Here is a 72,089-nt window from a genome sequence, read left to right as displayed (position 1 = left end):
GGCTGGATGCCAACTCATTGGCCGACAAAGAAGAGTACGAAGACAAAATGAACATGCTCACCAAACTTTGTACACCACTCATGACAAAACTACATAGCGGTGGTGCACAAGGAGCGTCTTGTGGTCAACAAGCGGGCGGATTCAATGGTGGACATACTGGACCCACTGTTGAAGAAGTAGATTAAACTAATTTATTATAGAAATAGATCTCTACATTAATGTAAAATTGTAGTATCATAGTCGTGAGTTGTTACCTAAATTTTTAAGATTTTTAGTTAAATTAGATTGTAGAGAAAATACCATATAAAATCAAAAAAGACTGAAAATATAGAAAATGAACAAATTTATATAAAAAATTTTTGTTTCGATATCTAAAAGAATTTATTTGATTGATTGCGTAAAGAGATTTTAAGGAGTTGGGTGGGTTTCAAAATTTGGAAAATATTCAGGGTTGTTGTGGAATCTGACAGTTGTCGGAATCAGAATTCAAACAGACAAAAAATTCTGGTTCCTCTCATGAATTCTGATATTATTGGTTTGATGTTCGAATCAGAAATTCTATTGGTTTTAGGTGTCATGGAAACCAATTTTATCGGTTTAACTATCAGAAACAAACCAAGAGCTTCAGGGCTGGCAGATTTGAGACATTTTGTTCAAATTTATTCTGATTTGCCGTTAAAATTCTTTGGAAAAAATATAATTACACTGTCCAACAAATGAAGACTTTTTGAATGGAACAGAATAGCGACCCTATAATTCTGAAAGGGTATGTTGAGTAGATCATTTTTGTAGAACAAACTTATGGTCCAGTACGTCTGAGTTTTTTTTTACAGTGGGTCAAAGTTTTCATTTTTTGGTCGAAGGGAGCATTATACTATATGAAAAAAATGTTGTAAGTTAATGTCTGAGAGAATTCTTATGGTCAGAGTTGTATTGTGGAATTGCATGAGGATTATTTTTGTGGAAGATCTTAACCCTCTAACTGGTTTCTTTATGGGTCAATTTGACCATTTTTTCGAGAAAATCAAAAAATATCCTTTAAAAAAGGACATTTATGGAGTAAAATATTCTACGGAAATGTTTGGCGGAAAATTTCAGTGGGGGTCACCAAAGACACCATTGTTGTAAATAAAGCTCTTTACGATTGATAAATTATAATTTTGTTTTAATAGTGGTTTATTATAGTATGTACATATTTATTTTTTTGCTTCAGCAATAGTAGGACAATGGATTAAAGATTAAACTTAATGTGCTTTCCTGTATTTAGCTTGACTTGAATGTTCCGATGTGTCAAGGTTTCTGTACAAGCCCCATACGTATTCAGCAAGCATTACAGTTTGGGATTTCCCTTTGAATCTTTCTTCCAATACCTTTATATCCTGATGAAACCTTTCACCGTGTTCATCTGAAACCGCTCCAAGGTTTTCTTTAAAAAAATTGAGATGAGAGTGCAGAAAATGCAGCTTTAGTGACATCTTTACGCCAATATTGTTAAAACCGATTAGCATGCTTTCAATATTTTCTGCATAGTTTTGTGCTTTTGAGTTTCCAAGGAATTCTGATATAACCAGCTGCATAAAGTCAAATGCTGTCTTTTGCATATCCGACAGATGACCATACAATTTTTCATCTTGTAATAATTTTCTTATATCGGGTCCAACGAGTATTCCTAGAAAAGGTAGTTTACATTAAATGAAATAAATTATTTCTTAAAACCGTATTTTACCTTCTTTTAATTTTGCTGCAGATAATCTGGGGAAAATTGTTTGAATGCGTTTGAAAGCATATCCTTGTGTATTTAAGCTTTTAATAAAATTTTTCACCACGCCCAACTTAATATGCAGCGGTGGAAGTATGACCTTATCTTTTGGGACAAGAGATTAGTGGATTACATTTAAGTCACCAATAATATTTTCTTTACGTTCTTCGAAATATTTAATATGATAATGGCTGCTGGTAGCACGTGAATCCCATTTACAAAGAAAGCACATATATTTTGTGTATCCTGTTTGCATTCCAGTCAATATTGCAATCATTTTGAAGTCTGCGCATACTTCCCATTTATATTTATAGTATTCAATTGTATTTAAGAGATTTGAAATATTTGCGTATGTTTCCTCCTTTTTGTGGAATACGCAACCGGTATTGATGGATGCTGATTTCCATTGTGCAGTAAAACTGTTTTTAAGCTGTGTTTTGAACTATCTATAAATAGTCGCCAAGCGGAAGAGTCCAGTGGAAGCTTTAGATATTTTAGAACCTCTTCAATACTGCAACAGTACACAAGTTCTTCTGATTTTTTAAAATAACTTTCTAAATCGGCGTGTCTTTTTCTTGGCGATGTAACTTTTACATCGGCTTTTATCAAATTGCTGTTTTTCAATCTGGAACATAATATTTCAGCTTTCTATTTTGTTAGTCCTAAATCTCTTACAAGATCTTCAAAATAAGCTTGGTCTATCAAATTAGGACATATGTTTAAACCACCAGGAGGCAAGTAACTTATATCTGATATGTTTTCAACCGCCGTTGTTATTTCTGTATTGGCGTATGTTATATTTTCCGAAAATGTATGTGTAGGCGGTTGAGGCACCGGAACACCTTCACAGCGCACTTCTGGTAAAATGACATTATTTGTTGCTTCGTATGTCATTATCGCGTGGTGCCTTTGGCTTCTACCAAATTTGTAATTTACGCAGAAATAGCATGTATCTGATTTGTGATTTTCAGGTTCAATCCATATAATAGGCGCAGAAAATGGCAGCGCCTTAGTACCGCCTTTGTACCAGGTCAAAAGACCACTTTCGCAAGTAGTACATACAGTTTTTGGTATCCAAGTTTCACATAAAAATCGTATTCCAAAGAAAAGAAAATATGGTTCTTCAATTGTAGGGAATATCTTTCTTCTGCATTGAAGGTGCGTAAAATGTCCACAAATAAAACAAAACCAATCTCTTAATTTGCAAACAGAATCCGCCATGCTTATTTAAGCTTTAATTGTTCTTTTTTATATTAATTTTAGTAAAAATCACACCCGATATGTACTGCTTAGTAAGTCAATTATGCCTAATTTTATCACACCCGATTTGTAAGTCACAGCTGACTAGACGCGAGAATTCAGTGTTTGGCCCGGCCGAACTTGACGTTTTCACCTACTTTGTATATGTTGGCGTGTAATTTTGCCAATTAATCGTAAAGAGCTTTATTTACAACAATGGTGTCTTTGGTGACCCCCACTGAAATTTTCCGCCAAACATTTCCGTAGAATATTTTAACCCTTAAATGTCCTTTTTTAAAGGATATTTTTTGATTTTCTCGAAAAAAGGGTCAAATTGACCCAAAAGAAACCAGTTAGAGGGTTAAGATCTTCCACAAAAATAATCCTCATATAGTATAATGCTCCCTTCGACCAAAAAATGAAAACTTTGACCCACTGTAAAAAAAAAACTCAGACGTGCTGGACCATAAGTTTGTTCTACAAAAATGATCTACTCAACATACCCTTTCAGAATTATAGAGTCGCTATTCTGTTCCAAAAATGCTGTTGGACAGTGTTATTATTAAAAAATAAGATAAGAACTCTAAATGACGTAATTATTGAATTCAACGGAAAAAAATAAAATATTCTAAAAAATTTACAAAATAAGTAATTCAGATTAGATCATGGAAATATCTATCTTTTTATATAAAAGTTAAACAATATACAGTGGAACTTCCATAACTCGAAGATCTCCATTACTTGAACTTTTAAATTGCAATAGCGTTTAAAAATCAAATTACATACAAATTTCCTTCCATAACTCGAATTTCTATAACTCGAAGTTCTCCATAACTCGAACTCCTGAAGTGGCATTGAAAGGCAATTCCATACAAATTTCCTCAAAGTTGTTTTTGTGGATTATGGTAATTTGAGTTAAAGAAGTTCCACTGTATATATACACTTAAATATATACATTTTTACATAAAAATAATTACTATTTTTGACTTCCTTTGAGCATAAAGCGTTCTACTGTGATTCCTTAAAACTTTCTTTTTTTCCCGCTACTTTCATTGCCAAATAAAATAAAAGCTGAAATAATTTCTCATTTTAATTATATTTTTTGTGTTTAATGAATATTTTGAACTAATTATATGATTACAATTCCAAAAACATGTCTTGCTAATTTTTCCCCATGAATAAATAGCAGAACAGCTGATTCGAATATTGGTTTGCTTATCCTATCCAATCAGATATATGTTAAATGTATATAACAATAATTGTAAAAATACCCTTGTTTCAACTCCTGAAATCCACCTATCCTCATAAGCTCTAAATCGATTTATAATAAAAGAGCTTGACCAATTTCTTCAAGAAAAAAATTTGTTTATTTCATTTAATATATTAGACTTAGCAGAGTGAATGAAATACAATTTTATCCACTTACACTGGTCGACACAAAAAATGCATCAAAGATCAGACAATGATATTCTTATAGGATTTTCATCGCTGAACACGAATATTACCTCCAAAAGTGCCTATCACGTCGAGATTTTGAGCAAAATGGACTCAAAGTCTCAAAAAATCCTGTTTTTGCCCTTTTTTGATCACGTTTAGAGAATTATGCTGACGTGCTAGAAGTCTTGCACTCATAGAGCGGTACACTAGGGCACTACGGCGCGCACATGAAGTTGTGCTATATGAAAATTTTTGACTGATTCAAAACTTTTTCGTTTTGACTCTTATAGTTGACAGTTTAAGCTTCAATTTAAGCCTAATTAGAGACTTCTAGCACGTCAGCATAATTCTCTAGACGTGATCAAAAAAGGCCAAAAACAGGGTTTTATGAGATTTTGAGTCCATTTTGCTCAAAATTTCGACGTGATAGGCACTTTTGGAGGTCATATTCGTGTTCAGCGATGAAAATCCTATAAGAATATCATTGTCTGATCTTTGAGTTTTTCTTTCTGAGTTTTGCATATGGTTTGGTTTGTGGGGACCTGCCCTTTAATGGGTGTAGTCATATTGCAGTACAGCTTTTGAATGTAAATAATTAGGACTTGAAGGTGTAATTTAGCTACAAGCATGATACAGGAGCGTTTTATCTAACTCATTTCAAAAATGAGACGCGTATAGCCTACTTTTAGGTTAATACTGCTCAACCGATTTGAATCAAATTATAATTATAAAAGTCCTCGCATAGCCTGATCCATTTCTCTCATCTCATTCAACCTCCATTTCACTTCATATTGAATATATCGGACAATTTCTGAGACTCATATGTATGTATCTGAATAAAAGTAAGTTGATTCTAAAAAAGATGAAGACGCTTCACACATAGGGCCTCAATAAACAAATAATAATTAATCTTATTTAATTTGAATTTCCCTCCAAGAATAACCGCTTTTTATGCGTCTGCTTCGACTTTTCTATTAGTACCGGTGTGAGGTTTTCGCAAAGTGTTGCCGATCCTCTTCCATTTACGACGTCGAATTTCGATATGGATCGGTAGTTGTTTTGTTACGGGCCACAGGCCTGTGTTACTAATAACGTTGGACCAGAATATCCACATAATCTTTCGAAGACATCGATTGATAAAAGATGGTAGCGTTTGTAAGACAATCACTGCAATATTCCACGTCTCATAGCCATATAAGACAATAAATTTCACGCTTGAATCGATTACTTTTAGCTCCATACGTCTGGATACCTATACATATGTATGCGTCGATTTTCAGACTTTATCCAACATGCCGAAGGTAGCGGGACTTTTGGATATAAGATTACGTATGTATATCAGCTACTGATCCAAAATTTTTTCGGTTTCGGTAATCAGAGGATTTAAGATTATTAGGTGATTCGTTGGTGCTAAAGTTATACCGCCTCTACTCGGTCGTCAGAGCCTCGTTCGTAAAGAATAGGGGGTACCGCTCGAAGGTAAGGTTGACGTTGGGGAGCGATCACCAACCCCATTTTCCTATTTTTGATATTAGCTGAGTGGGCTCCTCCTATAATTCCTATAGGGCTCTTTTAGTAAGGGCGGGGTAAGGGTTTTCACTTTCGAAAAATCGTTTTTTTTTATTTTATCTTATTGTTTAACATTTCAAGAATATGTCCTCAAAATTTTAATCCGATCTAAGCAATATTCTTGAAGTTATTGTTTAATTAGCCTCGGGGCCTCCAACGCTCTAACTCTAACAGCTACGGCTTTAAACGCGTTTTTCTCAAAACTACTTTTTCGAAGTCCATGTGCACTGCCATTTGAAAACTACTCGACCGATTCATTTCAAACTTTGAACACATTTTCTTCATATAAAATACCTCCCCCCTACGTTTAGTAACAATTTTTTAACATTAAGGGTGTTTCCCACCCTGAAAATGGCAGAAATTTTAGTCGAAAATAACGGTTCACACTTTAGATGGCCGCCAAAAATTTTTAAATAAAAAAATAATAATCAGAGAACGTTGGGTGGAAGATTTGTTTAAAATTTAACTAAATTTTTATGGTTTTTCATTTTCGGATAATTTCCGCCCGAGTTACAGTGAACACCGCTAAATTGATTCATTTTTTTCTCAAGACGTCCTAGGGGAAGCTCTGTCACGGGCGAATGGTTTAATATTTTTGCATGAAAAATTTACAGAACATAGTCAAAACTATGCTCAATAATGTATAGAAGGTTTGAATAAAATTGCTTAATCGATATTTGAGATAAAAAAATCACAAAAAAAGTGATTTTTTTACGCTGAAACCCTACCCCTCCCTTAAACTTAGGCCATAGAAGATATCACAAGAATTTCTTATTTGTGTATAATATTCATTTTTAATATTTTATTATTTTATTTCCAAATAATGATCGTTAAATTGCAGAAATTTCTAGAACGTTAATTTTCTTTTGCCCCAGCAAATAACAATACGTCTATACATACATATTTACATTTAACCTACATATGTTACATATATACCTAAATGTTCTAGAATCTAACAGATGCCGGCATAGTATTATATACATATGTATCCGAAAATGTGTGCGATGCACCTTTATATACGCAATATGTTATGAAAAGAGTATGTACTCTTCAAAGAGAACTCAAAGCTCTAGAGACTTTCTCTTCACTATACGAAACCATGCATTTAATTCGTTAAAAGTATCTACAACTTTTTGAGTATTTTTGAGGTATCATCCCTCTTATATGTATATGAAAATGTCCATTTGTAAATACATATAATATAAAAATTTCTAGAATAATATTTAAGAGTATTTTGTATTATTTCTTTTATTTTGATTCCTTTTCGTAACAAACAAATAAGCACAGTGTCATATTTCTGTGCAATATACTACTTTCTCCCTAGTATATAACAGATACATAGATGTCTGGTTCAATAAATATTTCCAGCAATTAATTATTTTAAATTTGCTTTTCTTCAAGTTCTTCGTAGGCTTCCTATGTAATAGTAAAATGAACTCATTAAAAATATAATTTACAAGCTGATCAAAATCCTTACAGTTATTTTAAATTATTTTTTTATTGTAATCGCTATCCTATTAAATAAATTTCTTATTCTTATAATTCATTTATTTATCACGATAAATTTATCAGCTTTTTAAATTTTCTGATGAATTATCTCAGCTCGTTTGGATTGGTATAACCAATATGTTTTAATGACAAACCGTTATTATTTAGTTTTAGTAAAAAAAGTTATTTATTTTAACTATAATAGTTTTACCATATTAATTGATAAACCCCACTGTGCGACATTAAACAGCTGTGGGAGAAGAGAGTTATTGTTGTGATTCTCTCATACTTAAATTGCCGGCTACAAAGTCAGAAATACCTTTGTTTGTATGTATAATTGATAATAATATAAATGCAGAGCATGCGAGAGCGACAATGCGCATAGAAATTTCCACCCAACTAGTAGATTGCTGTGGAAATTTCGAGAAAGAGCATCCGGAATATTCGGTGAAGAGTGATTTTGGTATAAATACCAGCCGTGAATGCTCTTCGTTTCAGAATTCAATAAGCAAGCAAAGTATAAACAACTCTTCAAGAGATTGTAATAAGAAAACGTGAAAGTGTTTTTGACACACAAAGTGATATAAATTATATTAAAAGTTTTAAAAAGTATAGTATTAAAAAGTTCCAAGTGAAGAATAAGTATAAGAAAAACACAAGTCAAAATGGTAGCAATTGGTATTGATTTGGGAACAACATACTCCTGTGTTGGTGTCTTCCAACACGGCAAAGTGGAGATCATCGCCAACGACCAAGGCAACCGCACAACACCCAGTTATGTTGCCTTCACAGATTCGGAGCGACTCATTGGCGATGCGGCAAAGAACCAGGTGGCCATGAATCCAAAGAACACAGTATTCGACGCGAAGCGATTGATTGGACGCAAGTATGACGATCCGAAAATTATGGAAGATGTCAAACACTGGCCATTCAAAGTGGTGAGCGACGGTGGCAAACCAAAGATCAGTGTGGAGTACAAAGGGGAGAACAAACGCTTTGCACCAGAAGAAATCTCGTCCATGGTGTTGACCAAAATGAAGGAGACCGCTGAGGCATATCTGGGCACAACAGTGACAGACGCCGTCATCACAGTACCAGCTTACTTCAATGACTCACAGAGACAGGCCACAAAGGATGCCGGTCGTATTGCTGGTTTGAATGTACTGCGAATCATCAATGAACCCACAGCAGCCGCCTTAGCCTACGGTCTGGATAAGAATCTGAAAGGTGAACGTAATGTTCTGATCTTCGATTTGGGCGGTGGTACTTTTGATGTCTCCATCTTGACCATTGACGAGGGCTCATTATTCGAAGTGCGTGCAACTGCTGGTGACACACATCTTGGTGGTGAAGACTTTGACAATCGACTGGTTACACACTTGGCTGATGAGTTCAAACGAAAGTACAAAAAGGATCTGCGTTCGAATCCAAGAGCATTACGTCGTCTACGTACAGCAGCTGAACGGGCGAAACGTACATTGTCATCGAGCACCGAAGCCACCATCGAAGTTGATGCACTGTTCGAAGGAGTTGACTTTTACACGAAAGTGTCACGAGCCCGCTTTGAAGAATTGTGTGCCGACCTATTCCGTCAGACGTTGGATCCAGTAGAGAAAGCGTTGAAAGACGCGAAGATGGACAAAAATCAGATACATGACATCGTATTGGTTGGTGGTTCCACACGTATTCCAAAGGTACAAAGTCTACTACAGTCGTTCTTCTGTGGCAAGAGTCTGAATCTCTCAATCAATCCGGATGAGGCGGTTGCATATGGTGCAGCCGTTCAAGCTGCTATCCTAAGTGGTGACAAGAGCAGTGAAATTCAGGATGTACTATTGGTCGACGTAGCACCATTGTCCTTGGGTATCGAAACGGCTGGTGGTGTAATGACGAAAATCATTGAACGAAATTGCCGAATTCCATGCAAACAAACTCAGACATTCTCAACATACTCCGACAACCAACCTGGTGTCACAATCCAAGTGTACGAGGGTGAACGTGTGATGACCAAGGATAACAATCGTCTGGGTACCTTCGACTTGTCCGGCATACCGCCTGCACCACGTGGAGTGCCACAGATTGAGGTAACCTTCGATCTGGACGCCAATGGTATTCTGAACGTAACAGCGAAGGAAATGAGTTCAGGCAATGCCAAGAACATCACCATCAAGAACGACAAAGGACGTCTTTCACAATCCGAAATCGATCGTATGGTGAACGAGGCGGAACGTTATGCCGAAGAAGATGAACGACAACGCAATAAGATCGCGGCAAGAAATAACTTGGAGAGTTATGTGTTTGGCGTGAAGCAAGCGTTGGACGGTGCTGGTGATAAATTGAGTGCTCAAGAGAAGAGTGAAGCGTTGAAGGCTTGTGATGACACCATCAAGTGGCTGGATGCCAACTCGTTGGCCGACAAAGAAGAGTACGAAGACAAAATGAACACACTCACCAAACTTTGTACACCACTCATGACAAAACTACATAGTGGTGGTGCGCAAGGAGCGTCTTGTGGTCAACAAGCGGGTGGATTCAATGGTGGACATACTGGACCCACTGTTGAAGAAGTAGATTAAACTAATTTATTATAGAAATAGATCTCTACATTAATGTAAAATTATAGTATCATAGTCGTGAGTTGTTACCTAAATTTTTAAGATTTAACTATTTAAATTAGTTTTTAGAGAAATTATCTTGTAAAATCAAAAAAGACTGAAAATATATAAAATGAACAAATTATTTATATAAAAAAATTTTGTTTCGATATCTAAAAGAATTTATTTGATTGATTGCGTAAAGAGATTTTAAGGAGTTGGGTGGGTTTCAAAATTTGGAAAATAGTCAGGGTTGTTGTCGGAATCAGAATTTAAACCGACAAAAAATTCTGGTTCGTGTCATGAATTCTGATATTATTGGTTTGATGTTCGAATCAGAAATTCTATTGGTTTTAGGTGTCATGGAAACCAATTTTATCGGTTTAACTATCAGAAACAAATCAAGAGCTTCAGGGTTGGCAGATTTGAGACTTTTTGTTCAAATTTATTCTGATTTGCCGTTAAAACGCTTTGGAAAAAATATAATTATGTTTAAAAAATAAGATAACAACTCTAAATGACGTAATTATTGAATTCAACGAAAAAAAATGAAATATTCTAAAAAATTTACAAAATAAGTAATTCAGATTAGATCATGGAAATATCTATCTTTTTATATAAAAGTTAAACAATTTACAGTGTAACTTCCATAACTCGAAGATCTCCATTACTTGAACTTTTAAATTGGCAATAGCGTTTAAAAATCAAATTTCATATAAATTTCCTTCCATAACTCGAAGTTCTCCATAACTCGAACTCCTGAAGTGGCATTGAAAGGTAATTCCATACAAATTTCCTCAAAGTTTTTTGTGGATTATAGTAATTTGAGTTAAAGAAGTTCCACTGTATATATACACTTAAATATATACATTTTTACATAAAAATAATTACTATTTTTGACTTCCTTTGAGCATAAAGCGATCTACTGTGATTCCTTAAAACTTTCTTTTTTTCGCGCTACTTTCATTGCCAAATAAAATAAAAGCTGAAATAATTTCTCATTTTAATTATATTTTTTGGGTTTAATGAATATTTTGAACTAATTATATGATTACAATTCCAAAAACATGTCTTGCTATTTTTTCCCCATGAATAAATAGCAGAACAGCTGATTCGAATATTGGTTTGCTTATATTCGAAAGGACGAAAATCAAATCAGATTCTGTGACACCAATGAAAATCAGAATTGGTTTGCCATTCTGACATTCAGCAAATCTGTCTTGGATTCCACAACACCCCTGATTATTTTTGTGTCTTTTTAAATACTTTAAATATGTTAAATATATATAAAAATAATTATAAAAATACCCTTGTTTCAACTCCTGAAATCAACCTATCCTCATAAGCTCTAAATCGATTTATAATAAAAGTATTTGAGCTTGACCAATTTCCTCAAGAAAAAAATTTGTTTATTTCATTTAATATATTAGACTTAGCCGAGGGAATGAAATACAATTTTATCCACTTATTCAACTTACTTTTTCGATAATTCAATTTCGAAATCCATTATTCTTATTACCCTGTGAGTTGGCTCGGTCCCTTTCCACATTTGGTTGCTATAAAACTTATGATTGAGTCTTCGGCTTTTCCAACTCCTTTGTTGTTTACTGTCGTATCCCAGAATAAAGCACGTGTTAATTTCAATCACTTTGAGCTGTGGTAAATTCTGGTGATTCTGAAGTGTTGTTTGATCAAAATTTCACACTTTCGAGAATCTTTTTTATCTTCCTACAATTGTAAACTTCTGTCATATGATCAGTTTGTTCATATTTGCTTAAATTTTCTAATAACAAGAAACTTTAGCTGGAGTATTTTGCATATATATATATATATATATATATTTGGCGTAGGAACCGCTTTAAGCGATTATAGCCGAATCCACCGGAGCGCGCCACTCATTCCTCCTTTTTGCTGTCGTCGTATAAATCGTACAGCTCATCGTTCCATCGTCTGCGGTATTCGCCGTTGCCAATGACCATAATCTTGCGCAAAACCTTTCTCTCGAAAACCCCAAGAGTCGTCTCATCGGATGTTGTCATCGTCCACGCTTCAGCGCCATACATCAGGACGGGAATAATGAGCGACTTATAGAGTTTGATTTTGGTTCGTCGAGAGAGGACTTTACTTTTCAATTGCCTACTCAGTCCAAAGTAGCACCTGTTGGATTTCAAGGCTGACATTGTTGGTGTTGTTAAAGCTGGTTCCCAGATAAACGAAATTATCTACAACTTCAAAGTTATGACTGTCAACAGTGACTGTTTGTTTGATGACAGGAGATATTTCGTCTTGTCCTCATTCACCACCAGACCCATACGCTTCGCTTCTTTATCTAGTCTGGAAAACGCAGAACAAACGGCGCGGTTGTTGCTTCCGATGATATCAATATCATCGGCATACGCCAGGAGCTGTACACTCTTGTAGAACATTGTACCCTCTCTATTTAGCTCTGCAGCTCGTATTATTTTTTCCAGCAATAGATTGAAGAAGTCGCACGATAGTGAGTCACCCTGTCTGAAGCCTCGTTTGGTATCGAACGGCTCGGAGAGGTCCTTCTCGATCCTGACGGATCTTTTGGTATTGCTCAACGTCAGCTTACATAGCCGTATTAGTTTTGCAGGGATACCAAATTCAGACATCGCGGCATAAAGGCAGCTCCTTTTCGTGCTATCGAAGGCAGCTTTAAAATCGATAAAAAGGTGGTGAGTATCGATTCTTCTCTCTCGGGTCTTTTCCAAGATTTGGCGCATGGTGAATATCTGGTCCATTGTAGATTTTCCAGGTCTAAAGCCACACTGATAAGGTCCAATCAGTTCGTTGACGGTGGGCTTTAGTCTTTCACACAATACGCTCGACAAAACCTTATATGCGATATTGAGGAAACTTATACCACGGTAGTTGGCGCAGATTGTGGGGTCTCCCTTCTTATAGAGGGCAGAGCAGAGCACACTAAGATTCCAATCGTCAGGCATGCTTCCTTCCGACCATATTCTACAAAGAAGCTGATGCATGCACCTTATCAGTTCTTCGCCGCCGTATTTGTATAGCTCGACCGGTAATCCATTGGTCCCCGCCGCTTTGTTGTTCTTCAAGCGGGTAATTGCTATTCGAATTTCTTCATGGTCGGGTAATGGAACATCTATTCCATCGTCATCGATTGGGAAATCGGGTTCGCCATCTCCTGGTGTTGTACTTTCACTGCCATTGAGCAGGTCGGAGAAGTGTTCCCTCCATAATCCCAGTATGCTCTGGACATCCGTTACCAGATTACCTCCTCGGTCCCTACATGATAATGCTCCGGTCTTGAAACCTTCTGTAAATCGCCTCATCTTGTCATAAAATTTTCGAGCATTACCCATGTCGGCCAGCTTTCCAAGCTTTTCATACTCACGCATTTCGGCCTCTTTCTTTTTAAGTCTGCAAATGCGTCTCGCTTCCCTCTTCAGTTCTCGATATCTATCCCACCCCGAACGTGTTGTGGTCGATCGCAACGTTGCGAGGTAGGCAGTCTGTTTTCTCTCCACTGCGGAACGACAATTCTCATCGTACCAACTGGTTTTTTGGCGTTGCCGGAGACCAATTGTTTCGGCTGCAGCGGTATGCAATGAGTTTGAGATGCCGTTCCACAGCTCCCTTATATCGAGATGCTGATGAGTGCTCTCAGAGAGCAGGAGTGCAAGTCGAGTAGAAAATCGTTCGGCTGTCGGTTGTGATTGCAGCTTTTCGACGTCGAACCTTCCTTGTGTTTGTTGACGGGCGTTCTTTGCTGCACAGAGGCGAGTGCGTATCTTTGCTGCTACTAGATAATGGTCCGAGTCAATGTTTGGTCCTCGGAGCGTACGCACGTCTAAAACACTGGAGACATGTCTTCCGTCTATCACAACGTGATCGATTTGATTGCGCGTGTTTCGATCAGGGGACAGCCACGTTGCTTGATGAATTTTTTTATGCTGGAATCTGGTACTACAAACAACCATATTTCGGGCCCCAGCGAAGTCGATCAGCTTCAGGCCGTTTGGCGATGTTTCGTCATGGAGGCTGAATTTTCCGACTGTTGTGCCAAAAACACCTTCTTTACCCACCCTGACGTTAAAATCGCCAAGCACGATTTTGACATCGTGGCGGGGGCAGCGCTCATAGGTGCATTCTAGGCGCTCATAGAAAGCATCTTTGGTCACATCGTCCTTCTCTTCCGTTGGGGCGTGGGCGCAAATCAGCGATATGTTGAAGAACCTCGCTTTGATGCGGATTGTGGCAAGACGTTCATCCACCGGGGTGAATGCCAGGACTCGGCGACGTAGTCTCTCTCCCACCACAAATCCAACACCAAATTTGCGCTCCTTTATATGGCCGCTGTAGTAGATGTCACAAGTACCCACCTTCTTCCGTCCTTGTCCCGTCCATCGCACTTCTTGGACGGCGGTGATGTCAGCCTTTGGTTGTATGAGGACATCAACCAGCTAGGCAGAGGCACCTTCCCAATTAAGAGTCCGGACATTCCAGGTGCATGCCCTCAAATCATGATCCTTAGTACGTTTGCAGGGGTCGTCATCAAAACGGGGGTTTCTCATCCGAGGCTCGGTGTTTGTTTTCATTGGGGAATATTTTTTTATGTGGTGGGTCCCAAGCCCTACGCACAACCGCAGAAGCGGGCTTCGCCTTCTCACTTTAGCTCGCCTCCAAACGGATGTCTGTTAGCTACCCAGGGGATACTTGGTCTAAAACCGGAAGTCGTGAGCTGCTTGAGTCATATGCAAAAGAATCGTTCCTGGCCACTCCCAAGTGAATGGCAATCAGAAACTTTCCTCACTTGCGTGAACTTCTACATATGACCCCATCCCCCATATTTTTGCATATTCTTATATAATATTATAATAAACTTTTAACATAATAAAATAACAGACATCTGTTGACTGACGACACGAATTGATTACGCGATTTCCAACTGTTCGTCCATCTGTCATGAAAGTGATAACTTGAGCATTAACTCAGAAACTGAAAAAAATTTGGTACGAGTGTTCCTTGGTACTTGAAATAGTTTTGCATATGGTTTGGTTTGTGGGGTCCTGCCCTTTAATACGTTTAGTCATCAGCATCAGCTTTTCAATGTAAAGAATTAAGATTTGAAGGTGTAATTTAGCTACAAGGATGATACAGGAGCGTTATATCTAACTCATTTCAAAAATGAGACGCGTCTTATAGCCTACTTTTAGGTTAATACTGCTCAACCGATTTGAATCAAATTATAATTATAAAAGTCCTCGCATAGCCTGATCCAGAAATACTCCTCCTATTCTCATTTACCGAATAAGAGTTTTTCCAAACCTCCATTTCACTTTATATTGCATATATCAGACAATTTGTACACATACATATGTATGTATCTGAAAAAAAGTGAGTTGATTCCAAAAAATATGAAGACGCTTCACACATAGGGCCTCAATAAACAAATTATAATTAATCTTATATAATTTGAATTTCCCTCCAAGAATAACCGCTTTATATGCGTCTGCTTCGACTTTTCTATTAGTACCGGTGTGAGGTTTTCGCAAAGTGTTGCCGATCCTCTTCCATTTACGACGTCGAATTTCGATATGGATCGGTAGTTGTTTTGTTACGGGCCACAGGCCTGTGTTGCTAATAACGTTGGACCAGAATATCCACATAATCTTTCGAAGACATCGATTGATAAAAGATGGTAGCGTTTGCAAGACAATCACTGCAATATTCCACGTCTCATAGCCATATAAGACAATAAATTTCACGCTTGAATCGATTACTTTTAGCTTCATACGTCTGGATACCTATACATATGTATGCGTCGATTTTCAGACTTTATCCAACATGCCGAAGGTAGCGGGACTTTTGGATATAAGATTACGTATGTATATCAGCTACTGATCCAAAATTTTTTCGGTTTCGGTAATCAGAGGATTTAAGATTATTAGGTGATTCGTTGGTGCTAAAGTTATACCGCCTCTACTCGGTCGTCAGAGCCTCGTTCGTAAAGAATAGGGGGTACCGCTCGAAGGTAAGGTTGACGTTGGGGAGCGATCACCAACCCCATTTTCCTATTTTTGATATTAGCTGAGTGGGCTCCTCCTATAATTCCTATAGGGCTCTTTTAGTAAGGGCGGGGTAAGGGTTTTCACTTTCGAAAAATCGTTTTTTTTTATTTTATCTTATTGTTTAACATTTCTTGAAGTTATTGTTTAATTAGCCTCGGGGCCTCCAACGCTCTAACTCTAACAGCTACGGCTTTAAACGCGTTTTTCTCAAAACTACTTTTTCGAAGTCCATGTGCACTGCCATTTGAAAACTACTCGACCGATTCATTTCAAACTTTGAACACATTTTCTTCATATAAAATACCTCCCCCCTACGTTTAGTAACAATTTTTTAACATTAAGGGTGTTTCCCACCCTGAAAATGGCAGAAATTTTAGTCGAAAATAACGGTTCACACTTTAGATGGCCGCCAAAAATTTTTAAATAAAAAAATAATAATCAGAGAACGTTGGGTGGAAGATTTGTTTAAAATTTAACTAAATTTTTATGGTTTTTCATTTTCGGATAATTTCCGCCCGAGTTACAGTGAACACCGCTAAATTGATTCATTTTTTTCTCAAGACGTCCTAGGGGAAGCTCTGTCACGGGCGAATGGTTTAATATTTTTGCATGAAAAATTTACAGAACATAGTCAAAACTATGCTCAATAATGTATAGAAGGTTTGAATAAAATTGCTTAATCGATATTTGAGATAAAAAAATCACAAAAAAGTGATTTTTTTACGCTGAAACCCTACCCCTCCCTTAAACTTAGGCCATAGGCCATACAAGAATTTCTTATTTGTGTATAATATTCATTTTTAATATTTTATTATTTTATTTCCAAATAATGATCGTTAAATTGCAGAAATTTCTAGAACGTTAATTTTCTTTTGCCCCAGCAAATAACAATACGTCTATACATACATATTTACATTTAACCTACATATGTTACATATATACCTAAATGTTCTAGAATCTAACAGATGCCGGCATAGTATTATATACATATGTTGTTATATTATAATAAACTTTTAACATAATAAAAAAACAGACATCTGTTGACTGACGACACGAATTGATTACGCGATTTCCAACTGTTCGTCCGTCTGCCATGAAAGTGATAACTTGAGAACTCAGAATCTGAAAAAAAACGAGTGTTCCTTGGTACTTGAAAGAGTTTTGCATATGGTTTGGTTTGTGGAGACCTGTCCTTTAATAGGTGTAGTCATATTTCAGTACAGCTTTTGATTGTAAATAATTAGGACTTGAAGGTGTAATTTAGCTACAAGGATGATACAGGAGCGTTATATCTAACTCATATCAGAAATGAGACGCGTCTTATAGCCTACTTTTAGGTTAATACTGCTCAACCAATTTGACTCAAATTATAATTATAAATGTCCTAGCATAGCCTGATCCAGAAATACTCCTCCTATTCTCTTTTACCGAATAAGAGTTTTTCCAAACCTCCATTTCACTTTATATGGAATATATCAGACAATTTGTGAATAAAAGTGAGTTGATTCCAAAAAACTGTGGCCGATCCTCTTCCATTTACGACGTCGAATTTCGATATGGATCGGTAGTTGTTTTGTTACGGGCCACAGGCCTGTGTTACTAATAACGTTTGACCAGAATATCCACATAATCTTTCGAAGACATCGATTGATATGACATATGTATGCATGGATCTCCAGACTTTATCCAACATGCCGAAGGTAGTGGGACTTTTGGATATAAGATTACGTATGTATATCAGCTGCTGATCCACAATTTTTTCGGTTTCGGTAATCAGAGGGTTTAAGATTATTAGGTAATTCGTTGGTGCTTAAGTTCTATCGCCTCAGAGCCTCATCGGTCGTCAGAGCCTCGTTCGTAGTGAATAGGGGGTACCGCTCGAAGGTAAGGTTGACGTTTGGGAGCGATCACCAACCCCATTTTCCTATTTTTGATATTATCTGAGTGGGCTCCTCCTATACTTCCTATAGAGCTATTTTGTTAAACTTAGGACATATAAGAGATTATAAGAATTTCTTATTTGAGTATAATATATCATTTTTAATATTTTATTATTTTATATCCAAATAATGATCGTTAAATTGCAGAAATTTCAAGAAAGTTAATTTTCTTTTGCCCCAGCAAATAACAATACGTCTATACATACATATTTACATTTAACCTACATATGTTCATACATACTTATATACTTAGATGTTCTAGAATCTAACAGATGCCGGCATAGTATTATATACATATGTATCCGAAAATGTGTGCGATGCACCTTTATATGCGCAATATGTTATGAAAAGAGTATGTACTCTTCAAAGAGAACTCAAAGCTCTAGAGACTTTGTCTTCACTATACAAAACCATGCATGTAATTCGTTAAAAGTATCTACAACTTTTTGAGTATTTTTGAGCTATCATCCCTCTTATATGTATATGAAAATGTCCATTTGTAAATACATATAATATAAAAATTTCTAGAATAATATTTAAGAGTATTTTGTATTATTTCTTTTATTTTGATTCCTTTTCGTAACAAACAAATAAGCACAGTGTCATATTTCTGTGAAATATACTACTTTCTCCCTAGTATATAACAGATACATACATAGATGTCTGGTTGAACAAATATTTCCAACAATTATTTTAAATTAGCTTTTCTTCAAGTTCTTCGTAGGCTTCCTATGTAGTAGTAAAATGAACTCATTAAAAATATAATTTACAAGCTGATCAAAATCCTTACAGTTATTTTAAATTATTTTTTTATTGTAATCGCTTTCCTATTAAATAAATTTCTTGTTCTTATAATTCATTTATTTATCACGAAAAATTTATCAGCTTTTTAAATTTTCTGATGAATTATCTCAGCTCGTTTGGATTGGTATAACCAATATGTTTTAATGACAAACCGTTATTATTTAGTTTTAGTAAAAAAGTTATTTATTTTAACTATAATAGTTTTACCATATTAATTGATAAACCCCACTGTGCGACATTAAACAGCTGTGAGAGAAGAGAGTTATTGTTGTGATTCTCTCATACTTAAATTGCCGGCTACAAAGTTAGAAATACCTTTGTTTGTATGTATAATTGATAATAATATAAATGCAGAGCATGCGAGAGCGACAATGCGCATAGAAATTTCCACCCAACTAGTGAATTGCAGAGGAAATTTCGAGAAAGAGCATCCGGAATATTCGGTGAAGAGTGATTTTGGTATAAATACCAGCCGTGAATGCTCTTCGTTTCAGAATTCAATAAGCAAGCAAAGTATAAACAACTCTTCAAGAGATTGTAATAAACAAACGTGAAAGTGTTTTTAACACACAAAGTGATATAAATAATTTTAAAAGTTTTAAAAAGTATAGTATTAAAAAGTTTCTACTGAAGAATAAGTATAAGAAAACCACAAGTCAAAATGGTAGCAATCGGTATTGATTTGGGAACAACATACTCGTGTGTTGGTGTCTTCCAACACGGCAAAGTGGAGATCATCGCCAACGACCAAGGCAACCGCACAACACCCAGTTATGTTGCCTTCACAGATTCGGAGCGACTCATTGGCGATGCGGCAAAGAACCAGGTGGCCATGAATCCAAAGAACACAGTATTCGACGCGAAGCGATTGATTGGACGCAAGTATGACGATCCGAAAATTATGGAAGATGTCAAACATTGGCCTTTCAAAGTGGTGAGCGATGGTGGCAAACCAAAAATCAGTGTGGAGTACAAAGGGGAGAACAAACGCTTTGCACCAGAAGAAATCTCGTCAATGGTATTGACCAAAATGAAGGAGACCGCTGAGGCATATCTGGGCACAACAGTGACAGACGCCGTCATCACAGTACCAGCTTACTTCAATGACTCACAGAGACAGGCCACAAAGGATGCCGGTCGTATTGCTGGTTTGAATGTTCTGCGAATCATAAATGAACCCACAGCAGCCGCCTTAGCTTACGGTCTGGATAAGAATCTGAAAGGTGAACGTAATGTTCTGATCTTCGATTTGGGCGGTGGTACTTTTGATGTCTCCATCTTGACCATTGACGAGGGCTCATTGTTCGAAGTGCGTGCAACTGCTGGTGACACACATCTTGGTGGTGAAGACTTCGACAACCGACTGGTTACACACTTGGCTGATGAGTTCAAACGAAAGTACAAAAAGGATCTGCGTTCGAATCCAAGAGCATTACGTCGTCTACGTACAGCAGCTGAACGAGCGAAACGTACATTGTCATCGAGCACCGAAGCCACCATCGAAGTTGATGCACTATTCGAAGGAGTTGACTTTTACACGAAAGTGTCACGAGCCCGTTTTGAAGAATTGTGTGCCGATCTATTCCGTCAGACGTTGGATCCAGTAGAGAAAGCGTTGAAAGACGCGAAGATGGATAAAAATCAGATACATGACATCGTATTGGTCGGTGGTTCCACGCGTATTCCAAAGGTACAAAGTCTACTACAGTCGTTCTTCTGTGGCAAGAGTCTGAATCTCTCAATCAATCCGGATGAGGCGGTTGCATATGGTGCAGCCGTTCAAGCTGCTATCCTAAGTGGTGACAAGAGCAGTGAAATTCAGGATGTGCTGTTGGTCGACGTAGCACCATTGTCTTTGGGTATCGAAACGGCTGGTGGTGTTATGACGAAGATCATTGAACGAAATTGCCGAATTCCATGCAAACAAACTCAGACATTCTCAACATACTCCGACAACCAACCTGGTGTCACAATCCAAGTGTATGAGGGTGAACGTGTGATGACCAAGGATAACAATCGACTCGGTACCTTCGATTTGTCCGGCATACCCCCTGCACCACGTGGAGTGCCACAGATTGAGGTAACCTTTGATCTGGACGCCAATGGTATTCTGAACGTAACAGCGAAGGAAATGAGTTCAGGCAATGCCAAGAACATCACCATCAAGAACGACAAAGGACGTCTTTCACAATCCGAAATCGATCGTATGGTGAACGAGGCGGAACGTTATGCCGAAGAAGATGAACGACAACGCAATAAGATCGCGGCAAGAAATAACTTGGAGAGTTATGTGTTTGGCGTGAAGCAAGCGTTGGACGGTGCTGGTGATAAATTGAGTGCTCAGGAGAAGAGTGAAGCGTTGAAGGCTTGTGATGACATCATCAAGTGGCTCGATGCCAACTCGTTGGCCGACAAAGAAGAGTACGAGGACAAAATGAACACCCTCACCAAACTTTGTACACCACTAATGACAAAACTGCATAGCGGTGGTGCACAAGGAGCGTCTTGTGGTCAACAAGCGGGCGGATTCAATGGTGGACATACTGGACCCACTGTTGAAGAAGTAGATTAAACTAATTTATTATAGAAATAGATCTCTACATTAATGTAAAATTTCAGTATCATAGTCGTGAGTTGTTACCTAAATTTTTAAGATTTAACAATTTAAATTAGTTTGTAGAGAAAATATCATGTACAATCAAAAGAGACTGAAAATATATAAAATGATCAAATTATTTATTTATTTATTTAGAATTTCGGTGTTTCAATATACATATTTGCAATGAATATAAGTTGAGAAAATTTTAAAATATGGTTAATATTTAAAAATGTTTACGTTAAATTTTGAATTTGGAAGATCATTAAATATTGGCTGTAGTAATACAAACATTTTAATGCATTTAAATTTCCGTTGTGGTATTTTTATAGTTTTGTCTGTCGACAAAGCAGACTACAAATATAAAGGTATCGGCAAAGCAGTATCAGAGCTACCCAAACCACAAACCATCACTAGGTCGATATAACAGTACACGAAAATAATAAAATAGTGCCCAAGCGGAATTTCAAACATAAAACCCATTTGTTACTAGTTATTATAAACCCTTTATCGAGACCTTTTGAGAAAATCTCAAATTAATGAATGGCAAATTTCACCTTCTTTGATACCAGGCTTGACCTCTAGCTTCACTTCATCCTTCTCCTTCTCGACCTCTAATTTCTGTAAGGTTTATTTATATTCTGAAAGATCAAATGAAGCCAGGTTTGGTTAAAATTTTAAGGGTCACATGGGAACAATTGGTCTACATTTTCGGGAAGGTGATGTCTAGTTTGTAAACAATTTAATTTATATAGTTAGGTTAAATTTGTTTCTATTTTGCTAGGTCAATTTTGTTTACATTTCGATGTGTCAGATAACTTTTGTGAGGTTTTTGCTGAGGTTTAAATTTGTTTAAATGTTAATGGGTAACGTGAGGTCAGGTCTGTTTATATTATTATTTTATTTTTAGAGGTCAAGTGATGTCTAGCAGGAGGTCGGTAGTGATAAAGCTAGGAGTCAGACGAGATCAAGCTAGCGCTAAAGGAAACGGTCAATGATCTTTGCCAGGTTTTTTTTTTTTACATTTAGAGAGGTCACGTGTTGTCAAGTTTGTTTACATCTGATAGGGGCCAATGACATTTGTTTACAACTTGAGGTGCTACGTGAGGTTTTTATACTCTCGCACAGAGTATTATAGTTTTCTTCACATAACGCCCCAAATAGGCGTTTTTGTATATATCTTGCAAACCAATAAAGCTATATAAACCAAACTTTCTGCAGTCGTTTATTTTAGCCGTTTCCTTATACAGTCCAAAAATTAAAGAAATCGGATAATAACCACGTCCACCTCCCATACAAAGGTCAGGTTGAAAATGACTAAAAGTGAGTTAACTCACTAACATGAAACGTCAGAAGCCCCAAAGTTTACATAAAAAATGGCAGAAGGAAGCTGCACTGAGATTTTTTTACAAAATGGAAAATGGGCGTGGCGTCGCTCACTTATGCGTCAAAAATCATATCGACCGATTTCAATGAAATAAAAAAAATATAACACTTTCTTGACACCCTCATGACACAGGTGGAATATGGAAAGCAGATCAAAACCACGCATACTTCCCATATAACTCAATTTTGAATTCTTCTGATTCGTTCACTTTATAATGTATACATAAGGAACCAATGAAGCTAGCGGAATAAAACTTTACACAAATACTGTATTTGAGCTGTGACATCAGTTGTGGAAAAATTGTCAAAATCGGACCATGACTTTTCAAGGCCCCTGATATAGAACATGAAGAACTCAGTGCCTAAGGGTAATTTTTTCACCGAAAATATAGGTAAATCTCTCAGATATTTTAATGTAATTCATTCCCTCTGAATTTTTTTCTTATAAAAGTTTGTCTCTGTACCAAAAATGCTTAAAATCGGGTCATAACTTCCCCCAGATCCCATCTTGGTGGTGAAAACGAGTGAAATCGGTTTAGAAATTACTTCAGTCCCCATATAATATTTATGATGATTTTCGTTATTCTATTGAACTTTATGCCGAATATATGGGTAGAATTGTGTTATCTTTATAAAATTAAGTCAATAAATTGCGAGAGTATAAAATGTTCGGTTGCACCCGAGCATAGCCTTTGTTATACTCTCGCAACAAAAGTTGATAAAGAGAGTATTACAGTTTTGTTCACATAACGGTTGTTTGTAACACCCAAAACTAAACGAGTTAGATATAGGGTTTTAAATACCAAAGTGATCAGGGTGAAGAGTGGAGTTCAAATCCGAATGTCTGTCTGTCCGTCCGTCCGTCTGTGCAAGCTGTAACTTGAGTAAAAATTAAGATATCTTGATGAAACTTGGAAGACGTATTTCTTGGCACCATAAGAAGGTTAAGTTCGAAAATGGGCGTAATCAGACCACTGCCACGCCCACAAAATGGCGAAAACCGAAAAAACTTAAAGTGCCATAACTAAGCTATAAATAAAGCTATGGACGTAAAATTTGGTATGAAGGATCGCACTATGAAAGGGCATACTTGGATGTAATTTTTTTGTATATATCTCGCAAACCAATAGAGCTATATAAACCAAACTTTCTGCAGTCATTTTTTTCAGCCATTTCCTTATACAGCCCAAAAATTACAGAAATCGGATAATAACCACGCCCCCCTCCCATACAAAGGTTAGGTTGAAAATTACTAAAAGTGGGTTAACTAACTAATGAAAAACGTCAGAAACACTAAATTTTACATAAGAAATGGCAGATGAAAGCTGCACTCAGATTTTTTTACAAAATGGAAAATGGGCGTGGCGTCGCCCACTTATGGGTCAAAAACCATATCTCAGGAACTACTCGACCGATTTCAATGAAACTTGGTTTGTAATAGTTTCCTTACATCACAATGATATGTTGTGAAAATAGGCCAAATCGCTTCACAACCGCGCCTACTTCCTATATACCAGAACTTAGAAGACTATCTGAATCGCTTACTTTACAATATATAAAGTAAGCACTAGTGAAGATATCGGTGCAGAGCTTTGCACAAATACTATGTTAATAGTGTGGCAGCCCCATTCTAAAAATCGCCGAAATCGGACCATAGGTTTTTAAGACCCCATATATCGAAGACGAGGGCCTCGGTGCTTCTAACCTAATATTATGGTTTCCAACTTTCAATGGACTTTATGCAATATATATGACGAATATGTGTTTCAAATTGTGTATTATAAATATTAATAAAGTTAAATAAATAAATTGCGAGAGTATAAAATGTTCGGTTGCACCCGAACTTAGCCTCCCCTTACTTGTTCTTTATAGTTTTTTATGGCACGTGAGGTCAAATTTGTTTATATTTTAAGGAGTCCCATCGATGGCAGATTCTTTATATTCTGTTGTAGTTGTTCTATAAATATCATATTAATAATAAAAGAAAATACATATGTATATATATTTTTTTTAATTTTTATTGTTCGCTTCAGTTTATTCAAGAAATTTTCGCAAAACTTTTTACAATTTATATTTAAGAATAATTACAACTACATAACAATTTTCATATCAATTTGAATGTAATATTGTCATTAACATCTTATATATTTGCAAGTTTTGTTTTCTAACAAATATATATATATACTATATAACTAAAATATATGTTACTTATAAGTATGCGTGTACATAAGTACATCTGTATATGGCTTTGCAAAACATTTTATGTGCGCAAACGAAAGAATTTATATGTTAAGTCACAGTTATATGTGTAAGTTGATGACAGCATGTGCTAAGGGTGTAATTACATACATAAGTAAGTTTTGTTTATTCATCGGTTGTGTGGTTTTTAGTTTTTATATAACACTTCGTGTCTTTTTTTATAAAAGCAATTAAGAAATCATGTAATTGGCCGCGCAGACCTAATTCATAAATCAAGTGCAACGAATTTTTTGTTATTCTTGTTGTTGTTGTTTAGTAAAAGCCCAATGGCACATGCTATAAGCGCACTTAAGTGTTAACTATTGTACTTAAGTACGTATTTACGTAAAGTTTAGTTTCTGTTTTTTTTGTGTGGTTGTCTTATTTTTTGTTTTATTGTACAATAAATTTAATTAAAGTAAATATTGAAAGAATAATGAATTTAATTGCAGTGCGCAACAAGTGAGCAATTACAAGGCAAAACTAATTATTACAATTTGTTTGTGTTTGTTTTTTCGTTTTACACGCGCGCCTAAGTTCAATAGCACACTTTATTAAATAATAGAACTAATACAAATTTCGTATGTACATACATATATTACTAAGTATTATTAAAAATTATTTAATTAGTTACATATATATTTATACACAAATAGTTTACGGAATCTTTGGATATAACAAACAACAACTGTGAAAAATGGTATAATTTACGAAAAAAAAATTGATTTTATGTTTTTATAATTTTTATTGAATTAATTTTTTTTTTAAATAATTTTTTTAATTTATGTATATTTTTTAATTTTTTTATTATAATTTTTTTCTCAATTTAATACATTTTGTTTTCAAAATTTTTTAGTAATTTTATATTTTATTTATAAAATATTTTGATTGTCTTTTTCCTCTTGTTTTGTTTTCCAATACTCTTTGTATGATTGTTACTTTCGTTGTCTGGTTGTTGTTGTTTGCTACTTTTTGCATTTCTTTTGTTTTTTTTTTGCTTAAACTATAATTACAATAAATACTTTTATAATTAGAATTTGATTTGTAAATTCTTTTATTTCGTCCACAGATCGGTCGGCAGTTTTCGTGCACCTCGTATCTACTCGTTTTAGATTATGCTACTTGTACTTACATAGTTACGTACATAATCTAAGTGTGTGTTGTGTCAACTTGCGCCGAAGTTTCATTGTTTTTAAGCTGTGTTCCAACCGCTGCTTTCTCCTTCTCATCGGCTTCAAAATCGATTCTTCGTGGTGGATCGTTGAAATCTTGCACCTCACCCGACGCCCAGATCACATAGACAATAGCGGTGACGACGAGCACACCGAAAGCGACCCAGAAAACGAGACGCCATTCGAGTAGCGAAGCCTGAAGAGAAATAAACAAAGTGAGTACCAAGTATTCCTTTCTTATATACTATATTTAAGTGCCAAAGGTTTGTGGAGACCGTATAGCCCCTAACTAAAATCATATATTGTGTTTCTTAACTTATTAGGATTGATTGATATGTTTTTATAGGCAAATGGTCTGTCGGGGGGTACTGAAATCGAGAAGGTAGTCTGATGTTTGATATCTCGAAGTATTTTACTCGTGAAGTAAGGATTAATAGTATTCTTCTCGAAGTTCTTTACACTTGAAGATAGGTTAATAGTATTCTTTAACCTCTTGGGGTGCCAAGCTTTTCAGAAGCTTTGTCTAAAATCATATATTGGGTTTCTGAATGATTAGAATTGAAAAAATGGTCTGTCGGGGGTACAAAAATCGAGAAGATAAATTTGAAGATTGTATTAATAGTATTCTTCTCGAAGTTTTTTACCCTTGAAGATAGATTAATAGTATTATTAGATCTCTTGGGGTGTCAAGCTTTTTAGAAAATCAAATATTTGCTTTCTGAATTGATTAACATTGAAAAGTTATGTGTTTATGTGCAAAATGGTCTATCGGGGGTACTAAAATCGAGAAGATAAAGTCTAAAGTTTGGTACCCCAAAGACTTTTAAATTTGAATATAGGGTTAATAGTATTCTTCTTGAAGTTCTTTACCCTTGAAGATAGATTAATAGTATTCTTTGACCTCTTGAGGTACAAAACAATGCTTTTCAGGCGCTTTGTCTGTCAAAGCTTTATTTAGCTATCCTTCTCCCAAGCTAAATAAATACTGAATATCAAGAAATCTGAAAAGCTTAGTTTAAAGTTCCAGCATTATAGTCAAAGCTTTCTACTACACGGTGTGATATGTATGTATAGTATATACATTTTTCCATCGATCAGGGGGAAGATAGATTTATCAACTTACATTTGGCGTCATTAAGCCCACAAGTGATGGTGACACAACGCCGGTAATCGCACCAATACCGTTGGTGATCGCCATCAATGTACCCGCATAGTTGGGACTCATATCGAGCGGTGTTAGCTTCATGCCCGCATAGAAAGCACCCATAAGACCCATGCAAATGGTGAAGAGTGCGACGACAGCAATACGATCGCAACCAGCATATGAAGCGGCAACCATGAAGATCGCTGGGCCAAAGGCAGCTAAAATGGTGGAAGAATAACATTAAGTATTTTTTGCACACAACTCAAAACAAACCATTTGTCTACTCACCTAAACCAGTCATCATCTTGCGCACATTTGTGATATTCATGATTTTACGTGTAATCAACCAATCGCCGACGAAACCTGAACCCAACGAGAAGATCCACATCATGGCGTATGGTAGTGATGAGTACAGACCGTTAGCCTTAATGGAGAATTGCATAACATCCGCCATGTATTTGGGCAAATCGGTAACCATAATATAGAAACCCCAATCGTGACCGATTTGTGCTGAAATCAAAGCCCACATTGGCAAACTGGTTAAGATGGCGCGCCATGGTGTGGGTGGCAAATTCTTGTTGCGTCCAATGGTACCCATGTGTTTGGTTAGATATTCCTTTTCGCTTGGTTTGATGAATGGATGTGTGGTTGGGTCGCTGTAGCAGAGGAAAGTCTAAAAGTAAACAGAAGATTATTTCAATCTAAACAAGCTCCAATATAACACGTATTTGTATCTCGATTCACTTACGAAAATAAAGAACCATACAATTCCAATGCCACCGAAGAAGTAGAATACCACAGGCCAGTCGTAAGCGTCCAACAATATACCAGACAGCAGATTACCCAAAATTGTACCGACTTGTCCGCCACCCAATACTAGCGCACCCAATTTGCCGCGCTCCTTAATTGGCACCCACTGTGCCAGCAATACGCTCAAAGCCGGGAAGGTCGTACCCTCACCGATACCCATCAGAATGCGTACAACAATCAGCCAAGTCGCACCACCATGGATGATGGCAAGTGGTGTAATAACAGTGAAGAAAGCAGTGGACAATATACCCAAACTGAGCGTCCATTTACCACCGAACTTCTCAGCCAAAAGACCGCCGGGAATGTGCGTCAAAATGTAACCAATATAGAAGGACGAAAGTATATAGCCCTGCAACTCTTCTGACCATTCATATATACCACCACCCTGTAAGGATTATATATGTATACGTTGTTTATTTGCTGCTCTTGCAACGGTAGTGCATCATACTTACACTTGTTTCTGAGTCCAAACCGTCGGCTATGCATACTGCCTCCGCACCACCATCGCTTTCGGTGCGATTTTTCTTAACCACCAATTCGGTAATGGCCACCGAGAGGCATATACGCATCGTATATGCATTGAGTATGGCAAAAAAGCCCATGATCGAAAGGATCACGCGCTGAGGTACGAGGAAAACTGGAATGAAAGAGAGAAGAAAATTAAATTAATTGATGAAGCTGAATATTTGTAAGGTGTTAAATTATGGTAAGAAAGAATATTGCAGTTAGCTTACACTCAAAAATTTCGACTGTCGTTATTTGTAAACATAGAGCTTAAAGCTTAATAAGAAACTTTGAATGAGCTTTTTAAAATTTTTTTCTAAAATCTTTCAAAACACTTCGAATATTTGATAGCTTTCGTAAATCAACTCTCTCAGTGAGGTAAAAAATAGCTTTCGACAAAAGTTGGGAATTTCGTATTTTTTAGGAAGTATTAAATATGTTATTTAATATTTCAATTCGACCTTTACGGCATTCCAAGCGATAACTCATCTGGACAGCTTTTTTTCGTTTGCTCATTAATCATTACGCTCGATCTTGAACTTGTCTATTTTGAGTAATCACAAATCACAGAGAATTCAATTTTCTTTAATTATTTTTAAAGCTATACTTAAATGCTAAATTATATTAGGAAAAAAGCAAATACATTTGTATTCAATTTAAAATTGCATGCTTCGCCGAACTCACGTCAGGTGTCACTTTTGTAGAACACACGTGAACCTCCAATCAATTTTAAATTTTATACATATAGTACATACAGTGGTGGCCATAAATATGCATACTTTAAGCTATTTTATTGGTATTATTTCGACAGTAATTGTTAGAAGACTATAAGAGCATTCAGATATATAAATGACTGCTAAGGTCATTCTGATATAATTTTCCAGAAACATTTGGATATACTATATAAATATTTGTTTTTCAATATTTCAATATATAAGCTTAATGTCTGCATCCTTATTTGTAAAAAAAAGCTTTTCTAATGTGCTTTCAACTGCCGTTTTTGAACTTGTCCGTTTGTTTTTGCGTGCTATTGTGTAATTACGGAAGTAAATGTACGCAATTTATTTCATATTAAATTTAATGAAGTGTACAACAATCACACAATCAACACTGTTAGTGCCAAATTATCGAATAAACGACGCGGGGGGGTAAAAAGTTGCGACAATGTATGCGCTCAATGAGCCGTTAATTGGATTGCAATTGTTTTTTTCTTCTCATAAGCTAATTTAATTTGAAAAAAAACTAATTTGAAAGAGATCTTTGAACCAAATTTGAAATGACTGTTAGAATTTGTATTTTATATATTATTTAATAATACATAATATTGAAATCTGTAATTAACAATATCGAAGAATATCTCGAAAGAAATTTTCTCTAAATTGTTAAAATATTTCGGTTTTAAGCTAATGAAGGCATAGGTATATATACTCTTTGATATAAATGAAAGCCTTATCAGATTGCTTTGAAGCAACCGAAACTAATGTTTAACGATTTCAGTTTCTTTTCAGCGATGTACTTTTTTGAAATAATAAATTTATAGTAATTTTTTTCCTATGTCGATTTCATTTCATTGAAACAAATCAACTTACTTTATTTCTTTAGTAAGGGACTAATTGACATTTATCATCTAATGGCATGATTTCGGTTAGAAAAGTAGAAGTGATATCAAAAAGAATTTAACTATAATGAAGTTTGAAAATTTATTAAGCATAACAATTACTATATTTAAGAACATTGATTATACGCAGACTTATAGAAACTATTATTGTAACTCAATAATTAATGAAGCTTTCGAATAAGCTTTCATTTCCATTCACAAAAAAAGTTCTAGCGAAATATGCCTTTCAATAAAGACAAACGTATTTCTACAAAGAAAAACTATTATATTAGATAAAATTGATTATCTTATTCATATAAAATTAACTGAATGATTCACGAAGATTTCGAATATGCTTTCACTTATATCCACATCTCTAATCGAATGGAAGCTTTCCATATAGTCGAAAGCATGACGTTGTTAGTAATTTTTTTTAAACCGACTTAAATATAACATATTCATAATTTGCAATATATTATAAAAATATAGAAACAGGTGTGAAAATAAGGAATGATTGATTTTTAAAGACTACATAAGAATATCAGCCTAAAACCAGTTCAACTGATTTGAGAATGGTTTGGCACCTAGGTGTATGCTATATATGTATGTGTATGTTTGTTTTTTGTTGTTGTAATTGATTTCTGTAGGTTAAAGAGCGCTATTAATTGTATAAAATTATCAAATAGCTTAAAACAAGTTGAGTTCTATTCAATTTTTCTTTTTTTTTTTGTTTTGTTTCACTTTTGAGTTAAAAGACCTCATTGAAGGTTTGCCCTGTCTCTCTTCGTAATTCAAACTTGCTTAGTGTAAATGAAGTAAATTTTATTGTGCCGATTTTAGAATGTGATTAGCACAATGTACTTATTTACATAATGTATGTACTTGTAGCTTTGGTAGGTATTTGTGGTATGAATAATGCGCAGACACGCAAATTATGCTACAGACATACATTCATATGAAATTGGGTTAAATAAAAGCTAATTACATGAAATTAAAATGGCAAATTAGTAGTATAAACAAAACATACATATATTTATTGCATTTTTAATTACTGTTTGTATATGTTTGTGTGTTTGTATGTATGTAATTAGGGATTCATTCATAATTCCAATTTATATTAGCGTTTTACTTTTATCGCTTTGGATTATATAATGACATAATAATAACTGCATTTGAGTATTCTTAATCTCGCTCACTCAAATGGTAGTAAATTTACATAATTATTGCCAGCTGTCTGCTTTGTTGTTGCTGTTGATTTATATATATACATATACTCTTGTATGTTTGTATATATTTCCTGTTAAAAATTGAAAAAAAAGGTTCACAGCAAGAATAAATATTCACCTGTCTGTGTTTGTAGGTATGTACTCGTATGCAAGCACAGCGCACGTTGCCAGAGTTAATCATTTAAAACACACGTTGCACAAAAAGTAAAAGACAAGTGATTGTAAAAATGTTTTTGTGCTGCACTCTTAGAAATTAAAAAAAAAAAATTTTAAATGAATTATTGTAAAAAAATTACACTCGCTTTCGAAGTACTACTAACTACTCATTAAGGTAAAATATTTTTTTTTTACATACATAGGTACCACATTCTAAAAAAGTTAATTACTTAGTGAATACGCTCATTAAGCGCTACTGCAACTTGCTGACTTTCGTTTCAAGTTCAATTAAAAAATTGTTGGTGGAGAAAATAAAATATTATTTTTACTATTAAATAATTTTATTTTCACATTACTACGCTGCTAATGACAAAGTTTTGTAATTAAAATTGAAAATTTAATTCTTTCCTATATAAAAATTTCAGGTTTACACTGAAATTCCTAGTTAATTTACTCTCACTAATGTTAATAGTACAGTGTGTTTCAAATATCATTGCGCTTTAAGTATTATTTATTATAATGATTGCATTTTAATTTTTTTCTCATTTTGCCTCACTCTAATATTTTTCTTTGCTGTCAGTTCGAAGCTTGTGTTTCTTGATTTATCGTACTTCACAGCTTAAAACGTTGATTTGTAAGCTCATTAGACTAGCAATCTTTATATCGGCAGATATATGTATGTATAGTATATGTAATTACATGTTGATGCACGTGACTTTTGTGGTTTCAGTATAAATGGTTCCACTGACACGAATTTTATCGTTTATGAAAACTCTAATTTCCTAGAAGTTGTCATATTATAAAGCTAAATTTAAAGCTGAAGTTTTTCTGATTTAGAATTAATAACTTTATTAAACATTTAGTTCAATGGGTGTTTCGAAGGGTTGGGTGGGTTTCAGAGGTTGAAGAAAGGGTGTTATAATATTTTACTATTAAGTTAAGGAAGTTTGAGTTATGGAAGGAAATTTTGTATTATTTAGCTTCTAAACGCCATTGTCCATTCAAGAGTTCGAGTAATACAGATCTTCGAGTTATGGACAATTGTATCAATCAATCAATTGTATTTCATTTAAATAATTCAGCATATCAAAAATACATATTTAAACCATATTTTGTGAAATTGTTATTCAAAAATTCCAAAAAATCAGCCCTTGGTACTTCATTTCTTTTGTTAGACTTCAACAATGCTCTTGCCGTGAACTACATAACACATGGTCGTCAATTGTCGTTATTGAACGAAGAAAATAGAAAATTATTAAAATTTGAATTTTAAACACAGTTTGAACAAAAAAACTAATTTTTCTGTAAAATTTTCGCCATATATTGGCTCGAAATATTTAGTCGAATTTTTCGAGAATATTTTAAACATGTTGTACTATTTAATAAAAATTATTTTGAAATTTTATTAATTTTATTTTTTTAAACATCTCTGGTACTCAGACAATGTTTTCGTATATTTTCGAATTTTGTGTATTTTGTCGTAAATTACTATTTTTATATTTTTACAGTTTAATATTTTTCAACAGTAAATTATAAATACGTGCCAAAATGTAAATTTTTAAATACATGGTCTATTAAACATTACACAACGTTATAATAAAATATATTTTCACTAATTTAACTAAAAAATTGTGACTAATATGTGCTTAGTTTTTAAATAATATAATATTATATAATATTTGAATAAATACAAGCTTCGAAACGCCAGTCTTCGAAACCAATCGAATGCACAACTGGTATAAAAGCAAGCGACTGGTATAATCACATAGACATAGGTATAGTAAACGAATATAAGGGTGCCTGCTGAGTGGACGCTCAAAGCCGAGCCGAGCTTAAAGCTTAAAGGAATGTTATTTACTACTTTACTACACTACATTCCTTATTCACGAAATTTCGCGCTAATTCTCGCATGTATTCTGCGATACCAAAAAATTGACAGCGCAGCTTTCAGCTCGGCTCGGCTTTGAGCGTCCACTCTGCAGGCACCCTAACATTTTAATATGGTATTCACCTATACTATAAAATGCAAATTTTTTTAAATATTGGAATTAAAAATTACATGTTCGGTAATTATTAAATTTTATTAAAGGCCATTTAAAGGTATTAAAGAAATAAGTAGCAAATTTTATATCTTTTTGCTGTAACTTTTCGAATTAGAAATAAAATTTTTCATTTAGTAACATTTTTGAAATCAATACTTTGAATTAAATTGATGGTGTTTGCATTAAATAGATTTTTTATGAAGAGAGTATTATACCAACTGTAGTATTACAAGCATAGTCGCATAAAACGGCGGTTAGGTAATGAAATTTGATATAATTAATCGTTAAAATGACTTATTTGTGTAATACAGACGTGTTTTGTGGTGAAAGATATAATTTACGTTGTAAAGAGAGTATATAACCGAAGCATTATAGCGACAACTTCTACTAAAAGCTTGTTTGTAAACTTATATAGGCTGCATATGTATGTATGTATACACTGCTTGGTATTCACCTATATCACATAATGTTATTTGAGCCAATTCTGTAGAATTAAAAGCCGCTAAATTACTATTATAGTCTATTTGAATCTCGGCCGCAATTAAATTACGTGCAAAATGCTCATATAATCTACGGGTGGTTTACATTTCCGACTCTTACATACATACATATGTACATACATTAATTAATACACTCGGTATGATCGATATGATCTAGTAAATAATATACATATGTATGTACATATAGTAGAGTATGAGTTAAAGTTCTCTGTAATCATTAAGTTGTTGAATTATTTGCTTAATTATAGATGTACTATATAAATAAAATGTCGAAACAAAGGAATTAACAGTGCGAAAACGTGTATGCTATAAAAACAAACAGAAATGTATCACCTGTGATTTTTTTAGCCCACCAGATACAATGTACGCGGTGTGTTCAGAAATTAACGGGAATTTTAGTTTTGTTTTTTTCAAAAATTATTTATTTATCCGTCTACAAAAATGTTGTCGCCTTTAAAATAGTCCCCACTGGATATCAATAAACTTCTTCCAATTGTCGAAACACTTCTTAAACTCGTGTTTGGGGATAACCTCTGGTTCTTTTAGCGATTTCTCATATGCTTGTACGGCCCTTTAAAGTTCTCTTTATTTTTGGAAATAGGAAGAAATCACACGAAGTGGGGTGTCTGACGAATATGGATATCGTTACAGTATTGTTTTGGCCAAGAATTCCCGAAGAAGCAACGAAGTGTGTGAGCTTTTGACAAACGAAATTCGCCAAACTCATAAAAACACATCTAAGCTTAACGGCTGCTATAGACAAAGCAATCAATGGTAAATTTTTTAAATTAGAATCTCCAAACTCGTGAATTTTTATATTTATAATTCCCGTTAATTTTTGAACATACCTCGTATGTACATATATGTAAGTTTGTAATTATTAATGTCAGTGGTCACACTATTCATTACTCTGATACAAAAAGATGATATTAAAAATGTTTAAAAAATATAAAAAATTGTTTACAATATACTAAAAAATATATAAACAAAAAAATTTATCCCAACAAATGTAGCTTCATATATGTATATATGTATCTTCTGCTCGCTTTTTTTCCTCTTTTTCAGTGTTATTCATTGTTATTATTTTTTCATTACCTCAATTGTTTCATGGAATAACGTGTTGAGGTGAAATTACTTTATTTTCATATTGAAATTTATTTTTAATTTTTAGTTGTCACATTTAATGGATTTGCGGCGAAGCATTGAATTCCACTGAAACAATGAATTGCTATAAATAGAAATTAATATGTGTACAGCTGGTTGTTTCTAAAATAATTGTATGCACAAGCAAGCTGGAGGAATCTATATCTAACTCAAATTTAATTTAAAAAAATAATTAAAACATTAAAAAAATTATATTAAGGGCGGGGTAAGGGTTTTCACTTTCGAAAAATCTAATTTTTTTTTGGTTTTATCTTATTGATTAACATTTCAAGAATATGTCCTCAAAATTTTAATCCGATCTAAGCAATATTCTTGAAGTTATTGTTTAATTAGTCTCGGGGCCTTTAACGCTCTAACTCTAACAGCTACGGCTTTAAACGCTTTTTTCTCAAAACTACTTTTTCGAAGTCCGTGTTCACTGCCATTTGAAAACTACTCGATCGATTCATTTCAAACTTTGAACACATTTTCTTCATATAAAATACCTCCCCCCTACGTTTAGTAAATTTTTCTTTTTAACATTAAGGGTGTTTCCCACCCCGAAAATGGCGGAAATTTTAGTCGAAAATAACGGTTCACACTTTAGATGGCCGCCAAAAATTTTTAAATAAAAAAAATAATAATCAGAGAACGTTGGGGGGAAGATTTGTTTAAAATTGAACTATGGTTTTTCATTTTCGGATAATTTCCGGCCGAGTTACAGTGAACACCGCAAATTGTTTATTTTACAAGACGTCCTAGGGGAAGTGCTGTCACGGGCTAATGGTTTAATATTTTTGCATGAAAATTTTACAGAACATAGTCAAGACAATGCTCAATAATGTATAGAAGATTTGAATAAAATTGCTTAAACGATATTTGAGAAAATCACAAAAAAGGTTTTTTTTTTTTACGCTGAAACCCTACCCCTCCCTTAATAATTTCGAATTTATTTAATTAATTTGAAGAAATTAACCTCGAAACAATCTTTCACTGATATGCAATCCTATTGAGAACGCATACATAAATACTATATATTATAAATATATTCTTAATTTACTTTCAATCTTCATTTCCAATAATCCAACATTCCATATGACATTGCTTTTGATATATTCTTGTTCCCGATTTGAAAAAAAATAAAACCATTTTTACCCGTTTTCTGCGTATAAAATGAAATGTTCACTGCCAAACGAACCGTAGAAAAGGTGATAAGCAGTTTTTTTCTGATTTATAATCTTTCTGTGCGCACTTCAACAAATTAATATATAGTAGCTTGAAATCTCTGGAACACATTCTTTATATGTATTTATTTGAACTGTGAATTATTGCCGAAGAAATGCCATCGAATACTCTCAAGTTTTCTATCCCTTTAAATATATTATTCTTTTAATATCAGGTCTAGGAAGTACGGTTGTAAATTTCAATTTGACATTTTTATTACTAATGAATTTTAGTTTAGAGTCTGATAAGTATGCACTTTCACTACGGCCTTAACCTTACACAATACCCAAAGTTGGTTGCTAAATTTTCAAAAATATTTTTTTTTTTTTTGGAATCAATTTAATTTATAGTTGTTTTTATAAGAGTCTACGTATGTATGTATTATATCAGTCATAAAAAAATAATTTCTAGCTAGAAATCAAAAGAACTTAAAACGTGTTCTATCAGCAAACAATCACTTGCCAAGGTGGAATTCTCTTTTACACTCTTATGCGAGTGAAGTCGCTTTTTATCAGTAAATATGTTAAGTGATCTAGAGATGAAGTAACAACGAAAATCGAAAGAGGAAATAAATAGTTTCGATCTATTCGGACTATAGAAAATGTGATATTAGATGGATGACTGTCAAGTCTCCATAATAAGAAGTACATGATTTTTTGTCTGGTCAAGGGCTGATATGATCCAAATTAGGTAGAGAAATAGATATGTGTAAAGAACTAGTTAGTGTTTGGCATTTGATTCGTTAGATTAGGCCATGTATTTGGTATGTTAGGGTCGAATTGGAATAAATGTGTGTTTAACAGTCGCGATACAACTCGAACTATTCATATGCGCTAGATGGTGTTTAGACTCCCAGTATGGGGAATTCATTGTATATCCATATGTGATGCAATAACGAGTTAACACCACGAACTCTGGGCTCTTAAAACATCTCGTTGATCCGAAACGTCTAGTTATTGGATTTGATATTCGGACGAAAGTGAACAGTCGTATGGAGATCTAAATAGCTAGAGCTTCATTACAGAATATGGGTATGATGATCAATTCACTGAAACTCTTTAAACTCACTATTTACATTTACTTGAAACAGAATTTCTTAAATACTTAGATCATTTTAATTGATGTACTTAAATTTACATAAATCCGAATAGTACAAGCCTTTTCGAATGATCTACAGACATACAATTTTGAATGATATATTATACTTTAAAAGAATATCAGTATAATAGACATAACTTTTTGGATTATTTGATTGTTTCATTTCTAAAGAACTTGAAGAATATATCAAGAAGCAGATTTATTCTTTGTTTTTGAAAGTTTGATTTTCAGTGAGTGATTTACTGCGTTAATAGTCTTGTCTTGATTGTCTGACTTAACCTAAAATTTGACTAATGGGATTTATAAAATATGTTTAATCTATTTTTAAAATTATTAAATTTAACACTTCATTGTTTTTGTAGTTTCTAGGTTTCTAGTTTATGTTAATTTCTGTTTTAAATTTTTTATTTTTGTATCTCTACTGTCTCGAATATTCTACTACGCTACTACTGACCCATAAATTTATGCGTTCATTAAACCATTGTAGTATGGCAACCTTGAACGCTTAACAGTCACTAACTTAAACTCCAATTAAACTATTCATTTCATTTATTTAACAAAAAAAAAAGTTTAAATCAAAGCATGCGTGTAGCAAATCACTTGCAAACTGCACAGACATGTTTAGAAGTCGGTTTATTAAATATTAAAACATAAAAAATCTTGTTTAATATTCTATTGTGTATTAATAATTCTTTACAATTTTGGCTAAACTCATTCTAATGCATAACGCATGACATTATTTTTTATAGACATTGCCACTTAATATGCCAGACACAATGAGACACATATGTACTTACATTTGTGCGGGTGTTTGTGTATTCTGAAGAAATATTTCTTACTTTTTAACTTTTTTGGCTGCAGGAACCCATATTAAAATGCTAACTCTGAAATTTAACTGCGAACGTGATTTGCTTGCAAAAAAATATAATAATTCTGTCTAAATGAGTGGCGCTACGAAATGCATGACAGTGGTATTTGCACGGTTTCAAATATCGAAAAACACATGTACACATATTTCCAGTTATGTTGTGTGGCTAGCTGAGGGGTTAGACAAAGTCAATTTGTGCGCGTGTATATAGATCCCTCTTGAATAATTTATTTTTTTTTTTACATAATTCACATAATATAAATCAATGTGCCTAACAATAGCTGCCCATATATAAATATATACACATAAAAAATGTTTAAACAACAATCGTTTAGCATTAAAATGTGTATTAAGTTGCTATGCATGCCACTTATTGTTGTTTTTGCATGCCATACAGGTAGCCGGCATTTTTTTTCTCCGACAGCTATGTTGACAAAAGTGAGTGAACTTTAGCATGCCGTTTATACATATGAATGAATTTACTATACTAATTTTATACATTTTTTTATACTTATGTATATACAAACATATGTGTTACGTGAAATCATAGTCACCTGTGAGCGCTCTTTTCATCAATGTCAACTACATTTATGTTTATTTATATACTATACTATAAACTTACGTACATACTTATCTACATTCCGATGTTAGTCAAATATTTATACAACATTCTATATACTACTTCCTGTGTCAATTTAAAATTCATTCTATTATTATACAAAAAACGCCGTTGCATATTTTATTTAACACTTTCGGAAGCGCTCAATTATGTTTTGTGTCTATAAATGTGCGCAATAAAATTGAAATCAATTAAATTGTACACATTATTTTATTGATTGATAGCAATAGAATTCAAAATCAAACTTTTAAAAGTTGATTTCCTTTTTTAATTAATTTAATGCCACATGCGCGACATTTGTTTGATATTTTTTTATTTTATTTTGTTTTATTTTATTTTATTTTATTTTATTTTAATTTAATTTTATTTTATTTCATTTTTATTTTCATTTATTAATTATTTTTATTTTATTTTATCTTATTTTAATTTAATTTTATTTTATTTCATTTTTATTTTCATTTATTTATTATTTTTTTATTTTATCTTATTTTATTTTATTTTATTTCATTTGTATTTTCATTTATTTATTATTTATTTTATTTAATTTTAATTTTAATTTTATTTTATTTTATTTCATTTTTTTCATTTATTTATTTTTTTTTTTTATTTTATTTTATTTTGTTTTATTTCATTTTAATTTTATTTTATTTCATTTTTATTTTCATTTATTTATTATTATTTTTATTTTATTTTAATTTAATTTAATTTTATTTTATTTTTTTTTTATATATTTTCAATTCTTTTATATTGCTATTTTTAAACTATTTAATATTACTATTTTTAAACTATTTAATATTACTATTTTTACTACTATTTGTTTAAATGTTTTTGTTATACAAATCGCTGCGCTCAATCCAATTATTGACCTCAATAATTTAACTGCCGACATGCGAAGATCAATAATCGATTCAACTTTATTTGCTTCGGGGTTTCTAAATTATTTTATTGCGTCTTCTGTCGTTTCTATTTAAAATTTTAGTTAAATAAAATCTTTTGTTAATAAATAACGGAAGTATTTTATTTTTATAAATATGCGCATTTGAAAAATAGTTATCGATATGATTTACAGCGATTTACACAGTTTTAGAAATGAAATCGGTCCATATTTTTTTTGTACAAGTACTGAAAGCTTTCAAAGAATTAAAAAAAAATATTAGGTCTACAACTTTGCTTCCGCCGTTTTCCAATAGATGTCTCTAGGGTCAAGCACTGGTCGATTAAGTCGATTAAATCGTTTTATATCGATCTTGGACATTTGTGTCAACATTAACCCAAAAAAATATTTGTAGAGATTTGTTTGCATCCCAAACTTATTCTCAACTGAAAAAATGTCACTTTTTGAGCCGAATTCTCGACATTTGCACGGAATACGTATGGTGCCAGAAAGATGGTCAAAAGTAGTAGCTAGCGACGGCCAATATTTTGAATAACATTTTTGTAACCGTTTTTATTAAAAAAAAGCCTTAAATTTACAAAAAAACGGCGGAAGCAAAGTTTTAGACCAATAGAAATAAAGACTACTTCAATAATAATAATTGCTACAATTTAATCGAATTATCTATCGATAATTTTCACCAAACTTCTTACGAAAACTTCTTACGTAAATATATATATTTTATAATTTCTATATATTTTCTGATAATTTTTTTTACACAAACTTCTTAATCATAACCTCAGTTTTATTGCGAGGAAACGATTGAATTCTCTTGGCTCATTAGTTATGGCAAAATGTGAGCTAATTTACATCCGAATAACACATGAAGGGTCACAAGTAGATAGCTCTTCCGACTGTTGTGATTTATGCTTAATAATAATCCCGTACAGCGTGGAAATTGGAGCAGATAAGCGTCGAACCTGTCTGCGAATGTTATCTCGCAGTTCTTTCGCACAATCTCATACATATTTATAAGTGAATATTTAGTATGTACAATGTATGTACATTGTACATATGTATGTTTAAACAGATATACTATGTCTATATAGAACTATCTTTCTGTCGAATGGAAATTTTTTGGAGAGAAAATAAGAGAAAGAATGTCCAGCTTACAAAATCGTTTATATAAAAATCAACAGCCATCAGCGTCTTATTTACAAAATTCATGATTTAATAGTTTCTAGTTTCCAAAAAGGAATTTCACATGTGATTGCTTCGAAAAGTAGTTACAAATCTAGTCTTTTTGGACTAGTCTGCTATTTTCAGTACTTCAAAAACTAGTATTTTTCTGACCAGTTTGATGTTTCCCATATATAATATTTCCAAAACAACACGCCAGCTGCCAATATTCTATAAGATATATATTTATTTATAATACCTTAAGCACTTTAATCATTTTATTTATGCATTAAGTGAATGTCATTTAAGCGAAAGTGATTGACTCAGCAATTTTTTTTTGTTTTTTTTTTTTTTTTTGTTAATCTATACGTGATAATATGTGCCATGGGCTTTGTCAAGAGGTTATTAAATAAATCTTATCATAAAACTGTATTTATTATATAGAAATAATAATCACTGAGGTTTGATAGATAATAACCTATATACATACATACATACATATATATGCACATACATATAAGTACATAGATAGAATAATAATAATGTATATTCTTGCAAATACGTAGATATAAGCTATAGTTAATCAGGTTCATCAGCAATTACATATATTAAATGGTTTATGTTTATATGTATGTACATATGTGCGTACTTTAGCGCGCTTTAAACGCTTTTCAACTGTATCAAAGTGTCATAATTATCATATCAACAGTTAATAAATACAGTCAGCGTCATATTTCATCGTACGGTACTCTAAATTGAAAATTTCCGTTTTTAATCCACTCAAATGAAAAAAGTTCTTCTATAAATAAAAGAAAGCTTGGAAATTGATTGAATATATTTCAAAATAAAAATGATAAATTAAAAAAAGCTTAAACTGAACAATTTTTTTGCGTCATATTTTATCGTACGTTACACTTTTATGTAATCAATATCTTCACTATTATGTTATACGCGATACATTTGTTTAGAAACTTAAAATATAGTAGTTTGTGGGTCTTTCATTCTATTTAGCATCGAAGAGATGAGTGTAGCTGTAAAAGTAGTTGGTATTTTGTTCCACTCTTCTTTTAAGCCCTTTTTTGAAGTGACACATACGAAATTGTATGTTTTTAAAGATTATTTTTTATATAATCGCTTAAGTATTCAATGGGATTGAAGTCCGAGCCTTGTGGAAAGGTGTGAAGCTGTTTCGCGTATTATATAGCATCCATTCGCGAACCAATTTTTTCAAGCCCATTTTTTCAACTGACTGCTTTAAATTTTGCTTCAAAATTTCTAAATATTGTTCATTGTCAATTTTCTTCTAATAAAGATCAACTTTTCAACTCCAGAAACTGTCATACATCCCCTAACAATCAAGTTTCTTAAACCTTATTTAACAGTACTTCGCAAATTTTTAGTAAGAAGCGTTGTGTCCGGTTTTCACTAAATTTTTTATGGTCCATCATCGCCGAAAAGATTAAATATGCTTTCGTCTGTGAAAAGTACCGTCTGTCAAATGTCAATACCCTTCCTCAAGCGCTGATTTGCGAAAGTTATGCGTTTTTGACTGTTCGATTCAGATATAGGCGGTGTTCGTCTCGCTGTTGGTGAAGATAACCATTACGCCGTAATGTTTTCTGAATTATATACTTGCTCAACCATATTATGAAACTCTTTCCATTTCACTGCCTGTTTCTGAACAGCTCACACAACATTTTTTTCGTACCTTATCCCTAATTATGTCTATCATTAAGTGTTCGCGCGCCTCTCGATCCATTTTTTTATTCTCTAATATTATTTTTATAAACGAATCTAGTATGTGCTGTATTGTAAACTTATATTTAGAGGTAGTTTTATCAATTTCGCTCATTGATTTTGCTTATTTTCGTTATTATATCATAATTTCTCTAAGATCTGAGGAAGTTTCATATTTATTCTCTATTATTGTCAAAATAGGAAATAACCACTGGTCCACTTCACAGCACGTGATAAACTGATTCCACTTCTATGTTGAAGCTATTTTCTTTTAAAATGATAACAAAAAACTCTTAAAAGTAACGATAAACAATGCCGTACGATGAATTATGACGCAGCAACTTTGAACATTAAGCCAATTTTTGAGTTTTTACATTTAGTTTGCAAATAATTTTTTCAACTGAAATATGAAATATATTTTGTTTTTTATTTTGATCAGTTCATAGAAGAACTTTTTTCATTTAAATGGATTAAAAACGGAAAATTTGATTTGATGATGTTTACATATACATATGTGGCGGTATGTATAACCGTATAAATATGTTAGTAGTTTAACTGACAGCTGTCAAATGTTTGAATACTTGCTAGCATCGAATGGAAGTTGTTCACTTTTTAATACCGTCCTTCATTCTATTTTAACCTTTATATATATATGTATATATATTTTAAATTTTATCTTTTTTTTAAACCATATTCCATTTTTTATTATTTGTATTTTATTTTATTATCTTTTTTCTTATTTTATCTTTCATTTGTTATACTTCTTAATTAATTTATGTGCGGTGAGGTATTAAGAGGTAAATGAAATAAAAATGTATACTCATTTGAACTTGCTTAGTAGTCAGTCTCGAATTGAAGCTAGATATCTAGTACTCTGCTATTCGATATATTGAGAAAACCATAGTTTGAATAACTCTTTATACATATTAACAAAATATTTGATATCGACTGGAGACGAATTTTGGAAAATTTTTAGTCTAATCTCCTCAGCTTTGTTTTCAATTCTCCAATTCACTGAGGAATGATTTATTAAATTCTCCATTAAAAGATATGTATAAGGAGGTATTACTTTATTTTCTATTCGATTCTGTTCCATATCTCTCCAAATAACTCTGTATTGGTTTCCGTTATTGATTATCTATCGCTTCATACTTAAACGATATCTTTCACTTTTCGCCAAATGTCAAGTTATTGCCAACTTAGCATTCTAATCAATAAACTTCTTCAAAAAACGGCGGGCGCAGGCAATTAAAATTTGACACCACTATCGCTCTCGCGGTCCTGAACAGTGTTGGTACGCAGCAACAATTAAATAATAAATAACAATTATTTCAACAATGCCATAAACATGGCAATTAACTAAGTCGATTTCAAATTTATATAGCCATTTATGGCGCGTCATAGCTAATAGCATTTTAGGGACTCGCTTATCAGTCATAAGAAGAAGCACGGACCTGATTAGTGTTTAGTATTATTGGCAAGGTTGTTCGATTGTTTGTATGTATGTGTTTATCACGTGTGTCTGTATGTTTTTATGAGTGTATATATGTATAATCTATCACATATAGTTCCATATATATTTTTTGTTGCGTCTTATATTGCGTCCAACTAATCATCTGATATAAAACAATGCGGCATATCAGAAGTAAGCGTTCTTAGATTAACTATATACAATAAATATGTATGTGTTTAGCTGTATATTAACGTTAGTATTTTGTTTAAAAAATCATAAAATATGGAAAAAGTAGAGAACCCAAAACAGGCCATACGATATTGAATTCAACAAACAATTTTAACATGTCACATGATTGCCCATATCTGAGAAATTTTAATCAGATTTGAAGCTCTAACGTATGAATAAAATATCATACATGAAATTTATCTCACTTTAAATAAATTGGCAAATTAATCGTAAAGGAGCATTGGGCGGAAAATTTGTTACGATTTTGACCAGATCGTACTGAGTTGCTCTCACTAATTTCTGGTATAAAATATTACATGATCATTTTTATTAAATATAACGTTAAATTTTTAAACTAGATGTTTAATCAAAATGAAATTTTATGTTTTTCTTGTTGTAAATTGGATCCAATAAACATGATCTTTTAAGACTTATATTCTATAATAAAATATATAAACGAGTTAGAGGGTTCTTCTGCTACTCAGTTCCAATCTCTTGCAACTTTTATAAGCACATTTTACGCTCTAAAAGTTAGCATAGTATTGCAACTTTTCACTTTTTTTATTCAAAATTTTAGCACATCATTTTCCCATGCCTGGATTTTGACATTCCAGACGGTTCAATGTTCTCAACGAAATGCTATTTGAAATAAATGCGAGTGAGTCGCTTCAGCGTTGAGCTATTTGACATGTGTCCAAATGTGTTTGCATACAAGTCTGTTTTTGTGTACACTCGCCTTTAGATAACCCACAACAAGAATTTATTATGAGTGTAGTACCAACAACGAAAAGCGTACTATTCAGCACGGGTTATGAGTTTCACGTGGTAGCTCGTGCAACCGTTATTAAGTGAATGGTCTTTTCAAGCATTATACTTGTTTTGAATAATTAATTAATTCTTGGAATCCATTTAATTTCGAAATTCATAAATTATAATATTATAGACAAAAGTTCGGTTAATTGCGCTTAAAATGTGATAAAAAGTTCATTTAATTATTATTGTTGACTTTCTAAACTTAATTGTGGTTTTTAAAATGCTGTGAATTTATGCATACAAATTTAACACTTGCGATACGGATTTTATACTGATTATGTGTAAAAATTAATAAACTTTTTTATTATTATTTCAATTCTAATCAATTATACCAGTTTTTATACCAGTTTTTTGTTCGATTCGCCATACTTTGTAGAGTGAAACTGATATTTGAATATAAATAGGTCGAAATTAATATTTAACATATGTTGATATAGCTTGTTATTGTAGCTTTATTCGATTATACCAGTTTTTATACCTTTTTTGCGATTCGCCAAACATTCTAGAGTGAGTCTGATATTTGAAGATAAATAGGTCGAAATTTATATCTAAATTAACATTATTGTAGCTTTATTCGATTATACCAGTTTTTTGTTAGATTCTGTTTTTTTTTTGGATTCGTATCATAAGGAAATATTTATTAGGTCTACAACTTTGCCTCCGCCGTTTTCCAATAGATGTCTCTAGGGTCAAACACTGGTCGATTAAATCGTTTTATATCGATCTTGGACATTTGTGTCAACATTAACCCAACAAAATATTTGTAGAGATCTGTTTGCATCCCAAACTTATTCTCAATTGAAAAAATGTCACTTTTTGAGCCGAAATCTCGACATTTGCACGGAATACGCATGCTGTCAGAAAGATGGTCGGTCAAAAGTAGTAGCTTGCGACGGCCAATATTTTGAATAACATTTTTGTAACTGTTGTTATACAAAAGAAGCCTTGAATTTACAAAAAAAAAAAAACGGCGGAAGCAAAGTTGTAGACCAATAATATTTTTTAATATTTTATATATACTTTTAAAGAATTTTTTAAATTTATGTTTTCAAAAAAAATTGTGAAAAATATATGTACTATATTTCTTTGTAATTTTTTTCTCTATGAGTATTGAAAGGGTTAACTGTATTGCTGTTGTTTTCTATTTCAACTAATTTCCAAATACGTTTAAGAACGAGTTTAACGCATCTCTTGATATCTATAAATTGGTAACGGTAAAAAAATGCACGGTTTTTGAATATTTTATCATTTATTTTCTTGTGAAACATTTTTTTTCTTAACAAATTAACAAAATTAAGTTTAGAATCCAGTCTTTTAAGCGCCGAGTCTCCCGCCAATGCAGGTGATTTGCATAAATTTGCATTTGCTGTCGGCATGTTATCGTAATTTTATGCGTGTATTTTGTGTGAGCTTTCAGTACGACGTTTACATAATTAACTAATAGCATGCTTACATATAAACATGTACCTATATATATAAATTTTATATATCTGTAGATATACATATATGTATACTCGTATATAAAAGCTTGTAAAAAAGTGTCAGTTTGTGGTTTCAATTCTGAGCGCTTAAACATTTCCTGACTTCGGTTCTTAGTTGCCAAGTGTTTAAGCCTGAATTGTGTAATTTATACTTAATCGAATTTCGATTCAGCTAATTGCTAATTTTATACAATTTTATTGCATGTATGTTAATTAGTTTATTTTCTGTGTCACAGACGATGAAAATGACGCTTACGCGTAATTGTGCTAATTTTAAAGAAATGCTTTACAGACCGGCATATACATATATTGGGATGACATTAATTTTATTTTAAATTAATGATTTTTATTCATAAATATTTTTTTGCCGTTTAAGCTCTTTGCTTGAAATCATATAGCGTTTAGTTGTCGAAAAAACGAAATAGAACCCGATATATCGATACCATAATATCTGAAATTATAGCAAGATTAGTGAGTACAAAATTATTACTGCACTCCAATAAAACAAATCATTGAACATTTTTATGTTTTTGCAAAAACAAATATCCTTTGATATGCTTATCACTTAATATATGCTTTTATTGCTATTAATTGGTCGTGATAAATTTTTATTTTCTTCTATGGTTACTAATAAAATTGTCCACATTTTGTACGAAGCATATAAATGAATTTATATTTGTGGCATACTCGAATAACCTTGAACACTTGACACATATGTTATGTAATGAGATAAGCTTTTTCGATTTTCGCGTAATCAGCGACCACAAAAACCCCCGAATAACAATTTTCAAGCGATTCCGATGAATTTTTCAAAAAAGCGTCTGCCATATTGGATCCGCCATTTTGAATTTTGAAAAAAACGACACCAGATTCGTAATCAGCGACCCCGAATAACAAGTTTCAAGCGACTTTTTATGCATTTAAAAAAACACTGTCCGCCATATTGGTTTTGTTCGGTTATGTTAAGACCCTGATCTGATAGGGTTAAAAGGACCTCAGATTCGGATTCAGTGACCCCAAAAACATTACTATTTATAAACAGTTTTATTTTTTAATTATTAGAAATGTTTTGCGAAAATATAAACAAATTAAGGAAAAATATAATTTCAAACATTATTTATTTTTCAAAAAACAAAAATTTTTATAAAAAAAATTGTGACAACTCTAATATATTTTATATAAAGAATTTTTTTTTTCACTTTAAAATGATGATATAGAATTTTTAATTTTCGATTAAAGATGATTTTTCAATATAAAAGATTTTTCAAAAATTTTTTTTTTTTAATAAAAATTTTTATCAAAAAAATTCCGTGATAACTCGAATATATTTTATATAAATTATTTTTTTTTTTTCACTTTAAATCACGCAATGATGATTAGAAATGTTAATTATTCCTTGAGAGATCATAGTAAATAGATTTAAATAAATAAAGTTTTTTAATTGCTTGAAAAGAACGCGGCCTAGTATCAAAGTGTAATCTTTAACTGTATAAAGTTGTGAAAAAAATATTGAAATAGCTTAAGCGATTTAAGCTTATTTTGGTGTCTAGAAAAAATCACTGAATATTCAACCAGATCTAACTCTAACTTATTTCCATTTTGAAACTTGAAATCCTTGGTTTAAGTTCGTCTAGAATATGAAATCTGGTTTATGTTATTTAGGATAACAACCCAATCCTCGATTTAAGCAATTTCAACATATTTTCACAGTTATTAGATATACTTAAGATAGTTTTTAAATTTATATAAATAAATATATAGTATAGGTACTTACACCTCGAAAATCGTATTCCCCACTCCGGTTGTTGCGTCATTTTGATACGTTCTGTTGTATAGACAGGCGTATATCGCGTATTCTCCAGTTTGATAAATAAGAAAACTGCTGCGACAGCAAAAACTGCGCTCCTTTGACGGGGGCTTCAAAAGCCGGACCGTTGCTTTGATAGTTTGTAGTTGGGCGTGTGTCTCTCGAGTTGATTAGCGCTTTGATTTACGTTTGTGTTCTCAAAAATTCCAAAACTAAATAATAAACTGTGGGCAGATGACGTAGATTAATAAAGTTGTTTGAAAACGAAGGAAATAAAGCCGCAAATTATCCTTTAAACAGGATAATTTCGCACAATATGTGTGTTGTATGTGTTAGCGCTAACAAAATAAAGCAAGAGTGCTAAGGACGCAACGTTGGATGAGCAAATAATTATTGTAGTTGTTGGGAGCGCAATGTAATCTAGTCTACACTGTTATTTATTAAAAAGTGTAGAAGGAGCGTTTGTTGGCTTGCAGAAGGTACTAATTAGCGATTTGCGTTAAAAGGTTTGCGATTGGTGTAAAGGCGACACTTGGTGACTGTAGTTTGATCTCTCTCTCGTTGGTTTTTCGGATTTTTTTTTTCAAAATCTTAGCAGCTGTTTTATATATTTGATTAATTAGTGTTTCAATTTCGCTTTGTTTTGTATTGCTTTGACAGGATTTTCGTCATTCCGGAACACGATATCTTTGTTGTTTCGCTTTTATTGGCAAATTTTTCTTTTATAAATATTTTTTAATCGATTATAACGCTTTGTATATACTTTTATAAAGCTTTTTGTATATTTTTTTATAAATATTTTTATAAAAAATTTGTATCCTTTGTGTGTTTTGCGTGCACGACGACAACAACAACAATAACAGTAGCAGCAACGTTTAATTCTGTTAAAATACGAACTGGTTTCAAATGCAACTCTGTCGAATTGAATATTGTGATATTTAATTACAAGCAAATAGGTATGAAAACCGCACAAAAAGATCAAAAAACACACACGTAAAAACCGCCACTCGATCGATGGATTGTTAATTTACAAATGAGAGATAATTTTGTACGGTCTTACGTTTTTATACGCAACGCGATAAGCGTGGCTTGTCCATTATAAATTTTTATTTTTTTCTTTCTTTCTTTTTTTTTTGCAATGTTTGCTATTTTTTTAGATTTTTGCTTAATTCCTTTTCATTCCTACTCTGTGTGCTTGTATGATTATTTTGTGTATGCGTGTGTACTATGTGTGTGTGTTTGATTGGTTTGTAGCAATATTTATGGCCGTTGTTCTTGCTATTGCTATTGCTTTGCGCATTTACGATGCGCGACGTCGTACTTAAGTTGTTGTTGTTGTTTTTATTGTTGCTGTTTAAAATCTTATTTATACTTTTTAATTCTTTTTTTGGTTTTTAACTTTTTTACTTTTTAATTGTTTTTTGCCTTTTTTATATTTTTTTCTTTTGTTGTTGTTGTTGTTGTTGCTGGCTGTGCGTTTGCAACGTTGTCGCGGTTATTATAAAGTGTTTGTTGTTGTTATTCTTATTGCTTTTGCTATTTAAATAACATACATACATATAAGCGTTTTTTATGTATCAGTTGTTCTTGTTGTTGTTGTTGTTCTTTTTTTCTATTTTTTTATGTTAGCCATATTTGCACAGGTATTATAAAATTATTCAAGTTATCGAGCAGTATGCGCGCACCATTAATGCTCGCATGTTTGTATGTATTGTGTTGGACGCCAAGAAGCATTGAAAGAAATCTCGCAAAAACCGTGCGCTCGCAAGACACACACACACAAATTCAATGTTGTGAATGATGAATATGTATGATTTGTATGTATTTTTACAAGAGTCTTCGCAAGCGTCTTTTTTCAGATGTCTTTAGGCATATAAGTATGTTTGTATGTATGTATGTGCTTATAAGCAGCCAACCTACCTCACTAACTCACTAACCGACTGACTTGATAGGCAGGCGGCAGGCAAGCTCGTTAACCAAGCCCACCACCAACAACCAGTCGATCAAGCGCGCAATCGTGGCATGCTCTGCACACCTCCTCACATACTTACATATACACACATACCTGCCAACCAGCATACAATCATACACACCGTACATAAATCAAACGATGCAACAGAAAAAGCAAAAAAAAAAATAAAAACACTTAAGTTCAATAACTTGCATGCGGCGCAACACATACACTACTACAAGCTACTAAGGAGGCATTTGCGCCCCACAAATCACTATGCTACGCGGTACTTACTACTTGCTTCCCCACCGTTGTGGCAAGCCGTAGCACCACCACCGCAACCAATTGGTTGCTGCTCAACTACCAAGTAACGATCGATCGGTTATTATTAACTAACGAGTATAACTATCTCTCGAGTATTCGCTGTGATCGTTGTCACACAGCTACACTGAAACTTAAGTCCAACTCTATGCTGCCGATCGTTCGTTTCCCTAGTGTGTCCCTAGTCGTTTGACGATCTGCTGCATACTGCGTTGATGGCGTTTCAGCGCCACAATTGTTGCCTCCGCTACCATGAATGAGTAGTGTTGAAAAATGGCAAAAAAAAAAATACAATTACAAAAACAAACAAAAAATCGAAAAAAAAGAAAAGGAGTCAATACAAGAGTACTACTAGCCACATATACAGACATACAAACAATACCGAGTCTGATATATCAATTCGTGTGCACTTAAAATCCGCAAATATCAACGTATGTACATATGTATAACTATTTGCTTACTCATATACCGTGTACATATGTAATTATGGCCTACAATATGATTCGACAAGCGTGTTTCTTTTTTTGTTGTTGTTGTTCTTTTTGTTGTTGCTGAAGTCCGTCCGTATAGTGGCGGGCGTGAGCAATTAAATGTCGAGATAATGGGATAAATCTACTATCTGCAACCATAACGAGCAACACTCGTTACATACATACATACTTATTCTTTATATATATATAGCGCTTTATACCATATACAGTTAGTCGGGGGGTGTCCAATAATACGCACACATGTTGCGTGCAGATAAAAAATCGTTCATATGTGTGTGTGAAGAATTCATTATATTATGGGACAAGCAAGTGACACTTGCAGTCATATACTTTTTATAGTTGACACAACAACAACAACAACAACAACAACTAAAGCGACAAAAAATACTTAATATCTCAAGTACTCGTAAATACTAGGCAATAAAATGAGTTTAGAGTCCTACAAAAGAGAGGAAGTTGTTCGAAGTACTCTAATGGTAATTGTTGTTGTACTGCTTGAGCACAACTATTAGCAAATGAATTTGTTCAAAAACCGAGTACATTTATTTCTTAGACATTAAATACTAAAAGTGTAGGTCCAAAAAAAAACATTGAAAATATATGCCCTCCAACCTACCCATTTTTATGAAACTTTTACAGAATCACACTTGTGTTCAAGTTACCTATAGTCAATGGTCGAAAAATTTTAATAATGTCGGCTTCGATGCAAATACAGTTGGAACTTCCATAACTCGAACTTCCATAATTCGAAGTTCTCCATAACTCGAACTCTTGAATTGGCAATAGAAGTCAAATTTCGTACAAATTACCTTCCGATACTCGGAAGTCTCTCTAATTCGAAGTTTTTGTGGATTATGGTGATTCGAATTAGGAAAGTTCAACTATAGTATAAAATTTAACACCATGACCTTGTTATGAGGTATTCTCATTCTTGAAAAATTTATGGGCTAATGGGAGTTTTAGCCAACAAATCAACTAATGTCGAGTATATTTCTGTTCGGCAAAAATACTAAATATGATCTCAACACATCTGATGATGGATCATCAAATTTGAACGGTTTTTGGCCAAAACATTTGTTAAATTTTGTGAAATAGTTTTTGTAGAAAGAAAGATGGAAGATCACAAATAAGACTTTCAGCATATTTTACTGTTTTATTTAGCAAAAGGATAAAAATTCAGTTCAAATAAGGGGAAATGAATGTGATGTGTACAGAGAGAATATGTAGTGACAGAACGTCACTGCCAAAATTGGTTTGCGAAATTTCGTTTTTAAAGATGCAGCACATCCTATAAGGCTTCTTGATGCCGATGTGGATAAAATAAAGTCATTGCAAATCGTCGAAAATGGCAAAAGGTCGTGTTTTTAATGCAATTTAAAACGGAATGAATTAGTGAACGGTCTTTTAAGCTAAACGTAATTTTAAAATACCGTGACCATATTTCTTTGACGAATTTGATGACGCAAGATCCATGTAAATTAAGCTGATATCTCACGAAGTTTAAACCACATCCATGATTTCAAAGCTTTATAAGATTTTGCAGTAGATTTACTTGTACTATCTTGCAAACGATTTCAGAGTTGTTCAAAGGGCGCATAACCCTATTTTTTTTTTACTTTTGTTAGCATTGATTTGACGGGGGTTCACAAGTTTAACTTGTTATGTTCGGAAAAACAAAGAAAGAGTCAAGAATAAGTCTATAAATTGTAAATTCTTCTTGTGTACAAATACTGTTTCTATTTCTATAATTTACTAAACTTATTTTGTTTTTGTTTTAAACCAAAATAAAAATTAAGTATAAATAGAATGAGGCGAAAAAATATGAACTCCAATAATTTGTGAATCACCTTAGTATTTTCATTACATATGTATGTCGAGAAAAAGTCACGTATTTTAAGAAAATGCCTACAGTTACTATTTCATTTTAAAATATACATACATACATATGTATGTTATGTCACATTATCATTTAAATTTGATTTTTAAGATTTTTTAAATTTCCGTACAAATTTATTAAAAATGTTACACTTGTAAAATTATTTTAATTTTAGTATGCAATTAAAAAAACTAAAAAATATAACCTATTAAAGGTACCACAAGTTATAGTTTCGTTAGAAACATATATTTTATTAGATACATATTTTTTATTTAATATTTTGCTCATTTTATTGTTTTTAATAAATAAATAGATTTAATAATTATTATTTTCATACTACTCAATTAAAAAAAATAAAAAAAGCTAATAATAAGTTATTTAAGGTACCATAAGTTTACATTTTATATAGAAATTTGTTTTATTAAAATTATTTTAATTTATTTTTATTAAAATTAGTAATTTTTTTATCATTTACAATTTCAAAATATTTAAAAATTAATTTTTATATGATAATTTTACGTAGATTATTCAAATTTTTTTGCCTTAAATTTTTTATTTACACATATGTTTTTTTATCAAATTTAACTCATTACACTCAATCCATTTTTATCAAATTTAACTCATTGCTGTTCAATTAATTGCATATTCAACGAACAAACTATCGGGAACACAAATATAGTAGAAACATTTAACATTCATTCCCCATATTGCCATATCTCAAGCAATACCAAAATTTATGCATACATAGTTCAATACCCCAAATGGTCGGTTGACTTATAGCCACTTAAGCAACAATCGAGCATTGAACATGGTCAGTTGCCTTTGAATTTACAGTAATACATACACTTGTATACTTCTTCTTCTCTTGTATCAGATGTATGTACAAGGAGGCGCGCACCTCAAACAGGCTGTAAGCAACATGTCCATGCTTAGAAAGTTTGGCCAAAAGGCACAGACGACACTAACACAAGCAAAGTGTTTCGTTTTGATTTAATGCAACTTGCTGCTCAAAGCAACAACAACAAACTCTAAGGTGATATTGCCACCAAATGTGGCAACTTGTCTGTTTGCTGCAAGAAAAACTGTCTGCAACAACAACAACAACAATAAGTAGACACTGTTTAATGGTTACACGTGTTGTAGAAAATTAAAAAAAAAAATATATATTTTTTTATTGTTATTGTAGCAAAAGTTTTCATTTAACAATTCTTGTTATTGTGTTCAGGTTTTTTTTTATTTTTCATTAACTATAATAGTTAATTTAGTTTTTGTTATATATTTTTTTGTTAATTGTTGATCTTTATCGATTTTTATTTATTTTTTCTCTTAAAAAACAATTAAGCAAAAAAATATTTTTTTATATTTAGCGATTTTTTTTAATTTAGCAAAAAAAAATTCATAGTATCTTAGTACATACATTTATCCGTTATCGGTTAATTGTTGATCTTTATCGATTTTTATTTATTTATTTTTACTTAAATAATCTTTTTTTGGTAAAAAAATTAAGCAAATAATTTTATTTTTTTTTTATATTAAGCAAATATTTTTTTATTGTACATATGTACATTTATCCATTATTGGTTAATTGTTGATCTTCATAAATATTTATTTTTTAAATTTTTTTTTATAAAAAAAAATATTTTTGTACGATTTTTTTTTTAATATAGCAAAATTCATAGTATTTTAGTACATACATTATCCGTTATCGGCTAGTTGGTAATTTTTATCAATATTTATTATTTTTTATAATATATTTTTTTTTTTTATTTTTTTTTTTTTTTTGATAAAAAACAATTAAAATTTTTTTTTATATTAAACGATTTTTTTTAATTTAGCAAAATTTTTTTTATTAAGCGAAACAATTTTTTTTTTTTAATTTAGCAAAATATTTTTTTTTTTTTCATTTTAGCGAAACTATTTTTTTTTTAATTAGGAAAAAAAATTATATTGGGCGAAACAATTTTTTTTTACATTTTTTTTTTGTATCTTAGTGCATTCATACAATCCTTTATGCATGTAGATATTTGCATACCACTTGACAGAGATCATACCATTAGCCAGCTTAGCTCCTCTGCTCTTCTAATATCTAATCGCACTTGCTGCTTTTATTGCTTTTTTTGTTTGTTAAATTTTTTATGTTTATTACATTTCCATTGAAACACTTACGAAACGCATGCGCCCACCAACGTTGTTTGCATTTTTTTATATTTTTTTATATATTTTTTAAATTTTTTATATTTAATTTTGGTATAATTTTAAACACTTTCGACAAGTGTGCACGCTTATTTCCAGCGTTCGAGCCTCTTACTTTATTGCTTTTTGCGCTTAACACTTAAAGACACATTTACATGCATGGGTGTGTGTGTGTGTGATCGTGCGAAATCGAAACTATATTTGCATGTGAAATTTTTTGTTTACAAACACACACACACACTCATATGCATATACATATACACATTTGTGATATACTAACTTGTTGTTTAAATGCACATATTCGGGTAATTAAATTTTAAATTCGTACCGCCATCACAACGTAAAACTCATAACAACAAAAACCAGAACACGAATAAATGTTTCGTTGCACACACTGTAGTGAAGTGTGTCTGTTGTCAGCCGTCAGCCGTCAGCAGCCGTGTTCAAACGACGACTGTTTCACAGCACGAAAACCCCCAGCTCTTTTATTGTATTTCGAATGTCAGTGGAGTCGGAGCCGGAAAAGCCCTAAACAACACCCTCACTCACTTGTATACATATATACATACATATGTATGCACAAGTATGTATGTGCGCATTAAGATTAAAAGTCAACAACAACAACAACAAACGCACAGCAAATAAAAACCGCTTAGAACACAACTAAAGCGATACTAAACAACTATGTACTCTTGTCAGTTAGTTTGGCATTGTTGTTATTGTTATCCAATAGTCATAATACGTCAAATGAGTGTTGTGAGCACATATTTTAAAGCGTACGCGGCGCTCGTATACACACATACATGTGTACATAGAGTTAGTACAAGCTCTAACTGTCGAGCCGCTAAGCGGCGCATAAAGTCCGAGTCGAGTTTAGTTAAGTTGGAGCTTGACGTTTTCACTCTCCAAGCGCTCAATACTCTACCATTCACTCACGCTTGCGCTGGCATGCTGCTTGATCGTATACTATATCAACATACAAACATACATAGCATTTGTCAAATACACATACATATGTATTATATTTATATTTCTTCGTTGAACTAATCAATTACTAGTTTATAGTCAATTCATTGTGTTTTGTTTTAGTACTAGTTTTCTTAATTAAAATTTTGTCAACAAGTGTCAATTTGTCATCAGCTCAATGGTGCTTCAAATTGTCGCACGGTACATATGTACAAACATACATATGTACATATCATTTTTATTGAGTGGCGCGCAGCAACGGCGTGTGCGTCTTTCAGTTATAAGCTGAACAGTCGACCGACCAACCGTCCGTCCAACCAGCCAATCAAGTGATCAATGAAAATTTTTCGCATTTTCTACTCAGCTCAAATTTCTCTTTTAATCGTTATATTTTTTTCCGTTATAGTACATATTTGATTACCTTTTTGACGTCTTAATAGCGTTTAAATGCAAAATTTTTCTTAGTATCTCGGTGCTTTTAATAATAAAACAAATAAAACAATAAAATGCTATCATTAATATGACTCTATACATATATATGTATGTGTACATATGTATATAAATTTGTACTCGTATTAAAAATTTCATAATATTTATAAATTGACACAACATATTGCAAAACACTTAAGTAAATATTTAGGAAATCATCTTGCCTTCTCGCGTACATTTTTTATGACGTTATTTTAACCCTTTACTTACCGAGAAAAGAGATTTATGCCCGGTTTCACAGTCAGTGCTTAGGTTGTGCTTAAGATAAAACAGAAATATTGTGTTTTAAAGTTCATACTTAAGTTCTGCTTAAGTACTGAAAATGGGAGACTTAAGCAGTGCTTAAGTAACAGCTGATTTTTGTTTTGAATATTGACTTATTTGTCAAAAAAATAAAATAAAAATTATTTGCTGAAAAATTTTTTGGAATTTCTTGCATTCAATGGCGGTTATATGCTTTCCTGCGAGTTGCAATAGGTGCCCTCACTCGCTTGCGGTGAAATTCGGTGTGCTTTTATTGTTTCCATCCATTTCCCAGATTCTAAATTTATTCATCGCAAAGTTATTTTTCATCAACAATAATTTCAATTTGTCAGATGGTATTTGTAAACAAATCTTTGTCATTGTGCTGCCATATGTCATAATAGAATTTTAAAGAAAATAAGCATCGACTGTGAAACGCAAATGACTACTCAGTCAACAATAATGCTTAGCTAAGATTTTATTTGGGCACAACTTAAGTACGAACTGTGAAACCGGGCATTAGTAAATTAAAAAAAAAATATATAATTTGCTTCCGCCGTTTTTTTTGTAAATTTAAGCCTTTTTTTGTATAAAAACGGTTACAAAAATATTGCTCAAAATATTGGCCGTCGCAAGCTACTACTTTTGACCATCTTTCTGGCAGCATGCGTATTCCGTGCAAAAGTCGAGAATTCGGCTAAAAAGTGACATTTTCAGTTGAGAATAAGTTTGGGATCGAAACAGATTTCTACAAATATTTTGTTGGATTAATGTTGACACAAATGTCCAAGAACGATATAAAACGATTTAATCGACCAGTGTTTGACCCTACAGACATCTATTGGAAAACGGCGGAAGCAAAGTTGTAGTTGTAGATATTTTTTATTCTGTATTTATTATTATTATTATTAGTTTTCGTTAAATTTATACAACTCTTGTGTTGTATATGCACTCAAACTACCGTTTCACTACTCTACTCTAGACTATAGTTGTTGCTCTTCATTATTAGAAAAAAATTGAATATGAAAATAATGTGAATACTATAATAAACAAAATCCAATAATAAATTACGTCCATCCCCAGTAATCATTTAGAATATCAAGTACTTAAGGCAGTAGTCTGCTTTACAGGCTTCAAAAAATCGATTTTTTGTTTTGTTTTAAGTCTTTCCAAAACTATCCAAGAATATGTCTTTAAAATTCCAGAGGCCAATTCGACATATTTTCGAAGCTAGAGCAGTTTTAGTGGCCGAGCGTCGAGCAGGTGCGAATGCTCAGGCAGACCTTTAAAGCGCGTTTTCTCGAGTTTTCATTTTCACAAGTGTTAGAAAACGGTGCCGGTGATAGCAAAAATAATATATGTCACCCAAGTGATCCAACTTCAGTGTTAAATTATCTTCTATTACAACTAAAAAAAATTGGACAAAAGTATTATTTAAACTACTTGTTTGCAACTTAAAGTCAATTTTTTGTTAAGAAAAGAAACATAAAGAAAAGAAACTTATAAAAATTAAAAAAAAATGTGATTCGTCTGTTTCAGATGCATCGCACGACCGCCATCACCGGCACCGATTTAAAAGTGCAGACTCCAGGAGCTCCAGAAAAATACTTACAACTTTGAAAAAATTTCAATATTTTTTAATAATAAATATTGTTTTTAAGCCTTAAATATAGTACACTATCGTCTTAAAATTCCGTTTACCGCAATCATTTCCTTCCCTTTCAAAAAAAAAAAATTGCTAAAAAAACGCTTTTTTTTGTCTTCTAAAGCAGATTGTACTTACCTTTGATTGAATAAATGGCCCATCCATTTCGGTAATTAAAGGCGGACTAACCGAGCTACAATGTGAGAACCTGCCGTCAACGGCCTAACCTCAGGGAATTCAAAAACACAATGGATCAATACAATGCGTTGATTAACGCCCCAAAGATTTACTAATTATACCAATTGGCGTTATAGCATGGACACATTAACCATCTTGGTCGGGCACGAGGCCTAACCAAAACCTCTGCCGTTTTATGGCAACTGGTTGAAGTACAACTCAACATAGATTGACTTAGCTCTACTAACTCCCCTAAGGTCCAACCCATTGAGCAGCTTAGAAGCGAAGCTCCCTGAACTCCTGTTTTCCGTGGTACCTGGTTTAAGTCTTTGGTAGACCTTGAGCTTCCATACATCTCTGCATTATTATAGACAACAGACTAAGCCTACTGAGGGGTTATTTTGTATTAACAGGTTTTAATAGTAACTCAATATTACGCTTCGTCCCTTAATGTTATTCAAAAAACCAAAGTCTTACTAAGATTAAGACTAAGTTTATAGAATTTGATTAACCCCTATTGCGAGTCTCCACTGGCAGTAGAATAGACTCCAGTCGATTATATTATATTTTATTTTGCTATTATGTAACTTAATCCACAAAATTAAAAAAAAATGTCTAACCATTGAAAAATTTTAGTCGAGAAATAAGCGATGCAAAAGCATTCTCAATCAATGGTTGACACTTACAATAGCATCTGTGGTCAACAAACGCTCAGTAGTCGATTATTTACTGCCAAACGACACTACCGTATTGTATTTCTCCAGCACGGCCCGGCCGGTCCTATTCCAAGAACAAGCTGAATTTTTGTTTTCAACTGGTCAGTTCTAACCGAGTTTAATCACTTGACCAAGTTCAACAATTAATGTCTTGATCATATATAACTACGCAGAGTTTTGAAAATTAACTCCCTGAATATACTGACTATAAACTTCAAATATTTGTAGTATAAACTTTGACAGGACATTTGACAGCTATCCCACTAGGAAATTTGATATCTCCAAAAAATTAAATGTTCATTTGCAATGATCTAACCTCCGAACTGCTATTAAATTTTAGTTATCTTATGTTACATATCGCCTCAAATATCGCATCTGCACATGATCGTATAATTATATTGTACATCAATAACAACAACTAAATAAATAAAATATTTGTGTAATTGTCATTATTAATTTGCGCTGAATTCCATAAAATTAAAATTTTCGTCAATTCATCTGTAACACGCCTATCAACATACACATTTCATCAATTTGTGCCTAATAAATTTGCATAAAAGGCTGGTTGCCTCGAGCTCACGCAGCAAATGCATGCTGGTATGTGTGTGTGTGTGTGAGTGTACGTGTCGCCCAGTGCGTCTCTGGTAACAATTGAAGTCTATCCTCAAATAACGAATATGTGGTATCAATTTGCGTGTCTGCTCCAATGATCGCTGTCATGTCTGTATGTATGTTTGTATGTGGTAGCCTATCTATGCGCGTTGATCGTCACTGCGAACCTTGTACGCGATATCATCGAACAAATTTTCTTTCGCAAATAAATATTATTCCATTTTATTAATGCTTAAAATAAAGCATCCTTTTTAGATTAATTGATACGTTTGTGTCCATTTAAACAAATTACAAAAAAAATATATGCAAAACTGGAATTTTTCGGTTAATTGTGCTCAATTATTTATTTATATTTTTTATGGTTATTTTTTGTTTTCATGCTATTATTACTTCAAATTGGACATATTTAAAAAAAAAATGAAAAATATTGTAATTACAAAAACAAAAGCAAACATAAATACAACAAATTAATTAATATAATATTCCGTAAACAAAAATATGCAAATATCATTTGTTGCTTATTCGTCTGTGCAGACGTCAATGAATTTTCTTATTTGCTTTTTTGGTTCACTCTCCGGGGCGTAGGAGACTTTGTGTTATTGGGATATCATGACTTGAATTTAACACTGCTTATTCGCTTTTTATAACATTCAATTTTTTAATTAACTGTTTAAGTTCACGTGCTTTACTCGTGTTCTCGATAAGTACTACAGACGTATATATTTATATATGTATATTGTTTACGAAAGCGGGATGGAGTTTTACTAAGGTGAAACTTTTTATTATTATACTTACCTATATACATATGTATAAGTATGAAAAAAGTTTCCAAAACCTGTAAATGTTGGGTTACTGGTTTCAACAAGACTTCGCATCATCTAATCATTCAGTATTTGCAAATAAAAATTCCCAGGACAACTGATATCGAAAATTGATGACTTTGACTGCTCATCTAAATTCTTAAATTTCAATCGCCTCATTTCTTTTTAGAGCCTTAGAGTAATGTGTACGTCAACTGAAACTCGGTTCATTTGTAAAGCCCAATCGAATATTCGTTCAAAATCATTATTATATTCCCGAAAAAAACAGTATATCCGCTACTCTATCGTAATATCAAAATTCTCCGATGTCGACTTCGGCCTCGTTGATGTATGAAACTTGTGTGTTTCTATAATCCATCTAATGCCTTCGGATCTAAAAGTTCGAAAAATGTAAACATTGAAATCAAGTTGTTAACGATGGTATAGTATTTTGAGTACCTAGACTTGACTTAGATCATTAAATGTTAGTAGTTAATAAGTATAAGCGCCTCTGTGCAGTTTAAAGTGAGGATCTGGTAGCAGAAGAAAAGATCGTCGTCGAACATCGGTGTCTTCTGCAACAGAAAAGGATACGTTTAGTGTATTGAAGAAGTAGCTCAACAGGCATGTTTTTGACTAATTAATATTGATTGATGTTAAAACTATATTACACTGGACTAGAAATTTCCCGGCTACCATTTAAATGTGCGAATTTTGTCTGTTTACTTATATTGAATTTGGAATCAATGTTGCCGGCAAACTATTGGCGTTTCTAAATGTGCGTGCACGAAACCTGTTCGTCACCTTTGGGTTTCCCCAGTAGAAATGTCGTGTTTCTTATTTTTCCACACAAGTGTACGTACAAATTTACGAGTACGCATTTGAATGTACATGAATTTCTTGTAACAAATGTTGTATACAAAACTTTTCTGAACAATTTAATTGCCAATCAGCTTTTTGCGACATAAAATACCTGGAAGTTTCATAAAGGCCAATGCATTTTTGTAGTGTTCTAAGCGAAAGGGGATTCACACTTAAAGTGGCTTACAATTGACTTTTAAGAAACTTGTGATTGACATGTGTCAATATGTACTTAATGTATATTACGCGTTATTCTTATTTTTTGGTGGTAGGCACATTCTTCGCAACGGATATTTGGGTTTCAGATCAATTGAAGTCAAATATTGTCAATAAGTTGGTTGAGCAAGGACTTTTGTTTGTGTAACCTTAGCCACGGTCACATTATGGAAGATCCCTCTTTTTATACTCTCGCAACAAAAGTTGCTAAGTTGTTTCGTTCACATAACGGTTATTTGTAAGTCATAATACTAAACGAGTTAGATATAGGGTTATATATATCAAAATGATCAGGGTCAAGATCATAATTTGGAATAAAGGATCTCACTAGGAAGGGGCATATTTGGAAGTAATTTTTTTGGCGAGGTGGGCGTGGCCCCGCCCCCAAATCGGTTATTTGTATATATCTCGCAAACCAATAAAGCTATATAAACCAGCTGAAGCTTTCTGCAGTCGGTTCTCTTACGGACCCCACCACACACCATGAAATTAGTTGAAATCGGATAACAACCACGCCCACCTACCATACAAAGGTTAGGTTGAAAATTACTAAAGGTGGGTTAACTCACTAACGAAAAACGTCAGAAACTCTAAATTTTACAGAAGAAATTGCAGAGCTGAGCTGCACTCAGATATTTTTACAAAATGGAAAATGGGCATGGCATCGCCCACTTATGGGTCAAAAACCATATCTCAGGAACTACTCGACCGATTCGAATGAAATTCGGTATATAATATTTTCTTTACTCCCTGATGACACGTGTGGAAAATGAATGAAATCAGTTCACAACCACGACAACTTCCCATGTAACTCAATTTTGAATTCCATCTTATTCCTTCACTTTATAATATATACATAAGGAACCAATGAAAATAGCGAAATAAAACTTTACACAGATACTGTATATGATCTGTGGCACCACTTGTGAAAAAAATGCCGAAATCAGACTATAACTTTTCAAAGCCCCGAATATCGAATATGAAGAATTCAGTGCCCCATGGTAATTTTTCACCCAAAAATTTCGGTAAATCTCTTAATTCAGAGGAAATATTTTTCTTATATTTTTCTTCTAATATTGTGTCTCTGTTCTAGAAATGGTTAAAATCGGGTCATAACTTCCCCTAGCACTCATATATGTACCTAATTATAGGATTTTCAGATTGGGTCAAATTGTGTGTTATCTTAATAAAAATATATCAATAAATTGCGAGAGTATAAAATGTTCGGTTGCACCCGAACTTAGCCTTTCTTTACTTGTTTGTGTTTATATTTTCTATTGTCAAACCTCAAAGGTTCTTGTGAACTGTCTTCTAATCACAATTAGGATTGATTCTTCATTGTGTGTAAAGTTAACACGCCTTAACCCTCTAATTCTCAAGTTTAGTTCTAATATCAGAATACTATTGTCGGTTTCCTCGCAGATAAAAAGCTCTTAATACATACATATGTACATATAAAGAATATACATTGTATGTCTACCTCACAATATGCTTTATATGACAAAAGCCCTGACACTATAAAATTAAACCACATAATTTTTTCGCCTTTGTAGTTAATTAAAACATAAGCAATAGATAAAATATATTGACTTTTTAACTTCCATTCACAGAACTAAAATAAAGTAAATTATAAAGGCATATAAGGCTTTGTATATAATTCTTAGTATGAAATATAATTGATAAACTTGCACTTTTCAATAATAATAATAATAATAACGTAACTAACAGTAAGCAAATAAAAAAGATAATGTAATCAAACAAGTGTCGGCGGGTTTATCAAACCTTATTTACCTATTGATTGCACTTCACGCGACTTTTAACGTCATACGCAATTATAACAGTAATTTATTGTGGAGATGAGTGTGCTGCATACGTGTCATCAGTATCAGTATTGCGTGCTATTTTTTCATATAACGGGTTTTTTCAGAATCAAAAAGTTAATGAGAATCATCAGAATACTTGATATATGTAAAATAGAAGTCAGTTAAAACTTGTTAACTGTTTATTATTTGAATCTGAATAATCTCTTCATGCATCATTAGTTCGATTTTTATATTTTCTCAAATAATCAATTGTTTCGAGAGAGATAGAGAGTTGAGTGTTGTATTTGTACTCAAACTCTTTTGAGTCCAAAACTCGTCTGCAGATTTGCTCTACTCCTAATGCTCAAACATTTCTATGTATTAAACTGGATGACCTTCACGGCATTCATTGCTGAGTATCTACGTTTCACTTCTGCAAAGCAGAAATAAGTAAGTGGCTTTACAAATCGAAGACCTTATGAAGGCTTACGAAAGTTTCTCAAGTTGTAAGCCTTCCTTTTTAGCAAAATTTAATATTTTAAGGCACCTTGAAACTTCTGTCTGACTCCGAACCCAAAAACGGCTTTTAGATGTTTTCAAAAGGTTCTGGGTTTAGCTTCGTGGGTAAAAAACCTGTGCTCTCCTCATCAATACCGAATATTGGAAAATATAACTGAAATTCGTAGACACAATTTTGTGCATGATTAGGTATAATTCTATACAATTAGTCCTTTGCTCCTGATTCTTATACTACTATTGTACCAAACTAAAATTGGACCAATCAAAAAAATTTTTTGTTGTTTATTTTTACATATTTCGCTAAGTGGCGCTCTAGTAAATTTTGTGCAATTTTTTATTATTTTATTACGTGAAGAGGTAGGAAGAATGGAAGACATTATCTGCTTGATTATAACTGTAAATCCCTTATAATAAAAAAATAATTGCTTAAGAATAATAATTATTTTATTATTGCTTTGCGCACTCGATTGTTTAATTGCAAAATAATAAATACTTGTTAATAATGACCGACAAGTAGTCACAAGTACAAGTACCAAGTAGTAGACAGTAGGCGGCTGTCGTAATTACTGAGTATAGATTGCTTATAGAGTTATTTATTGTGCTAGATAGTACTGATAGATAGACATACTGCAATCTTAGCACTATTTACATACATACATATGTACCATATAATAAATGAGGACATTGACACCTTTATTGGAAGTGAGAGGAGGAATTCTAAAGCGACTTTTTATACTCTCGCAACAAAAGTTGCTAAGAGAGTATTATAGTTTTGTTCACATAACGGTTGTTTGTAAGTCCTAAAACTAAACGAGTTAGATATAAGGTTATATATACTAAAGTGATCAGGGTGACGAGTAAACTTCAAGTCTGTCCATCCTTGCAAGCTGTAACTTGAGTAAAAATTGAGATATCTTAATGAAACTTGGAACACATATTCCTTGGCACCCTAAGGAGGTTGCTTTCGAAAATAGGCAAAATAGGTCCACTGTCACGCCTACAAAATGGCGGAAACCGAAAAATTATACAGTGTCATAACTAAGCCATAAATAAAGTTATCAAAATAAAATTTGGAACATAAGATCGCATTAGGGAGGGGCACATTTGGATGTAATTTTTTTTTAAGTGGCCCCGCCCCCAATTAGGTTTTTTGTATATAACTCGCAAAGAAAAAGCTATATAAACCAAACTTCTGCAGTCGTTTCTTTTAGCCATTTCCTTATACAGTCCAAAAATAAAAGAAATCGGATAGTAACCACGCCCACCTCCCATACAAAGGTTAGGTAGAAAATTACTAAAAGTGCGTTAACTCACTAACGAAAAACCTCAGAAACACTAAATTTCACATAAGAAATGGCAGATGAGCGCTGCACTCAGATTTTTTTACAAAATGGAAAATGGGCGTCGCCCACTTATGGCTCAAAAATCATATCTCAATAACTACTCGACCGATTTCAATGTAATTCGGTATATAACACCTTTTTGACACCCTGATGACATGGGTTGAATATGGGCGAAATCGGTTCACAACTACGCCTACTTCCCATATAACTCAATTTTGAATTCTTCTGATTCGGTCACTTTATAATATATACATTAAGAACCAATAAAGATATCGAAATAAAACTTTCACCGAAAATATGTACTATGTACCAAAAGTGGTTAAAATCGGGTCATAACTTCCCCCAGAACCCATATACCTAATTATAGGATTAAGTGAGCGTATAGTCTTCGATATATTGTATCTTGGTGGTGAAAACGAGTGAAATCGGTTTAGAAATTACCTCAGTCCTTATATACTATTTATGATGATTTTCGTTATTCTATTGAACTTTATTCAGAATATATGGGTCGAATTGTGTTATCTTTATAAAATTGCATCAATAAATTGCGAGAGTATAAAATGTTCGGTTACACCCGAACTTAGCCCTTCCTTACTTGTTTCTTATATGAAAAAATGCAGAGTATATTCTTTTAATATCTATATATATTTTTATGTATGTAAATATGTATTTATATTTTTTTCCACTTACTTTCTGTTTCGCTAAATAATATCTGCCTCTGATTAATGTTTTTTCGCTAAAAATAAAATATGTGACTTTACATACTTTTATTAATTAAATTAAAGAAGAATCAATCATTTATAAATAAACTTGTTTACAAAGTAACCACTTTCCGGTGCATATGTATATTATATACTTACAAACAGTATGAGTAAATATTGACAGCTTCTTGTCTTCCTGCAACGCTGACTAATTCTCTACATTTGTATAAGTATATAAATACATAGGTATTTTTGTAAAATAAAATGTATGAATGCATGTATTTATGTATAATAATTCATTTGCAGCATGCTGGGATGCATTTCCGAGAATTTTGATATGCTACATGTACCATATCGTACCTTTCTACATATATATCTATCGTATGTAGAACTCCTTGCAAAGTTGCGTGAGTAAAACTTACATATTTATGTATTTATATTTGGTATCTGAGACCAAAAAGTTATATTATATTTAGTTCATTACTCATTTCACATATCACATCTGCGAACCATGTGTAACATGAAAACATTAATATGCGGATATGCAATTTTTGCGTGTGACATTGTTAATAATCGTACTTGTAGAATTCGTGTACATATTTACATTAATGCGGATCGATTTTTATACTCTCGCAACAAAAGTTGCTAAAGAGAGTATTATAGTTTTGTTCACCTAACGGTTGTTTGTAACACCTAAAACTAAAAGAGTTAGATATAGAGTCATATATACCAAAGTGATCAGGGTGACGAGTAGATTTGAAATCCGGATGTCTGTCCGTCCGTCCAAGCTGTAACTCGAGTAAAAATTAAGATATCTTGACGAAACTTGGCACAAATATTCCTTGGTACGATAAGAAGATCAAGTTCGAAAATGGGCGGAATCGGACCATTGCCACGCCACGCAAAATGGCGAAAACCAAAAACACATAAAGTGTCATAACTAAGCCATAAATGAAGATATAAAAGTAAAATTTGGAATAAAGGATCGCACTAGGAGGGGGCATATTTGGATGTAATTTTTTTGAAATCGGTTATTTGTATTTAACTCGCAAACTAATAAAGCTATATAAACCAAACTTTCTGCAGTCGGTTCTCTTAAGTACCCCACCACACACCATGAAAATAGTTGAAATCGGATAATAACCACGCCCTTCCATACAAAGGTTAGGTTGAAAATTACTAAAAGTGGGTTAACTAACTAACGAAAATAAATAACAGAAGGGAGCTGTACTCAGATTTTTTTACAAAATGGAAAATGGGCGTGGCATCGCCCACTTATGGGTCAAAAACCATATCTCAGGAACTACTCGACCGATTCGAAAGAAATTCGGTATATAATATTTTCTTGACACCCTGATGACGCGTGTGGAAAATAGATGAAATCGGTTTACAACTACGACAACTTCCCATGTAACTCAATTTTGAAATCCATCTTATTCCTTCACTTTATAATGTAAACATAAGGAACCAATGAAGATAACGGAATAAAACTTTACACAATTATCTCATCTCTGGCTTCACTTGTGAAAAATTATCGAAAACGAACCATAACTTTTCAAGGCCCCAGATATCGAACATGTTGAACTCAGCGCCTAAGGATAAATTTTAACCGAAAATATGGGTAAATCTCTCAGATATCTCAATTTAATTCAAAGCAAATTGTTTTCTTCTAATAGTGTGTCTCTGTTCCAAAAATTATTAAAATCGGGTCATAAAATTTCCATATACCTCATTGTAGGTTTTTCAAAAGTATCTTCTCCTAGCTCCCATATACCTAATTATGTATGTGATTGGCGTTGCAACCGTTTAGCCGGTTATAGCCGAATCGACGATAGTGCGCCACCTCTCTCTCTCCTTCGCAGTTCGAATAGGTTTTTCAAAAATACGGTGAGCTTTATTCCGCATATATGTATTGGTTAAATTTCTTCAATAAATTGCGAGAGTATAAAATGTTCGGTTGCACCCGAACTTAGCCTTTCCTTACTTGTTTAATTGCATTTCAATTTCCAAAAAATTTGTTGGAAAGAAAACCTTTATTTTGCCTTCACAATAGGGTGTTACCCTAAATATCCTCGCGGTTGACCAATATTCCTGAAGTTAATGTTTTGGAATTTTGAAAAGAAAAAACACAGAATCTGGCTCGAAGAAATTTATTATTTGCACCTATTTGGGCTGTATTTCAGCAATTCCGGTCTTTGTTCCGGAGTAAATTTGTTCATTATGAAAAAGTATTGCCTTAAGAGGTTAGGGGTAGTCAGAGACACGAAAAAATTACAATTTATTAATTCTCAGTAATTTTGTTTTGTTATTAAATCATGTTATTTTACAAAAGTAATAATATGGCATTATTACACAAAGTTTTTACTTGAAGTCACGAAAATTTGAAAAATGAATTGTAATTTCCAAAGTTATAGCTGTTTGTGTTGACCCAGTTCCAAAAAAAGTCCTTGCGGTGACAATCATAAGTCCTTGTAAATTCATCTAAAATCAATCGGATAATAAAAATTAGTTTTATAAATATATAATCCTGGGCCGGATCGAAGTTTTTATCTTTTTTTTTTCAAAAATTAACAAAATGACGGCCTCAGGAATTTTTTTTCTTGATTTTGGGGAAAAAATCGACAGTTCATTTAAAAAAATCGAAATTAAAAAAACAAAAACAGTTCTATCCGGCCAGGGTAATTATATATTCTAAAAGTTGTATAAATTTCATTAAAATTTACTGAGCGGTTTCCGAGTTACAGTTGTCACCAGTTCAAAACACATAGTTTTTTATTCTAGTAAACAGTGGGATCGATTTCTAGTTCTGCGTAGTGGTAGTAATCTAACTACGAATAACCAAAATAAAATAATAAGCAGCTCACGAAAACTCTTAAGAGGTCTGAAACTCACCAGAGGTTGAAAAAAGGATTTATTTTATACCTTAAATAAAAGTCATGATGTTTTTTTTTTTTTGTCACGCATTGCTGGAGTGGACTCAATCCAGGGTTCTAAATTAAGCAAAAAAAAAAAAAAAACTACAGTTGCTGAGTGAGCTAATCATTCACAAACTAACTCCGAACACACGTTAGACCCCATTTATGAAATATTTCTAAGATTTTGGATCAGATTTTTTTCGGATTTTGATTAATGCTAGACGAAATATCCACCACTTCTTCATTGACAATATTCAATTGAGTTAGCTCTGAATTTAGTCACCATTTTTTAGACCATCCTTATATTTTTTATCCTTATGAACGCAGTTACAGTGTTGCAATTTAATTCAAAACACCACTGAATTAACAAACTGCCCTCGAAAAGTTAGCTCAAATTTATTTTTACGATCGTTTCAAGAACTTATATAAATATGTATGTATGTACATCTGTAGAATTGTATGCTATGCAATTTTCCCATTACATCAAACTTGCCACATATTATTATGTTATGAGCAATGTATGCCACATATTTTAGGATACCACACAATTGATCTTGCAGTTTCATAAATTCATATATATTTATGTTTGTATGTATTTCAACGCAAGTGCATAAATTGCATGCACTTCTGCACACTTGCTTGCTCGATGTCATATGGATGTGAACGCCTGGTGGACCGGCCTTCCTTCACAGCAAACTTGAATAAACCAGTAACAAATATTATTACATATGTACATGAGTACATACAGCTACATATATGTATATATGTATATACCCCCTATCAGTAACAGCAATGCGCGCACTTTTTCATGGGTTCGAAAGGCTCTCTGAAGGCGCCGCTTTGCTGCATGCACTTGCTGACTGACGCCGCTTGTTCCCAATTGATTCGCGCAGTATTGTTGTGCCGTGTGTCCAACTACAATAAATAGCGCCTGAGCAACTTTACATTGGAGATACGGCTGTCTGGCAGTGACTTGTGTTTGTGCGTGTGTGTTTAATATTTTTCTCCTTTTTTCTTCATTTTTCATTTGCAAGTATGAAGCAAGTGCCTGTTTGCTGTTGTTGTTATTTCTCTCCACATATTTTAATCACAACAAGTTTGGCCTCCTAACGACACTGCAATCACAATCAGCAAATGCAATTTCCTTGCCATTTTTTTCTTGCCTTTTGCCTTTTGTTGTTTGTTGTTATTGTTTATCATTGCACTTTGGATTGTGGCACTACACTACACAATATTTTCTGCAGAAAACAAGTTCACAACTATGGAAAATCACCAATCACCAGTTGCGCCAACGGATAGTAGACAATTATACGAAAAAAAAAATCGTTGGAAAGTCATGTGCTCTTTTTGATAATGCCTACTTCAATGTCTAGTGGTTGGAGACTTTTTGGGCATATTTTTTGATTTTCATGTTTTCATTTATGAGCGCCTTGTGTTTGTTTCGTTTTGTTGTGAGGCTGGTATCTCAGAGAGGAATCCTATGATGTTGAGAATTTCCGTATTTATACTGGGACCAAACATTGTTTTAGAGAGCAAATTTGCTTATTTCTTACCTAAATGTTACCATCTTCTTGAAAAATGGGAGTGGCTTTTAAGTAATTTTGACTTTGAGTCCTAGATATAGATGTAGATATAGATATAGATATACATAGATATAGATATAGATATAGATATAGATATAGATATAGATATAGATATAGATATAGATATAGATATAGATATAGATATAGATATAGATATAGATATAGATATAGATATAGATATAGATATAGATATAGATATAGATATAGATATAGATATATAGATTTAGATATAGATTTTGATTTAGATTTAGATTTAGATTTAGATTTAGATTTAGATTTAGATTTAGATATAGATATAGATATAGATATAGATATAGATATAGATATAGATGTAGATATAGATATAGATATAGATATAGATATAGATATAGATATAGATATAGATATAGATATAGATATAGATATAGATATAGATATAGATATAGATATAGATATAGATATAGATATAGATATAGATATAGATATAGATATAGATATAGATATCGATATAGATATAGATATAGATATAGATATAGATATAGATATAGATGTAGATACAGATGACAGGTTAAAGCGACTCGAAAATTATACCGTGAAGAACAACGATCTGTTAACTGTTAAAAGAGCAATATCAGAAATGAATAAATCTCTTGTGAGAACACACTGTTAATTAAAACGCATTTATGAAGAACAAATATAAAAACAGAAAAAAATACCACACCTGTCTGGGAGTTTTACAACAGCTTCTGTGCTAAATACATGCGATTTTTCGAAGCACCTTACAGACATACATATGTATATGTATATCTTATGAGTTTATATATGTATAATATATATTAAATATGTCTGTGTGCATTTTCATCAACTCCAAAATACCCGTCAACTTTTATATTCTTGGAA

General features: G+C 32.8%; 4 protein-coding genes across 5 annotated transcripts in view; 3 read left to right on the top strand and 1 right to left on the bottom strand.

Annotated features, from left to right (window-relative positions):
- Positions 1-337, top strand: part of LOC128920223 (heat shock protein 70-like) — a 2,241-nt gene extending 1,904 nt beyond the window's left edge. Inside the window, exon 1 of the mRNA XM_054227073.1 lies at positions 1-337. This exon is cut by the window's left edge and continues 1,904 nt beyond it. Coding sequence (XP_054083048.1) covers positions 1-185 — 185 coding nt within the window. The 3' untranslated portion in view covers positions 186-337.
- A 7,644-nt stretch (positions 338-7,981) lies between these two features.
- On the top strand, positions 7,982-10,168 carry LOC128920243 (heat shock protein 70). Its single transcript, XM_054227151.1, has one exon. The coding sequence runs from the start codon at positions 8,158-8,160 to the stop codon at positions 10,066-10,068; it is 1,911 nt and encodes a 636-aa protein (XP_054083126.1). The 5' UTR covers positions 7,982-8,157; the 3' UTR covers positions 10,069-10,168.
- A 9,212-nt stretch (positions 10,169-19,380) lies between these two features.
- LOC128920254 (heat shock protein 70-like) lies at positions 19,381-21,627 on the top strand. The gene has a single exon (XM_054227202.1). The coding sequence runs from the start codon at positions 19,557-19,559 to the stop codon at positions 21,465-21,467; it is 1,911 nt and encodes a 636-aa protein (XP_054083177.1). The 5' UTR covers positions 19,381-19,556; the 3' UTR covers positions 21,468-21,627.
- Positions 21,628-25,477: 3,850 nt separating this feature from the next.
- Positions 25,478-56,090, bottom strand: Picot_22 (putative inorganic phosphate cotransporter). Of its 2 annotated transcripts, none has more exons than XM_054226439.1 (7): positions 55,903-56,090; positions 48,758-49,014; positions 28,694-28,878; positions 28,180-28,626; positions 27,720-28,104; positions 27,411-27,649; positions 25,478-26,483 (listed from the first exon to the last, which is right to left on the bottom strand). In XM_054226439.1, the coding sequence occupies exons 2-7, from the start codon at positions 48,795-48,797 to the stop codon at positions 26,265-26,267; spliced, it is 1,515 nt and encodes a 504-aa protein (XP_054082414.1). In that variant the 5' UTR covers positions 48,798-49,014; positions 55,903-56,090; the 3' UTR covers positions 25,478-26,264. The 2 variants fall into 2 exon arrangements, with proteins under 2 accessions (XP_054082414.1, XP_054082416.1); XM_054226441.1 differs by lacking the exon at positions 55,903-56,090 and adding an exon at positions 51,036-51,255.
- Between the last annotated feature and the right edge of the window lie 15,999 nt (positions 56,091-72,089).

This window comes from Zeugodacus cucurbitae, chromosome 3, assembly GCF_028554725.1.
Source record: "Zeugodacus cucurbitae isolate PBARC_wt_2022May chromosome 3, idZeuCucr1.2, whole genome shotgun sequence".
In the NCBI taxonomy this organism is placed as follows: domain Eukaryota; kingdom Metazoa; phylum Arthropoda; class Insecta; order Diptera; family Tephritidae; genus Zeugodacus; species Zeugodacus cucurbitae.
Note: the sequence above shows the minus strand (reverse complement) of the source record. Positions and strands in the feature narration are given on the sequence as shown.

Excerpts from the sequence above, each read along its gene's own strand:
- LOC128920243 (XM_054227151.1), top strand. The coding sequence starts at position 8,158 with ATGGTAGCAATTGGTATTGATTTGGGAACAACATACTCCTGTGTTGGT.
- LOC128920254 (XM_054227202.1), top strand. The coding sequence starts at position 19,557 with ATGGTAGCAATCGGTATTGATTTGGGAACAACATACTCGTGTGTTGGT.
- Picot_22 (XM_054226439.1), bottom strand. The coding sequence starts at position 48,797 with ATGACGCAACAACCGGAGTGGGGAATACGATTTTCGAGGT. Across the intron at positions 28,627-28,693 it reads GTTTGGACTCAGAAACAAGT|GGTGGTGGTATATATGAATG; the intron begins GTAAGTATGATG and ends TAATCCTTACAG. Across the intron at positions 26,484-27,410 it reads TGGGCTTAATGACGCCAAAT|GCTTCGCTACTCGAATGGCG; the intron begins GTAAGTTGATAA and ends ATTTCTCTTCAG.